Source organism: Somniosus microcephalus, chromosome 1 (genome assembly GCF_052327205.1).
Source record: "Somniosus microcephalus isolate GS21.2 chromosome 1, FLI_Smic_1.0, whole genome shotgun sequence".
Lineage (NCBI taxonomy): Eukaryota > Metazoa > Chordata > Chondrichthyes > Squaliformes > Somniosidae > Somniosus > Somniosus microcephalus.
The window spans coordinates 282,968,033-283,040,121 of record NC_140987.1 but is presented as its reverse complement, the minus strand read 5'-3'; positions in this window follow the sequence as shown (position 1 = coordinate 283,040,121).

Below are 72,089 nucleotides of genomic sequence, written 5' to 3'. Positions count from 1 at the left end.
AGGCACAGCCTTCCCCAAGAGGATGGCTCATCGGGGACAAAGGCTATCCTTTGTGCACCTGGCTCATGACCCCGCTCCGCGCGCCCAGGACCGCTGCTGAAGAGGCCTACAACGAGAGCCATCAAACCACCCGCAACATCATCGAGCTAACTATTGGGGTCCTCAAGCAGCGGTTCCGCTGCCTTGATCGCTCCGGAGGAGCTCTCCAGTATTCGCCGGACCGGGTCTCCCAATTTGTGGTGGTTTGCTGCATGCTACACAACCTGGCTATCCGCAGGACTCAGGCACTGCCACCTGATGTTGGACCAGCACCTCAGGAGGAGGAGCAGGAGGAGCATGAGGAGGAGGAGGAGGAGCAGGAGTACGTTCCCAGGAGGGAGCGACCAGGGCCAAGGGCCGCACGACGCCACCTTATTACACGGTACTTCTAAGCCCCCTGTCAGGGAATGGCCAGGGGCCATGAGGGAAGATGAATGCAGCCGCTCCGCAAGCCCTCAGCCGGCGAAGCCAACAAACACTAAGAAGAACAACCATGGAGACTGCATGAATAAATATAATTTTTTATTGCACAAAAATGAAAAGCCCTTCCCACATGAATCCCCAAAAACAATAAACGGGCCCCACAAAAAGCCCAACAAACGACTCACTCCCACAAACTGGGGAGGAGCCACTCCACCTTTATTCAAACCGGGCCTCAACGTCGGCCTAACGCAAAAAATAAGCCCTCCAAAAGCACAACCATGGGCAAAATAAAGATGGCCACCGCCATATTAAAGGAAAGCTGCCCACACCCTCTACTGAGTGGCCCGCGAGGGCGAGACCTTGGCCAGCATTTTGCCTCCCCTGCCCTGCCTGCTGCTCCTTCGCAAGCTCTGCCCAGTGGCTGCTGCGAGGCTGGGGGAAGGCGCCTGAGGCTCAGATGCCCTTCCGCCAGATGCCGCTGGGGGGCGGCCTACACGGCGTTTGGGCCTCGAGGGGCCGTCTGCTGAGTGGCGCACCTGAGCCTGGCCACCATCAGCTGCAGCCGCTTGCCGTTGACGCCCCAGAGGGGGAATGGCGGCGACGGATGGCGCAATGTGGGCCAGCTGGCGTCTGGGATGCGCTGGCTGGTGCTGTGGCGCGGTGGCACTCGGCCGGGCCCGCACTGCAGGATCCGCAGCAATCAGCCGACGGGCGGCTTGCTGGGATGGTCCAGCGCGGCGCCTGCCCTGGCGATGCCTGCCTGAGACAGCGCGTGTGGCAGCAGTGAGTGGCCCTGTGGTCCTGGTGTGCACGCGCATCACATCCGCCAGGGTCTTGACGGCATCAGTCAGCATGCGGCCACTCGCGGCAGTTGCTGCCCCGAACTCGCGCACACTGGTCGCCAGCGACTCGATGGCCTCAGGCATGCGCCCCACCACGCTCATGAGCTCCGTGTGGCACCGGTCCGAGTCGTCGGCCATCTTATCCAGCTTCCGCACCTCCTCCGAAGTGAAGGTGTCCGGACTGGAGTCGCGACTCTCCCGCTGGGGAGGAGGGGGCCGAACTAGGGGACCCTTGCCGCGTTGGTGACGGCGAGTGTGCCGAGCAGCAGCACTCCCCTCTGATCCTTCCCCCCTTTGGGGGAAAGGCCGCGGGCCACGCGCACGGCTCCTGGGTGGCTGGACGCCACTGGTCCCAGAAGCTGCATTGCCCTGCGACAGTTCCTCCAGGCACTCGTCCAGTGAGGAGGTGTCAAGCATTTCCTCCTCTCCTGCGGGACGTGACTGTTCCCCCGAAGGTCCGGCTTGCTCCTCCTCCTCCTCCTGGTCGGAGGTGCTGTCACTGGCAGCTTCAGGGTCCTGGTCGTCACCAGCTGAAAGCAGGAATGCACAAGAGTAGCTTCAGAGTGAGGAGACAGCGTCAGCGAGGGAGTTAGGACTGGTGGGATTCAGCGCATTGGTGGGACAGTGGCAAAGGAGGTAGCTCGGATGGGCCAGTGCGACGCGAGAGGGCCAAAAGGCGAGGTCCTTACCATTGCCGGGCAGTGGAGGGTCGGATACACCGCACGCTGTGGGGACAATCACACGGGCTCCCATGAGCACACACACGCGCTCCTCCAGCCGAGTGAGCTTCTGCAGCTTGGCGCGGCCACCCCTGGCACGGGCCTGGCGATTAAACGCTACTTTAGCCTGCAAGAGAAGGGACGGGCTGTAAGTGCGCAGTGAAGCCCTGATGTAGTGTGCACTGCCTCCCATGGTGGAATAGCTTGGACAGAGTGAAGCCCTGATGTAGTGTGCACTGCCTCCCATGGTGGAATAGCTTGGACAGAGTGAAGCCCTGATGTACTGTGCACTGCCTCCCATGCTGGAATAGCTTGGACAGAGTGAAGCCCTGATGTAGTGTGCACTGCCTCCCATGGTGGAATAGCTTGGACAGAGTGAAGCCCTGATGTACTGTGCACTGCCTCCCATGCTGGAATAGCTTGGCCAAAGTGTAGAGTGCCGAATGGCCATTTGATGCTCATGACTGTCCCAATGCTGCTGGCTGAGGGCTGGCCAATAGGACTTTCATGTCCCTTTGCCCATCATGTCAGGTGTACATGCAAGAATGAGGAGGAGACTGGAAAGGCTACTCACCTTCACAATCCTGGTCAGATCGTTGTATTTCTTACGGCATTGTTTGTGGGTCCTGGGGGCCTCGCCGGTGAACGTCACCCTCTGGGCGATCTGCTTCCAGGCTTTGGTGTAGTCGTGGTGGGTTGGATTCCTCCCACTCTCTGGAAACAAGATCTTGCGCCTCACCTCCAGAGCTGTGACCATTATGTCCAGATCACCCTCTGAGAAGCGCAGGGCACGCTGACGGGCCTTCTCTGGCGTTGCCATGACTCCCTGGGGCTGAGCAGCAGTGTTGAGGCCTCTTTGCAAGGCTGCAGTGTGCAGGGCGTGGCAGCAGACCAATTCGTCCCTTCCCCCTTTAAGAGCTGGTCGGCACCACGGGGTCTGCTGTCAGTGCAAAAATGACCGCACCCGTGCTGCGCCCCGCCTGGGCGCTATCCCTCTGGACCGCCGGCTTAGCGCCTAAAGGTAGGAGTGGAACGCCTCTTTTAGCGCTCCACCACTCTCTTAGGGCGAAGCCACTGAATTTCCGGCAACGGGGCGCTACTTTGGGGCGGGCGCTAACTTCGGGCGGGCGCTAAGGTTAGCGCCCCAAAACTGTCTATACTGAAAATCTAGCCCACAATGCCTAATGATGAAGCAGAGATACCCATAGTATCTACCTCCGATCCGATGATACTGGGACCAGATGAACCCGACACTGGCACTCAAGCCGAATCGACCTTGCCAAAAGAACCTACTACACCACCGAAAACTACTACACCACCGAGGCATTATCCGGACCGAGTCAGGAAGCCTCCAGAGAGACTGACTTATAATTGATTAACTGCAGCAAATGTGTAGATTATTGTTCTTATAAACATGTTAATTAATGATTACTTAAAATGTTATGTACTAATTATCTAAAAGGGGAGGAATTGTAGTGCATGTACCTTTAAGTGCCCCTGTGTACTGTAATATCGGTAGTGACCACTCAGGTATATAAGCCTGTATCGTGTCTTGTATCTCTTAGTTCACCTCCAGACTTTGTTCAGTAAACACCTGTTAAACCAACTCCTGCATTCCGTGTCTCCATTAACACACGGATACAACACTACTCATTGGAGTTCAGAAGAATGAGCGGCGATCTTATTGAAACATATAAGATTATGAAGGGGTTGGATCGGGTGGATGCGGGGAAGATGTTCCCGATGATGGGTGAAACTAGAACTAGGGGGCATAGTCTTAGAATAAGGGGCTGCTCTTTCAAAACTGAGATGAGGAGGAACTACTTCACTCATGGGTGGTAGGTCCATGGAATATGCTGCCCCAAAAAGCTGTAGAAGCTACATCATTACATAAATTTAAAACAGAAATAGACAGTTTCCTAGAAGTAACGGGAATTAAGGGTTACGGGGAGCGGGCAGGAATTTGGACATGAGTCTAGGTTCGGATCGGACATGGCCCTGTGGGTAGCGGAGCGGGCCCAGGGGCCATGTAGCCTGATCCTGCTCCTATTTTGTGTGTCTAATTCTGTTAGATTCAGGAGATGGTTCTGTGATAGTGGATTGGCGGTTAGGATCAGATCAGCCATGATCTTATTGAATGGCGGAGCAGGCTCGAGGGGCCGATTGGCCTACTCCTGCTCCTATTTCATATGTTCTTATGTTCTTATGAGGCCTGGTTTCCTGTTACCTGACAATTGGAAGTACAAAGTCGAGGGCCTGAAACGTGTGAAAGTGTTAGTGAGGCATGTGCAATAGACACTTTCCACTTGTGATGCAAAGTATGATGAACATTTTACCATGCCTTATGAATGATGTATTGGTAAACAATAGCGATCCATGGAATAATCTGAAGGAGGTGATCTACTCAAAGCTCAAATGATGGACATACACTGGACAGGCTTTACTCTTGTGATTTATAGCTTCATCTGAACCCTTTAATTAGGTTATAGCCTTGCAATCACTCTGATGTGCCTGTTGTCTCCACGTGATTATTTGCATAACTCTATAAACATTTAAAAAAACAAATTGGACTATTCAGTGAATGAGCTCTGCCTTACGGTCAATTGTATTGATTTGAATTAGAATGAGTTTGTGAAACCATTGAGCGCTTGATGAATGAAAAGATGGGAATATGTTTTGCTTAACATCTCAAAACCATTTAAAATGCATGATTGTTCCTCTATCAACTTCACAAGTCCTGCAATTAAAGCACTAAGATGCGTGCTGAACATCCATTTTCTAATTACTGCAATTTATCCATAGCTGTTTGGAAGTTTGTTGTAAATAGCTAAAGAACAAAACATACAGCACTTTACATCGATTATACAAAGAACAGAGATTTATGCCCTTGGTGAACTGATGTGATGAGTTCATGAGAATTTTTTGAGATTGTTAGGATTTTAGTTAAGCAAGATATGTAGGCTGCTATTTTAATCTGTAATTTTGAAAGCACAAATGCTGGTAATAAGTCAAGCAGATCCTTTAGAACCTGTAACCATGACTGTTCATTTTGGAAGGATCATCAATGCACCTTATTGCTTCCAACTTTAACATAATTAACTTAATATTGTTTCCAACTTTAACATAATTAACTTAAAGCAGATTTCAATATTATACGTGAATCATTTATTTTACCGTACTGTTTTGAGGTCTAAGGAGGTGCCTCAGGCTGATTTCCCCATTGCATTGTCAGGCTGTTTACAAGTACCTGCAATTTTGTAGACGTTAATGCCTTTAGGTAGTGATGACATTATCAGTATTCGGGCTCCCTCGTGATCAGAGACAGCAGTGGAATATCCTGAGGATTTCTGCAGGCTCCAGTGTTTATGGCACAATAGGATACCATCATTTGTATGGAGTACAAACTATCGGCTGAAAATTCAGTAGCCTTAGCGCCTCATTTGAGGCGCTAGAGGGCCTTGCGCCGGAGTTATGGCCAGTAGTGAAATTCCCTGGGGCCCTAAATCGGCGTTGCTCCGGTAGCGCTGCGCCGGCACCGATGACGTCATCGGTGTGCGCAGCGTCCCGGTTGCCGTGGTAACCCGCCCGAACTCCGAAATTGAGTTGCGGCCGCCTCGCCCGTGGCAGCCGCAACCAGCGTTTTGTCAGAGGTGCCTTACTGCAGTTAGCGCCGGCGCATTAAAGGCCCCGCGGCGGCCGGCCACTTTCCCGCCAGCCGCCTGCCCGCAGCTCCCTCCCCGGACTTCTCTCCCCCCCCCCCCGGAACAGATGCAAGCCCGGCACTTGTCCGAGGTGCCGGGCTAATTTTTAAGCAGATTTGCGCGGGCCGCGGCCGGGTGCAGGCAGCTCCTCCTTAATGGAAGGAGGAGGCCTGCACTTCCCCAGCCTGCCGCACCGCATCGGGTGCCGCAGCGCCGGAATTGCGGCGCGAAACGGCAGTTAGCGCCCTTTTCCAGGCGCTAAGACCCTTCAGTAGCGCCGGCAGCCGTTTGGGCGCGGCGCCACTGAATTTTTGGCGCGCGCAGGGGACTTAGCGCCGGCACTAATTTCCGGCGCTAAAGCCCTGGCTAAGCCAAAACCCAATTTCTAGGCCTATAGCTGTTACCTTATAACTATGAACTGTGTAAATATTTACGATACTCTGGCCTAGAAATTGGGTTTTGGCTTAGCCAGGGCTTTAGCGCCGGAAATTAGTGCCGGCGCTAAGTCCCCTGCGCGCGCCAAAAATTCAGTGGCGCCGCGCCCAAACGGCTGCCGGCGCTACTGAAGGGTCTTAGCGCCTGGAAAAGGGCGCTAACTGCCGTTTCGCGCCGCAATTCCGGTGCTGCGGCACCCGATGCGGTGCGGCAGGCTGGGGAAGTGCAGGCCTCCTCCTTCCGTTAAGGAGGAGCTGCCTGCACCCGGCCGCGGCCCGCGCAAATCTGCTTAAAAATGAGCCCGGCACCTCGGACAAGTGCCGGGCTTGCATCTGTTCCGGGGGGGGGCGCGGGAGAGAAGTCCGGGGAGGGAGCTGCGGGCAGGCAGCCGGCGGGAAAGCGGCCGGCCGCCGTGGGGCCTTTAATGCGCCGGCGCTAACTGCAGTAAGGCACCTCTGACAAAACGCTGGTTGCGGCTGCCACGGGCGAGGCGGCCGCAACTCAATTTCGGAGTTCGGGCGGGTTACCACGGCAACCGGGACGCTGCGCACACCGATGACGTCATCGGTGCCGGCGCAGCGCTACCGGAGCAACGCCGATTTAGGGCCCCAGGGAATTTCACTACTGGCCATAACTCCGGCGCAAGGCCCTCTAGCGCCTCAAATGAGGCGCTAAGGCTACTGAATTTTCAGCCGTCTGTGCTTAAGAATGCTGCGCTCCTTTGAGTGCTCTTCTAATAAATGTGAACATTGCAAATGCTATTAAATGGGCTGGGTTCGTTCCTGGAAATTCACTCAACATAAGCCTCACCCATAACACCAAAACCACAACTAAGAATGTCCATTATTTTGGCATAAAGTAGGTGTCCATTATTTTGGCATAAAGTAGGTGTTTCCAATCAGAAAATTGGATGAAGATCCAGAAGGCTGGATCTCCACTGGTTTCCCCCTCTCTGATTATGTTTTCCAGTAGTGCAGGAAGTACCTTGCAGTTTGTGCACTGATATATGTAAATTATTGCATAATAATATATGGGATTATACGTCTGACTTTTCTTCATTCCCACCCCATTTAACAATGCTTGCTTTACCTGCCTATAAATACTGGATATTCAGGATTGCCAGGTGCTGTGCTCCATATTGAAATCAGTTTAAAGGGATTAGAGGTATTACAATAACAAACCTCTATTCATCTGGCAAAACTTCAATATGAAAGGTTATTTAAAAGATTGTGGTCAGAGTCTCTGCTATTTCGTCTCTGACTTCTCTCAGCATTCTAGGTCGCGTGGCATCAGAATTCAGTGCAATTTCCTCTTTGTGTTTCAGTAATACTTCCTTGTCCATAGTTATCCTATCCAATCAAATTGTTCCATCTCCTTCTCTGTAGCGTAGCACTTCCACCATGTGTGGACATCATGGGCTTTTGTGATTTCTGGCATCTGTGCAGGCATTGGCTGGGGCTGGTGGAAGGCTCTCGATGTATTTCTATCCTGAGAAACAGCAACATTATCTATCCCTATTGCCGCCATGCCACTGCTACTGGGCATCACCTCACCCTGACCACTGGCCAGGGTGGCAGCAGTGAGATTAGTGAAGCCCTACTTCAAGTTCCCTCTATCCAATTCCCAGCCTGTTCAATTCTAGCATCCTGGGCCCCTATGGCAACAGTCTGTGCCTCTGTGGTGAAAGCTCTGACTGCCCTCAGGACCTCTGGCATAGCTGGGGGTGGGGGTGTAGTGGTGAAGGCAGCACTGCACTGGAGTGTTTACTGACTTACTCCAATGTTGATTGTTATGATTCTTCTCTCGGGGGTTTCCAGCCTAGCTAAGTGTGCCACATTCACTGCAGACATCAATGCTTTTTGGACTGATGGTTTCCTTCTAATTTCCCATTGGCATTTCTCCTTGGCAGACCCATTGATGCTGTTAAGGTATTTTCTGCACACATCCCCATCCTGTTTTACTTGGGAGACTATATCAATAGTTTTGTAACTCCTATCATTTGTTTTGCCCTGCTCAAATGATGTCCCTTGAAATGATCATCAGTTGAAATAACAGCATCGTTTGATTAATGCCATGCTCCCCCAACCCCATGGACATGTGATTGTAAGGTGCTGTAATATGATTTATTACCCATTTAGAAACTGATGATTTAGGCAAGCAGTGATGCATATTGCAAATGTGATTATACTCGTGTGCCATACAAAGTCATTTTTAATGATGGAATGTGGAATGAGATGCTTGGAGGACTTTACAGATGACTTAGAAACACTTTTTAATGACATTTGAAATAAAAATCCTGGAATGTTCCTTCAAAGTTGTAAACCATTAACAGTTATTAATGCAGACAGCAGGAATACAATAAAGAAAATATTCATTACATGAGCAAAACAAGTGATTGGTTCCTGATTAATATCTTGTAAGTTATGCATTACATATTGTCTGTAATTAAAATCTAAAATAGCTACATCTCTCTCTTTACCCCCCATAGGTGTTAATCCTTCAGTATGGATGTGAGCATGTACAAGAACATAAGAACATAAGAAATAGGAGCAGGAGTAGGCCATTTGGCCATTCAAGCCTGCTCTGCCATTCAATAAGATCATGGCTGATCGTCTACCTTAACTCCACTTTCCCGCCCAATCCCCATATCCCTTGATTCCCTTAATATTCAAAAATCTATCGACCCCTGTCTTGAATATGCTCAATGGCTGAGCCTCCACAGCCCTCTGGGGTAGAGAATTCCAAAGATTCACTACCCTCTGAGTGAAGAAGTTTCTCCTCATCTCAATCCTAAATGGCCGACCCCTTATTCTGAGACTGTGACCCCTGGTTCTAGACTCCCCAGCCAGGGGAAACATACTCCCAACATCTACCATATCAAGCCCTGTAAGAATTTTGTATGTTTCAATGAGATCACCTCCATTCTTCTAAACTCTAGAAAATATAGGCCTAGTCTACTCAATCAATCATACAGAGTAGATCATTAATCCTTGGTGACTGTCACATCTCAGGACTTTTAAGTATTTATTTTGGGAGAACTTACAATAACTTATAGTAAGATATTGCAATTAAGCAAAATTCCGCTCTACAGAGGATTAAATCCATTACATACTAATTGTAAGGGACGCAGGATCTGCTTACAGGGAAGACTGGTAAAAATGTATCTTTTGTGAAAGACACTGCTATCGAAAATAAAATCAAAATTGAAGTAAACCTACAAATGAAAAAGCAGCCAATAAGTGTGAAAACTACCAATTAGGAATCAGCGTTCAGCAGCAGCTACCAATAAATAACTGGCAAAAAGGAAACTGGAGCCCTTCAAAATACTTTTTGTAAATGTTTGTGGCCACCACCTTGTTGTAAAGTACTAAAATAAGGTTTGTAGCATAACAAACATAGACAAACTTTAATAATTTGCAAAAGAAAATTGTACATGTCTTGGAAATCCATCCAAGAAGTGCTGTCCTGAGGAACCCATCCTCTCTCAGGTGCTGAAGGCTTGAGTTTTGTTTCTTTGGTGAAGTTTGCCGTCTTTAGCGTGGCATTCTCTCCCAGTTTCTTTCATGCCTTTAGCCATGTGTGACAACTTAAATGTTGCCATTGTTTAATGTTTATGTATTTTGTAATGTATTAAAAATGATTAGAGCATTTACATTTCTTTTACACTTGTCTATCTGAAAGAGAATTCCAAAACAACCAATATATTAAAGATTAATACAACAGTGGGAAATTCTGGAAGGAATGTAGAATTATTCTAAATAAAAGCCCTGCATTTTAAATATGCAAATTTAATCAGAAGTTTTTCGTTCCACGTAGTGCTTTTATCGAAATATTCATGAACTGAAAGAGAAAAATGTCTATTTTCAGAACGTGACAGTTGGTTCATGTAGTATTCCAGTTGGGCAGTGTTGTCTTGGCTTTGATGGATCCAGCAGTGTGGCAAATGTACGTGGTTTTTGATCCTAGCCCAATTGATGGTTTGAATCACCCCCCTGCCTTACAAATGTTCTATACCCGGGAATTATTATTCAGAGTGTAAATGAAATAAGTCACGGACAGGAATACTTCGGTGAAAAATCAAACTTATATTATTTTGGTCTAACATACACTGGCTAAAACATGCACTACTAAACGAAATCACTGTCTCTGTGGAGAATAAAATCCAGGTTACAAACAACATACATGCAGTACAAAACTGGGGACTATAACAAGCAGTAATTCCCTTGTTGCTATGGTGGACTCTAATTCCACCCCTACCAACGAATTACCCAGTCGCATAAGCCCCTTCACCTGGCTGAACCAAACGAAGCTTCCACTCCGGAATAGCCCAAAAACTTCACTTCTGAGAGCACTTACAGCTCACCCAGCTCGCCTGGGATATCGGGTTACCGCCTTGGGATACTCGAGACTATGCTTACCCCCACACGCGGTCGGTTTTGATCGCTCTGCTCGGCGGCTTCTCTGGTACTTCTTGTTACGTCGATCTTGTTGGAGCGGGAGCGACAGAGAGAGAGAATGGTGGGAAAGGATGTATCTTTATTGGAGTCTGGTTACCCCTATCTTTCCCGCCAATCTTTAAAATCCTTTTGTTTCTAAGCACTCTGGTGCTTAATCAGTGATGAGTCATCATCGGACCCATGAGTATTCTGTGATTGGATTAGTGGCCCTTAGTCTGGGACATATCTTTGGTCTTTGTGTTGGGAAAAACTGGCTCCTCTTCAGCTGGCTGAGGCTAGTGGGTTAATTGTTCTGCTTCTCTTCTGAGATGGAGGTGAGAAGTTCTTTTGCATATTAGAGTGGCTTTCTAATAAATTCAAGTTCAATGGCCCCCTTCCTTTTTCCAGGACTGTTGGGCAAACCCATACATTCTGGATGACTGACAGTTCTTTTGTCACAGCCAACTGCCATGCGTTCTCTGGAGTTTTAACAAACCAGTCCCCCACGCATCTGCACAGGGCGAACTCACCACAGGGAAAACACCCTCAGCCCATAAAGTCCACAAAAATATTCTCGACTGAGTCCATTCTTCAAACAGAGACTTTGCGATCTCTTCACAGAATAAATCAACTGTTGTAGCCACACCCAACTAACTACTGTACATGATTAGAGAGAGAGAGATGTGCTTGTGTGCTTAAGAATTATACACAAACTGTTGTACAAAAATGAGAGTCGCTTCGAGAAATACACAACATTTTAGGCTTCTGTGCAGGTGGACCCTGATTGCTCAGTACAGCGTCAGCCCTACAGCTTGCTGTTCAAGCTTATCTTATTAAAAATATTGTTTACTTCCTGGAGCCCCACCTTGAGTCCTCCAGCTCCATCGCTAGTTGTAAACCATGAAGAGTACCACAGAAGCTCTCCAAGTCACAGACAAAATAATGTAAAATAACGTAAAATATCCCAGAAGGGATTTCAAGATTTGAATTATGACTCTGGAGTTCAGACGCTGATTAAGAACTGCTTGATCAGATCAAACATAGAAATAGAAACATAGAAAAATAGGAGCAGGAGTAGGCCATTCAGACCTTCAAGTCTGCTCCGCCATTCAATATGATCATGGCTGATCCTCTATCTCAATACCATATTCCCGCTCCCCATACCCCTTGATGCCTTTTGTGTCTAGAAATCTACCTATCTCCTTCTTAATTATATTCAGTGACTTGGCCTCCACAGCCTTCTGTGGTAGAGAATTCCACAGGTTCACCACCCTCTGAGTGAAGAAATTTCTCTTCATCTCGGTCCTAAATGCCCTACCCCATATCCTGAGACTGTGACCCCTCATTCTAGACTCCCCAGCCAAGGAAAACATCATCCCTGCATCCAGTCTGTCTAGCTCTGTCAGAATTTTATATGTTTCAATGAGATCCCCTCTCATTCTTCTAAACTAGTGAATACAGGCCAAGTTGACCCAATCTCTCCTCATACGACAGTCCTGCCATCCCAGGAATCTGGTGAACCTTTGCTGCACTTCCTCTATGACAAGTATATCCTTTCTCAGGTAAGGAGACCAAAACTGCACACAGTACTCCAGGTGTGATCTCACCAAGGCCCTGTACAACTGTAATAAGACATCCATGCTCCTGTACTCAAATCTTCTTGCAATGAAGGCCAACATACCATTTGCTTTCCTAACTGCTTGCTTCATCTGCATGTTTGCTTTCAGTGACTGGTGTACAAGGGCACCCAGGTCCCTTTGTACAACAGCATTTCCCAATCTATCACCATTTAAATAATACTCTACCTTTCTGTTTTTCCTACCGAAGTGGATAACTTCACATTTATCCATGTTATACGGCATCTGCCATGTATTTGCCCACTCACTCAACTTGTCTAAATCGCCTTGAAGCCTCTTTGCATCCTCCTCAAAACTCACAATCTCACCTAGTTTCGTGTCATCAGCAAACTTGGAAATATTACATTTGGTTCCCTCATCCAAATCATTGATATATATTGTGAATAGCTGGGGCCCAAGCACTGATCCCTGCGGTACTCCACTAGTCATCGCCTGCCACCCCGAAAAAGGCCCATTTATTCCTACTCTCTGTTTCCTGTCTGTTAACCAATTTTCAATCCATGCCAGTATATTACCCCCAATCCCATGTGCTTTAATTTTGCACACTAACCTCTTATGGGACTTTATCAAAGGTCTTCTGAAAATCCAAATACACCACATCCACTGGTTCTCCCTTATCTATTCTACCAGTTACATCCTCAAAAAACTCCAGTAGGTTTGTCAAACATGATTTCCCTTTCATAAATCCATGTTGACTTTGTCTAATCCCATTGATATTTTCCAAGTGTCCTGTTATCATATCCTTTATAATAGACTCTAGCATTTTCCCTACTACTGATGTTAGGCTAACTGGTCTGTAGTTCCCTGTTTTCTCTCTATCTCCTTTTTTAAATAGTGGGGTTACATTTGCCACCCTCCAAACTGCAGGAACTGTTCCATAATCTGTAGAATTTTGGAAGATGGCAACCAATGCATCCACTATTTCCATGGCTACCTCTTTTAGTACTCTGGGATGCAGATTATCAGGCCCTGGGGATTTATCAGCTTTCAGTCCCATTAATTTCGCTAGTACTTTTTTTTACTAATACTAATTTCCTTTAATTCCTCCTTCTCATTAGACCCTTGGTTCCCTAGCATTTCTGGGAAGTTATTTGTGTCCTCTAATGTGAGGACAGAATCAAAGTATTTGTTTAATTGCTCTGCCATTTCCTTGTTCCCCATTATAAATTCTCCCGTTTCTGACTGTAAGGGACCTACATTTGTCATCACTAATCTTTTTCTTTTTACATACTTGTAGAAGCTTTTACAATCCGCTTTTATGTTCCTTGCAAGTTTACTCTCATACTCTACAGTCCTGCCACATCCAATCATGAATGGTGGTGGACTATTAAACAACTAACGGGAGGAGGAGGCGCCATGAATATCCCCATCCTCAATGATGGTGGAGCCTAGCAAGTGAGTGCAAAAGACAAGGCTGAAGCATTTGCAACTATCTTCAGTCAGAAGTGCCGAGTGAATATCAGCCTACTCCTGAGATCCCCACCATCACAGAAGCCAGTCTTCAGCCAATTCGATTCACTCCACACGATATCAAGAAACGGCTGAGCTCACTAGATACAGCAAAGGCTATGGGCCCTGACAACATTCCGGCTATCGTGCTGAACTCAGTTTGGGTTCCGCCAAGACCACTCATTAGAGCCTTGGTCCAAACATGGACAAAGGAGCTGAATTCCAGAGGTGAGGTGAGAGTGACTGCCCTTGACATCAAGGCAGCATATGACCGAGTCTGGCATCAAGGCGCCCTAGTAAAACTGAAGTATACACTGAAGAATACACTACCTGTATTCTAATTACCTTCAAATATGTAAAAACTCATTTGGCACTCTGAGCATGGCTGCTTAGCATACCACCTAGTGGATTAACTGGTACTGCAGCATTTCCAGTGGACTGAAGTCATCACAGGAGGTAGACAATTGAATGAGATTGTCACCGCAGGGCACAATGTTAATCAATCTGCTCAAACTCACAGGAGTAACAATGATGTAGGAAAGGTGTGGTAAACCACTGTTTGTATTCCACTGTGTACACGCCTGGACATGCCTCGGCTGACTCCTCCCACAAGTCCTAGTATAAAGGTGACTGCTCCCCAGCCCTTTGTATTTCTGGACCGGTCGACCACTCGAGGCAGACCTTCATTCTTTTGTTAATAAAAGCCTTTAGTTACTCTCTTAACTCTCAGTCTTTTATGAGTAATTGATAGCGCATCAATTTTATTAACAAAATTTTTATAATGGAGAAGATCCTCACACCAGCATGCCTGCACTTAGATCATCGGGAGGCGGACTCATCCACCAAGTTTACTCACTGGCTTAAGTGTTTCGAAAAATTCCTGACCGCCTCCGCAGCAATCAAATCGGACGAGGACAAACTGGATGTCCTGACCTCCAAAGTGAACCACCGAGTGTACTCGATCATCCAAGACGCGACCTCGTACGCGGACGCTATCAAGCTCCTCAAGGACCAGTACACGCGCCCAGTGAATGAAGTGTACGCCAGGCACCTTCTGGGGAGTCGTAAACAACAACCTGGGGAATCGACCGTGGAATACCTTCAGGCACTGTCTGTGCTTGGCCGGGCCTGTGGTTGTAAGGGTGTAAAGGCCGCCGTGTACACAGAGGAACTTATCCGGGACGCTTTTGTAGCGGGCCACAGATCCAATTACACCCGACAGCGACTGTTGGAGCAGAGTGACCTCGACCTCAACAAGGCCTCTGAACTCACACTATCATTAGATGCAGCCTACCGGGGCATGGATGCCTACTCCTCTGCACCGTGGACGCCGCGGGGAATGACAGCCTGGGACACGGTAGGACCGCCTCATAGCGCCGTGCCACCCCAGCCACACCCCAGCAGCGGCCCAACTACCGCAGCAGTGTCCCAAGGCCAGACAGCAGTGCCCCAAGGCCAGAAATGCTACTTCTGTGGCCAGGCAAAACACCCCAGAGCGCGCTGCCCGGCGAAAAACGTGATCTGCTCGGGCTGCGGGAAGAAGGGACACTACGCTAACGTCTGCAGGGCCAAAGCCACCCCGAACCCCAGCAGCGCCGCGTGTGGGCCATGCGGGCCACCATCTTGGGCCTCCCCGGCCATGTGTGAACCACCGGTACAGCAGCCATTTTGGACGCCTCCAGCCACATGGGGATCATGGACGCCGCCATCTTGGATGACAGCCGGAACGCAGCAGGCCCCCAACACCGCCTCATCTGATACCCGCAGCGACACACCGACCCCTACGCTGGCATCCGTTGCACTGGACCAAGCGAGACCGCACCAGCTGGCCAGTTCCACAATGGACATTAAGGTAAATGGCCACGATACAATCTGCCTTTTTGACTCTGGGAGCACGGAGAGCTTCATCCGCCCCGACACGGTGCGGCGTTGCTCTCTCCCAGTCCTGCCTGCGCACCAGCGGATTTCTATGGCCTCCGAGTCCCAGTTGGCGGACATCGGCGGCTACTGCGTAGTGACACTCGTAGTAGACGGGACCGTGTACGATCATTTTAAACTTCTGGTCCTGCCCGACCTCTGCGCTGCCGTCCTGCTGGGGCTAGATTTTCAGTGCCACCTTAAAAGTGTTACGATGGCGTACGGTGGACCCCTACCCCCACTCACAGTCCGCAGCCACCAGCTCCCAAATTGCCCGCCGCGCACCAGGTGCAACCTCTCCACACTCAGAGTCACCCCCCCCCCACTGTTTGCTAACCTCACCCCCGACTGTAAGCCCATCGCCACAAAGAGCAGGCGATACAGTGCCGGGGACAGGGTTTTCATTAAAACCGAAGTGGAGCGGCTCCTGAAGGAAGGGATTATTGAGGGCAGCACCAGCCCCTGGCGAGCCCAGGTTGTGGTCGTTAAGACCGGCGAGAAGCAGCGCCTGGTCATCGACTACAGCCAGACAATAAATCGCTACACCCTGCTGGACGCCTACCCACTCCCCCGCATAGCTGATATGGTCAACCAGATTGCGCAGTACCGCGTCTTCTCGACCATTGACCTGAAATCAGCATACCACCAGCTCCCTATCCGCCCTGAGGACCGCCAGTATACTGCCTTTGAGGCAAACGGCCGCCTCTACCACTTCCTTAGGGTTCCCTTTGGCGTCACCAACGGGGTCTCCATCTTCCAAAGGGAGATGGACCGGATGGTAGATCAAAATGCGTTGCAGGCCACTTTCCCATATCTGGACAATGTGACCATCTGCGGCCGTGACTTGCAGGACCATGACGCAAACCTCGAAAAATTCCTCCGCACCGCCCAACTCCTGAACCTGACATATAACAAGGAGAAGTGCATATTCCGCACAAACCGCCTCGCCATCCTTGGCTGTGTTGTGGAACACGGAGTCATCGGCCCCGACCCCGACCGGATGCGTCCCCTTATGGAACTCCCACTGCCCCACTGCCTCAAGGCCCTGAAGAGGTGCCTAGGGTTTTTCTCCTATTATGCCCAGTGGGTCCCCTACTATGCGGACAAGGCCCATCCGCTGATCAAGTCCACCTCTTTTCCCTTGACGGCAGAGGCCCGCTTAGCCTTCCACCGTATCAAGGAAGACATTGCTAAAGCCACCATGCACGCAGTGGACGAATCCATCCCCTTCCAGGTGGAAAGCGACGCGTCCGACTTTGCCCTGGCCGCTACCCTCAATCAGGCGGGGAGACCCGTGGCCTTCTTTTCACGAACCCTCCAAGGCCCGGAGACCAGACACTCCGCTGTTGAGAAGGAGGCCCAGGCGATTGTGGAGGCTGTGCGTCATTGGAGGCACTACCTGGCCGGAAAACGATTTACCATGCTCACTGACCAACGTTCAGTTGCTTTCATGTTTAACAACAAGCAGAGGGGCAAAATCAAAAATGACAAGATCTTGAGGTGGAGAATCAAACTTTCCACCTACAATTACGAGATCTTGTACCGGCCCGGGAAGCTCAATGAACCCCCGGATGCGCTATCACGTGGCACCTGCGCCAGCGCGCAGATCGATAGACTGCGGGCCCTCCACAATGACCTCTGCCACCTGGGGGTCACCAGGTTCTTCCACTTCATCAAGGCCCGCAACCTGCCTTACTCTATTGAGGAGGTCAGGACCATGACCAGGAACTGCCAAGTCTGCGCTGAGTGCAAACCGCACTTTTATAGACCAGACAGGGCCCACCTGATAAAAGCCACTCGCCCCTTCGAGCGCCTGAGCGTTGATTTTAAAGGGCCTCTCCCCTCCTCCGACCGCAATGTGTACTTCCTCAATATTATTGATGAGTACTCCCGTTTCCCGTTCGCCATCCCCTGCCCGGACATGACCAGTGCCACGGTCATTAAATGTCTGAACGACCTCTTCACCCTGGTCGGTTTCCCCAGCTATATCCATAGCGACTGGGGCTCATCGTTTATGAGCGACGAACTCCGTCAGTACCTGCTAACTAGGGGTATTGCCACAAGCAGGACCACCAGTTACAACCCCCGGGGGAACGGACAGGTGGAAAGAGAAAATGCGACAGTTTGGAAGGCCGCCCTGCTAGCCTTAAAGTCTAGGGGCCTTCCAACCTCCCGCTGGCAGGATGTGCTCCCCGATGCGCTTCACTCTATTCGGTCACTGCTCTGCACTGCCACTAACGCCACCCCTCATGAGAAAATGTTTGTCTTCCCAAGGAAGTCCACATCGGGGACATCGCTACCGCCATGGCTGACGTCCCCAGGGCCGGTCCTACTGAGAAGGCACGTGAGGACCCATAAAATGGACCCCCTGGTCGAGAGGGTCGACCTCCTCCACGCCAACCCCCAGTATGCTTACATTGCATACCCGGACGGGCGGGAGGACACAGTCTCCATAAGAGACCTTGCACCCTCGGGGGCCGCAGTAACCCACTACTCACTACCACCCCCCCCCACGATCCGATATCCAGCCCCAGCAGACGGCAGGCCTGGGCCCCGCGACCCGCTCGACACCTACGAAGACGACACGCCTGTGCCACAGCCCACGCAGGACTCGACGCCGGAAGCTCCACTACCCCTGCCGTCGCCACGCCGATCACAGCGGCAGACAAGACCTCCGGAGAGACTCCAATACACTAACTTTTAATACACTTCATCCCGCCGGACTCAATTTTAAACAAGGGGTGAATGTGGTAAACCACTGTTTGTATTCCACTGTGTACATGCCTGGACATGCCTCGGCTGACTCCTCCCACAAGTCCTAGTATAAAGGTGACTGCTCCCCAGCCCTTTGTATTTCTGGACCGGTCGACCACTCGAGGCAGACCTTCATTCTTTTGTTAATAAAAGCCTTTAGTTACTCTCTTAACTCTCAGTCTTTTATGAGTAATTGATAGCGCATCAAAAGGTAACTGGGAATCTCCATGTTTAATTTGGAAATGGATTGCAGAATGAGTAGAATGAGCCTATACTATTTGGAGTTTAGAAGAATGAGAGGTGATTTCATTGAAACATAAAAGATTCTGAGGGGAATTGACAGGGTAGACGCTGAGAGGTTGTTTCCCCTGGCTGGAGTATCTAGAACTAGGGGGCATAGTCTCAGGATAAGGGGTTGAAATGAGGAGGAATTTTTTCACTCAGAAGGTTGTGGATCTTTGGAATTCTCTACCCTAGAGGGCTATGGATACAGAGTCTTTGAGTATATTCAAGGCTGAGATAGATAGATTTTTGGACTCTAGGGAAATCAAGGGATATGGGGAACGGGAGGGAAAGTGGAGTTGAGGTCGAAGATCAGCCATGATCTTATTGAATGGCGGAGCAGGCTCGAGAGGCCACATGGCCTACTGCTGCTCTTATTTCTCACGTTCTTATTTAATGTCTTTCAAAAATGTTATGTTTTACAACTCATTGAGCTGCTTTTCTTCATAACAAGTCGAGGTGCATACATTAAACAGAATACTTAACAGTCTTTATTATGCAAACAGCAAGGTTATTTAAAAAAAATATTGTTTCATGGTACACTGTCTTGTAAGCCTGAAGACTGTGGGAGGAAGCAACAACTTGGGTAGATAAGGGGTTCCATAATTTTGATGTCCTAGGAAATAATAATTGCAGGACAAGGTTCTCTCTGCTCTGTTCCAATAATGTGCCTCAGCACCAAAATCAGAATTGCATCCCTATGCACCAGTTCTCATAACAGCCAAACTGTGCCCACTATAGGTGAGATTGTCAATTTAGTGCCAATTAATTTTAATTTAGGAGCAACTTTGTGCCCAGTAGTTTATTGTGCTAAGGTTGTCCAAACACATTTTACCAACATACAGAGGACATTTTATGGTATCTGTCTGGGCTATAGATGACATGGGGCCAATGATGCAGTCCTGCTACAGTGGTGATAAGGGCCATTGGTTGTGGGCAGTGTGGGTACTGGCAGTGAAGTGAGCTGAACTCATGTGCTAAATGCAAGGTCAGCTCATTAACCTTTTAGGACCATGCTCCTGACATGTAGTGCATGATGTTTTCTGGAGTGCAGAGGGGCAAAGAGTGGGATTTAAGCAGCAGGAGCTCTTTAAGGTCTGGTGCTCTCTCTTAAAGTGCTCCTGCAAATGAACAGTGGGAGAAATGGCAGCAACGACCTCTATATAATGTGAAGCACTGGGGGAACACAATTCTGAACATACCTACACCACACATAGTTAGGGTCATAAAATGTAGGATCTCTGATACTGTACTATGCATTGACACGTTTAAGCTATCAGGCATAGTTGGTGAGAAATGTAACTGTATTTAGAGGTCCTGATAGAAGTCTGAGCTCAACGGGAAATGAGGCTTTATTTGGCTAGGGCATTGGGCACAAGCAGAAATGACTGCTATGCTTTGTCATGTAGGTAACTGAAAATAGCTTCGATTAGAGACAGCCTTATCACTTTGGCTGTTTGGTCAGTTGTTTGAAGAGATGTGTTATCTGGTTCTTTCTGATTTCTGAGCATGTGGCTGGCCCTCCAGACACATGCTCAGAGGCAGTGGGAAGAGACAACAGCAGAGGTCAATGCCAGGAGTATAGCCACAAGGACCTGGATGCAGGAAGAAGTTTAATGATCTGACATGAGTTGTCAAGGTGAATGAGTTTGTCTTCAAATTGCATATCCTACCAACTGCACCATGAGCCTCATCCACTGCTCAATTCACCACACCTCCATCACTCACCTACCAACAATCTCTATCAATCAGGGCTCAAACCGAACATTCATAGCTTCACCTCACCCTTACACACTTAGCACTGTTGCAAGCCTCACACCCACATCTCACAGCTTGCACACACTACCAGCTAATCCACCATGATAGTCACATCACCGAAACATATTGCAGGACACTCACTGACACACTCCCCTCTTTCTTGCAGGAGAAGATGGCGCACAACAGGAGGCAACAAGAATTAATGGGAGGGAGAGACAGTGGGGGAAAAATTCGGATGCTTTGCGCTTCCCGTTAGCACCCTAAGAGGGCGCTAATGGGGTGCAAAGCAACTAGCGTCCGGACATGGCAATGTTTGCGCCGCTCGCGAAATTGACCAGACATTTTGCGGCGCCGCTAAACACTACTGCCATGATCTCCTGCACCCGCAGATCGTGACGTCAGTCGAGCGTGCAATGCCCCGGTAACGCCCCGGACCGGATATTGAGTGGTGCCCCCTGCCTTACCGCCTGCCGCGAGCAACGACAGGTTGAGGGGAGTGTTTTGCAGTCGGGAAGGGACTGGGGGAGTGCTATTTAAAGGTGACCACTTCCTGCCTTTTTTTGTCGGCGACATTTTTGCACCACGCATTCGGAGAGAGAGAGAGAGACTTCTGGAGAGATTCAATGCTGTGTGAAGGAGTTTTGGGTAGTGAGCAGCACTTTGCAGATTCATTTTGATTTGACCTTCCTTGCATCAATTTAGAAGAGACTATGGGGGCTGCACTCTGAGCTCTTTCCTTGGGCCCTCTCCATTGTACTTTCCAGCAGATTTGATGTACAGATCTCTCTAGGCCAAGGTTCAAGGCTACAATGAGCATGGTGTGGATGGAGAGCAAGATCAACCCTCCCCTTTAAGAACTGACCAGTGTGTCTGTGTTCCATAGCTGACTGACATCACATGAGCTTCGCCAGCGCTCTGAGGTAACGCCTCACTGCTCGGCATTAGCGCCTTAAGAAAGGTGTGTAGCACCTGATTTAGCGCTCCAATCACCTCCAGGGGCGATAGAAGCCAAGTTTGCAGTCGGAGGTGATAATTAATGCCAGGCGCTAAACTTTGCGCCCGGCCAATAATTGCGCCCCAAACAGGGCGATACCGAATTTCTCCCCCAGTATGTTTTAATCCCCATGGAGGAGACAGCATTGTCCATCATGGGAAGGGGCTTTGCTGAGGCCGTGGCCAGCGGCGGGGCTGAAGCGATTGAAGATGTTGTTATCCGCATATCTAATCTTCCTTCTCTCTTCCCATTCCTCCCACATCTCTCAATCTTTTCTGACTTACAAGCTGCAGATGGTGTATGCATGCATTTCTTACTTTCTCCTCTCCCTCACCAAAACCCAACCCTTGTCCCTTTTTCATCTCAGATACTCAAGAACTGGAAACTGCCCAGGCAGTGGAGAAAGAACAAGAAAACAGTGATGAAGAAGTCAAACGATCACTCGATCTCACAGTCACAGCTACCAGCTCAGATACTGACACTCTACATAACTTAGAGGCTAAGATAGAGGCAGGATCTGCACATGGTGAGAAAGCGGGCACTAGTGCGCTGGAGCCAGGGCTGGGGCAAAGGATAGCGCAGGTGCCAGCTCGCTGGAGTGTGAGGTCACACACTAGTTCTACTGCAGAGGGCTCAGATGAGGACTTCGATGGGCCAGGCTACAGAAGAGCGCTGATGGATGTACACACCCAAATCCTTGGTGCACTTGCCTGCCAGAAAGCCTGCGTGCAATGTCAAGGAGGATGGAGGAGTCCAACACCAACTTGGCACATGGCTTTGTGCAGAGCTTGGAGCCCATCCTTTCCAACATGGAACGGGTGGCCACCTCCATCAGCACACCTGTGGAGCCAAACATGATGCAGTGTCTGATGGCCGATGTCACAGCATCCATTGCAGCACAAGCAGCATCCACCCAACGTCTGAGTGCTGCAGTGGAAGTTCAGATTGCTGCCATCATGGCTCTGGATACCAGTGTGCAAAGCGGCTTCCAGGGCATCACAGCACTCCTGCAATCTGTTCTCCAACAGAGTACTAGGATTGCTGAAGCGCCGCCCCGAGAGAGTGGCAGTGGCTCCATGGATTATGAACCTGCCATCCTCTCTCAGGACAACAGCATTTGTCCTTCCACCCCTGTCACTCCACCACGCCCTTGCTGTTGCCTGTCAGCCAGCCAGCGCAGACTGTTGTTGTCCATGCTGAGATGGTGCAGCCTGCAACCAAGCCTTCTAGGCCCAGAGCAGCTCGACGTCACCCTCCCAGGCCATCTGCAGTCTCCTCCAATGAAAGTCAGCAGCCTTCCACCAGCCCTGCTGTAGTCACTGGGGAAGCACTTCGTAGGAGCACTAGGACAGGCAAAGGCACATGGAAAAGGCACAAAGGGAATGCACAAGGGTGATTCATTTATTTTTGCATGTATTATGGCATGATTTAATTTATAAATTTGGATTGTAATGTATATTTTGTGTTGGCTTTTATTTTTGCATTGTGGAAAAGAGGACGATGTGATGGTCAGTGACAAAGGTAAAGAGTGTGGGACTGTTGGTGAATGGGAAATTGAGGTTCAGGTTACTGATATCGCTCATGAATTATTTATTAACATAGAGCCCAAGCAGAAAGGGGTTGTCTAGTTGAAGCCTCCCCTCCTCTTCCTCCTCTTCTGCCTCCTCTTCCTCCTCCTCCTCTTCCTCCTCATGCACTTGCTCCTCATATTCTCATCTTTTAGGTGGTGGCAAGGGCTGTTCCCCTATGATGGCAAGGTTGTGCAAGTTTGTGCTCCTCCAGAACGGTCAAGGCAGTGGAAGCATTGCTTCAGGATGCCAATGGTCTGCTGTATAAAATTCCTTGTGACAGCATGGCTTTCGTAGTAGGCCTGCTGTGAACGTTGTGGGTGGGCTCTGGACCAGAGTTATGAGCCATGTCATTAGTGGATAACCCTTGTCGCACAGTAGCCACCCTTTGATTTGCTGTGGTGCGTCAACTACAGCTGGCACAGAGGTCTGCCACAGAATGAATGAATTGTGACTGCTGCCAGGATAACAGGCATTCACCACCATGATACTCTGCCTGTGGTCACACACCAGCTGCACATTGAGGGAGTGGAATCCCTTTTGGATCATCAAAATGGCCGAGTTCACAAGAGGCACACGCAAGGCAATGTGCGTGCAGTCAATGCCATCCTGCTCCATGGGGAAGCCTGCAATCCTTGCAAATCCTTGTGTTTTTACTACGCCTGCTTGCCTCTAACAAGAGGGAATGCGATGAAGTTGTCTCCCTTTGTGTAGAGAGCCTCAGTGATCTCTCTTATGCAGCAGTGCATTGCAAACTGCGAGATGTTGTGAATATCTCCAGCAGCAGCCTGGAAGAAGCCAGATGCATAAAGGTTCAGAGCCACAGTCACCTTGACAGCCACTGGCATTGCAGCCCTTGCCCTGCTCTGAGGTTGAAGTTGTGGCTGCAGCAGTTGGCAAATTTCAGTCACAACCTCTTTAGCGAAGCACAGCCGTCTCAAGCATTGGTTATTGTTGAAGTTCAGGTAAGAGAATTGCTCCCGAAACAGCCTCTGCAGATATGGCCTACTGCTGAGAGCTCTTGTCACCCTCCTCATCCTTCCTCTTCTAGCAACTTGTCCTGCTCTGCGTGGCCTCTGCTCATTCTCCCAGTCATGCTCAATTCCAAGAGGAATGCCTACTAGGCCACCCATGTCTAGAAGCAACTGATTTGCGCAGAAGCCTTAATAGTCACCAAAAAAGTACTTCAGCACCAGCCAGACCACTCCCTGTAGACTATTGAAAATTTATACAAATTATGAAAAAGCACCCAAAACGCATAGAAGTGCAGCAACCACCAGTAGGCTGGAGCATGGAGCTCCAAAATGGCAGCGTTGGCGTCAAATCAGCATTGCACGCTGGTTGACATCATGATCTGCTTGCTCTGCGTGCTGCCGGCGGTCGTTAGGTGTTCACGCGCAAACAACTTTATGAAGATGATGTCTGGCGCCCTTCCCATTGGTATTGTGCATGTGCATCATGGACAGCATTTTTGCGGTTAAAGAAGCCTTGTAGCACCCAAAAAACTGGTGCTACTGAGCCCAATTTCATCCCCGCAGTGTACAACTGGTCACAGATATTAGTTGGGTATTTACAACAAGTAAGCAACTTTCATGGTAATCTTTTCTGGTGCCAGCCCATAAATTATGAGATGTATTAAATCCAATTGTCCCAATTTGTCAGGGTGGGATTTGATCCTTCAATGCTCTTGGGATGTTGTCCTGTGCCGTAACCATTCTACTAACAAACCCGAATTAATAAAGACCCAATTTGTCAGAGGTGAAGGAATAAACCATATAACCTATTCAGGAAAAGACACCATTCTAGGAAAGAATTCTGGCCTTATTAAAACATGACAAACTGGGTCTGGAAATCTAGAAACCTAACGGTGGAAAAGCTGTGAAAGCATTCTGGCTATAGAGATAAGATAGTTGTTGACACTGAATCAATAACCTTATTGAAACAGAAGGTTAAAGGCTCCAGCAGGCTGAACCTTTCAGAATGAAACAATGGTTCACCCTGGACAAGATGTTCTAATTTACACTTCGTAAAGAAGCACATAAAAGTAAGAAACATCTGCCTTCGTAAAAATGACATCAAGTAAAAAACACACCTGCCGTAACACCGTTTTTTCTGGTAAACTTAGAACACCTAGAGAAGAGACATAATTCTGTAATGCTACCAGCTGAGGTGACTGTAGGAATTGCAGGGGTCAGCAGAAAAATGACTAGAGATAATTAGCTTACATCAGCAGAAAACCTTAAAGGAAATACCACTGGAAAAGGGTATAAATATTGAACTCTCAAATAGGATAGTAGACTCACTTTAAAGGGGCAAAGCGATTCTCGGCTTCAAAGGTGGCTCTGTAAGTCTCCAACTCTTTGTACCTCGGGGATCAAAGGTATTTGATTTTGGTGGATATCCTGAATAGAACTTTAAGAACTGTAAAACTGTAGCGAAGTTAAGATTTGAGAGTAAGGTTCTCTGATAATAGGATTGTAAACTTTCTCTTTTTGGAACTGTTAATGTTGCGATTGACTCACCAACTGTAAATTACATGTCGGTTCTTTAATAAATCTATATATTTTTAGAATTGTCTCACATAAGACTTCTGTATCAAACTGGCGAACTCAATTTCTGTACACTCCTTGGTGAGGAGTTGCAGAATTCTGGGGGAGTTTCCAGACCCTCATAATATCCGGAATGTTACAGTTTAGCTAAACTTATTAAAAGTGTCCACAGTTCCATTTCATCCTTCGACTCATCCGATGCTTCAACAAAAAACTTTCTTTCTTCCTTTCTGATGTCAAGGATCGCAAGCTTCATCAACTCTTGAACACCAACGCCCCTCTGGAACCTTCTTCCGCTTCACTTTCCTCTGACCACCCTTCTCCTCATCTTACCCCCTGCCGCATTTTCACTATCCCTTCTGACCTTCCCCTCTCTGACCCCAAATGATCAGTCCTCAGCAAAGGCCTGAGCTTCATCCTCTTACACCCCCACCTCAATGAATTTTGAGCTTGGCACGATGCTGAGCTCTTTTTCTGCTGCATTCGCCTCCATGTCCACTTCTTTGGCCAGGAGTCTTCCCCCCGCACGGCTGACCCTTTCTCCCAATTTCTGAATTCCCGTTCTACCTGGACCCCTCCCTCTGGCCTCTTACCCTCTCTAGGTCTTTTCATTGCAAGCTGCCGCCGTGACATCGGCCGTCTCCATTTCTCTGCTCCTCTCACTCACTCCAACCTACCTCTCTCTGAACTTCCAAAATTCGATAGATTCTGGAACAGTTCCCATGGATTGGAGGGTAGCTAATGTTACCCCACTATTCAAAAAAGGTGGTAGAGAGAAAACAGGGAATTATAGACCGGTAAGCCTCACATCAGTAGTGGGGAAAATGCTAGAGTCCATTATAAAAGATGTAATAGCAGAGCACTTGGAAAACAGTGACAGGATCGGACAAAGTCAACATGGATTTACAAAAGGTAAATCGTGCTTGAGTAATCTACTGGAATTTTTTGAGGATGTAACTGGTAGAATAGATAAGGGAGAACCAGTGGATGTGGTGTATTTGGACTTTCAGAAGGCTTTCGATAAGGTTCCGCATAAGAGATTAGCATGTAAAGTTAAGGCACATGGGATTGGGGGCAAGGTACTGACTTGGATAGAGAACTGGTTGGCAGACAGGAAGCAAAGAGTTGGAATAAACAGGTCTTTTTCCGAGTGACAGGCAGTGACTAGTGGGGTACCGCAGGGATCGGTCCTAGGACACCAGCTATTCACAATATATATAAATGATCTAGACAAGAAAACTAGATGTAATATTTCCAAGTTTGCAGATGACACAAAGCTGGGTGGGAGTGTGTGCTGTGAGGATGATGCTGAGAAACTCCAGTATGATTTGGAAAGGTTGGGTGATTGGGCAGAAGCATGGCAGATGCAGTATAATGTGGATAAATGCGAGGTTATCCACTTTGGTGGCAAAAACAGGAAGGTAGATTATTATCTGAACAGCAATAGATTGGGAGAAGGGGAAGTGCAACGAGACCTGGGTGTCCTTGTGCACCAGTCGCTGAAGGTAAGCATGCAGGTGCAGCAGGCGGTTGATGCGCTATCAATTACTCATAAACGACGGAGAGTTAGGAGAGTAACTAAAAGGCTTTTATTAACAAAGAACAGAGCATGCCTCTTGTGGTTGACTGGTTTCCAAGAAGGCAGGGAGCTGCAGAGCAGTCACCTTTATACCTGGGCCTGTGGGTGGAGCCAGGGGCGGAGCCAGCAGAGGCATGCTGAGGCATGCCTAGATACAACAGTGTGCAACAACAACAACAACGGTGAACAACAATAACAGTGGTTTACCACATTCACCCCTTGTTTAAAATTGAGTCCGGCGGGGTGAAGTGTACTAAAGGTTCGTGTAAGTAAGTCTATCAGGTGGCCTTGTATGTCGTCCTGATCGTCGTGGTGGCGGCGGTGATGGTGCAGCATCCAACGTTGAATCTGGCGTCTCATTGAGTGGTTGGGTGGTCAATGACGGGTCCTGGGGCTGCGGCATGCCGTTTACCGGGGTTGGGTTGTGGGTAGTGGTGGATGGCAATGGTAGTGTTTCAGGGGCACCCGAAGGTGCGAGGTCTCGTATGGAGACTGTGTCCTCCCGCAATGGTAGCGTTTCAGGGGCACCCGAAGGTGCGAGGTCTCGTATGGAGACTGTGTCCTCCCGCCCATCCGGGTACGCCACGTAAGCATACTGGGGGTTGGCGTGGAGGAGGCTCACCCTCTCGACCAGGGGGTCCATTTTATGGGACCTCACGTGCTTCCGCAGTAGGACGGGTCCTGGAGACGTCAGCCATGTCGGTAGCGAGGTCCCCGATGTGGACTTCCTGGGGAAAGTGAACATTTTTTCATGGGGGGTGGCATTGGTGGCCGTACAAAGCAGTGACCGAATGGAGTGGAGTGCCGCAGGGAGGACCTCCTGCCAGCGAGAGGTCGGAAGGCCCTTCGATTTTAAGTTTAAGAGGACGGCCTTCCAAACCGTCGCGTTCTCTCTTTCCACCTGGCCGTTTCCCCGGGGGTTGTAGCTGGTGGTTCTGCTTGTAGCACTACCTCTCGTGAGCAGGTACTGACGGAGTTCGTCGCTCATAAAGGATGAGCCCCGGTCGCTATGGATATAGCTAGGGAAGCCGAACAAGGCAAAAAGGTCATTCAGACATTTAATGACCGTGGTACTGGTCATGTCTGGGCACGGGATGGCAAACGGGAAACGGGAGTACTCATCAATTATGTTGAGGAAGTACACGTTGCGGTCAGAGGAGGGGCGGGGCCCTTTAAAATCGACGCTCAGGCGCTCGAAGGGGCGAGTGGCCTTGATCAGGCTTGCTCTGTCTGGCCTATAAAAATGCGGTTTGCACTCAGCACAGATTTGGCAGTTCCTGGTCATGGTCCTGACCTCCTCGATGGAGTAGGGCAGGTTACGGGATTTGATGAAGTGGAAGAACCTGGTGACCCCTGGGTGGCAGAGGTCATTGTGGAGGGTCTGCAGTCTATCAACCTGCATGTTGGCGCATGTACCACGTGATAGGGCATCTGGGGGCTCATTGAGTTTCCCGGGCCGGTACAAGATATCGTAATTGTAGGTGGAGAGTTCAATTCTCCACCTCAAGATCTTGTCGTTCTTGATTTTGCCCCTCTGATTATTATTAAACATAAAAGCTATTGAACGCTGGTCAGTGAGCAGGGTAAATCGTTTTCCGGCCAGGTAATGCCTCCAATGTCGCACCGCTTCCACAATGGCCTGGGCCTCCTTTTCGACAGAGGAGTGTCGAATCTCGGGGCCCTGGAGGGTCCTTGAGAAAAAGGCTATGGGTCTCCCCGCCTGGTTAAGGGTTGCAGCTAGGGCGAAGTCGGATGCGTCGCTCTCCACTTGGAAAGGGATAGACTCATCCACTGCGTGCATTGTGGCCTTCGCAATATCTTTTTTTATGAGAGTGAAGGCTGCACATGCCTCTGCTGTCAGGGGGAAGGAGGTGGACTTGATGAGGGGTCTGGCTTTGTCCGCATAGTTGGGCACCCACTGAGCATAGTAAGAGAAAAACCCTAGGCATCTCTTCAGTGCTTTTTGGCAGTGGGGGAGGGGGAGCTCCATAAGGGGGTGCATTCTGTCGGGGCCGATGACTCCGTTCTCCACTACGCAGCCAAGAATGGCGAGGCGCGTGGTGCGAAACATACATTTGTCCTTGTTGTATGTTAGATTCAGCCGCTGGGCCGTACGGAGGAATTTCTCTAGGTTAACGTCATGGTCCTGCTGGTCGTGGCCGCAGATGGTGACGTTGTCTAGATAGGGGAAGGTGGCCTGCAGCGCGTTCTGGTCAACCATTCGGTCCATCTCCCTTTGGAAGACCGAAACCCCGTTGGTGACGCCGAAGGGGACTCGGAGGAAGTGGTAGAGACAACCGTCAGCTTCAAAAGCTGTGTACTGGCGGTCCTCAGCCCTGATGGGGAGCTGGTGGTATGCCGACTTCAGATCAATCGTCGAGAACACCCGGTATTGTGCTATCTGATTGACCATGTCAGATATGCGGGGGAGTGGGTATGCATCTAACTGGGTGTAGCGATTGATCGTCTGGCTGTAGTCAATAACTAGGCGCTGTTTTTCGCCAGTCTTCACTACCACCACTTGTGCTCGCCATGGGCTAGTGCTACCCTCAATAATCCCTTCCTTCAGGAGTCTTGCTACTTCGGATTTAATGAAGCTCCTATCCCCGGCACTGTGCCGCCTGCTTTTGGTAGCGATGGGCTTACAGTCACGGGTGAGGTTAGCGAACAAGGGGGGCGGGGGAGACTTTAAGCGTGGAGAAGCTGCAAATGGTGCGCAGCGGGCGATTTAAAAGCTGCTGGCTGCAGACTGTGAGTGGGGGGAGGGGTCCGCCGTACGCTAATGTGACACTTTTAAGGTGGCACTGAAAATCCAACCCCAGTAGAATGGCAGCGCAGAGATGGGGCAGGACCTGGGGCTAGATTTTCAGTTTAGGCAGTTTTGGGGCGCTAGCTTTAGCGCCCGCCCGAAGTTAGCGCCCGCCCCAAAGTAGCGCCCCGTTGCCGGGAATTCAGTGGCTTCGCCCTAAGAGGTTGGTGGAGCGCTAAAAGAGGCGTTCCACTACTCTCTTTAGGCGCTAAGCCGGCGGTCCAGAGGGATAGCGCCCAGGCGGGGCGCAGCACGGGTGCGGTCATTTTTGCACTGACAGCAGACCCCGTGGTGCCGACCAGCTCTTAAAGGGGGAAGGGACGAATTAGTCTGCTGCCACGCCCTGCACACTGCAGCCTTGCAAAGAGGCCTCAACACTACTGCTCAGCCCCAGGGAGTCATGGCAACGCCAGAGAAGGCCCGTCAGCGTGCCCTGCGCTTCTCAGAGGGTGATCTGGACATCATGCTCACAGCTCTGGAGGTGAGGCGCAAGATCTTGTTTCCAGACAGTGGGAGGAATCCAACCCACCACGACTACACCAAAGCCTGGAAGCAGATCGCCCAGAGGGTGACATTCACCGGCGAGGCCCCCAGGACCCACACACAATGCCGTAAGAAGTACAACGATCTGACCAGGATTGTGAGGGTGAGTAGCCTTTCCAGTCTCCTCCTCATTCTTGCATGTACACCTGACATGATGGGCAAAGGGACCTGAAAGTCCTTTTGGCCAGCCCTCAGCCAGCAGCATTGGGACAGTCATGAGCATCAAATGGCCATTCGGCACTCTACACTTTGGCCAAGCTATTCCACCATGGGAGGCAGTGCACACTACATCAGGGCTTCACTCTGTCCAAGCTATTCCACCATGGGAGGCAGTGCACACTACATCAGGGCTTCACTCTGTCCAAGCTATTCCACCATGGGAGGCAGTGCACACCACATCAGGGCTTCACTCTGTCCAAGCTATTCCACCATGGGAGGCAGTGCACACTACATCAGGGCTTCACTCTGGCCAAGCTATTCCACCATGGGAGGCAGTGCACACTACATCAGGGCTTCACTCTGTCCAAGCTATTCCACCATGGGAGGCAGTGCACACTACATCAGGGCTTCACTCTGGCCAAGCTATTCCACCATGGGAGGCAGTGCACACTACATCAGGGCTTCACTGCGCCCTTACAGCCCGTCCTTTCTCTTGCAGGCTAAAGTAGCGTTTAATCGCCAGGCCCGTGCCAGGGGTGGCCGCGCCAAGCTGCAGAAGCTCACTCGGCTGGAGGAGCGCGTGTGTGTGCTCATGGGAGCCCGTGTGATTGTCCCCACAGCGTGCGGTGTATCCGACCCTCCACTGCCCGGCAATGGTAAGGACCTCGCCTTTTGGCCCTCTCGCGTCGCACTGGCCCATCCGAGCTACCTCCTTTGCCACTGTCCCACCAATGCGCTGAATCCCACCAGTCCTAACTCCCTCGCTGACGCCGTCTCCTCACTCTGAAGCTACTCTTGTGCATTCCTGCTTTCAGCTGGTGACGACCAGGACCCTGAGGCTGCCAGTGACAGCACCTCCAACCAGGAGGAGGAGGAGGAGCAAGCCGGACCTTCGGGGGAACAGTCACGTCCCGCAGGAGAGGAGGAAATGCTCGACACCTCCTCACTGGACGAGTGCCTGGAGGAACTGTCGCAGGGCAATGCAGCTTCTGGGACCAGTGGCGTCCAGCCACCCAGCAGCCGTGCGCGTGGCCCGCGGCCTTCCCCCCAAAGGGGGAAAGGATCAGAGGGGAGTGCTGCTGCTCGGCAAACTCGCCGTCACCAACGCGGCAAGGGTCCCCTAGTTCGGCCCCCTCCTCCCCAGCGGGAGAGTCGCGACTCCAGTCCGGACACCTTCACTTCGGAGGAGGTGCGGTAGCTCGATCAGATGGCCGACGACTCGGACCGGCGCCACACGGAGCTCATGAGCGTGGTGGGGCGCATGCCTGAGGCCATCGAGTCGCTGGCGACCAGTGTGCGCGAGTTCGGGGCAGCAACTGCCGCGACTGGCCGCATGCTAACTGATGCCGTCAAGACCCTGGCGGATGTGATGCGCGCGCACACCAGGACCAGAGGGCCACTCACTGCTGCCACACGCGCTGTCTCAGGCAGGCATCGCCAGGGCAGGCGCCGCGCTGGACCATCCCAGCAAGCCGGCCGTCGGCTGATTGCTGCGGATCCTGCAGTGCGGGCCCGGCCGAGTGCCACCGCGCCACAGCACCAGCCAGCGCATCCCAGACGCCAGCTGGCCCACATTGCACCATCCGTCGCCGCCATTCCCCCTCTGGGGCGTCAAGGGCAAGCGGCTGCAGCTGATGGTGGCCAGGCTCAGGCGCGCCACTCAGGAGACGGCCCCTCGAGGCCCAAACGCCGTGTAGGCCGCCCCCCAGTGGCATCTGGCGGAAGGGCATCTGAGCCTCAGGCGCCTTCCCCCAGCCTCGCAGCAGCCACTGGGCAGAGCTTGCGAAGGAGCAGCAGGCAGGGCAGGGGAGGCAAAATGCTGGCCAAGGTCTCGCCCTCGCGGGCCACTCAGTAGAGGGTGTGGCCAGCTTTCCTTTAATATGGCGGTGGCCATCTTTATTTTGCCCATGGTTGTGCTTTTGGAGGGCTTTTTTTTTGCGTTAGGCCGACGTTGAGGCCCGGTTTCAATAAAGGTGGAGTGGCTCCTCCCCAGTTTGTGGGAGTGAGTCGTTTGTTGGGCTTTTTGTGGGGCCCGTTTATTGTTTTTGGGGATTCATGTGGGAAGGGCTTTTCATTTTTGTGTAATAAAAAATTATCTTTATTCATGCAGTCTCCATGGTTGTTCTTCTTAGTGTTTGTTGGCTTCGCCGGCTGAGGGCTTGCGGAGCGGCTGCATTCATCTTCCCTCATGGCCCCTGGCCATTCCCTGACAGGGGGCTTAGAAGTACCGTGTAATAAGGTGGCGTCGTGCGGCCCTTGGCCCTGGTCGCTCCCTCCTGGGAACGTACTCCTGCTCCTCCTCCTCCTCCTCCTCCTCCTCCTCATGCTCCTCCTGCTCCTCCTCCTGAGGTGCTGGTCCAACGTCAGGTGGCAGTGCCTGAGTCCTGCGGATAGCCAGGTTGTGTAGCATGCAGCAAACCACCACAAATTGGGAGACCCGGTCCGGCGAATACTGGAGAGCTCCTCCGGAGCGATCAAGGCAGCGGAACCGCTGCTTGAGGACCCCAATAGTTAGCTCGATGATGTTGCGGGTGGTTTGATGGCTCTCGTTGTAGGCCTCTTCAGCAGCGGTCCTGGGCGCGCGGAGCGGGGTCATGAGCCAGGTGCACAAAGGATAGCCTTTGTCCCCGAGTAGCCATCCTCTTGGGGGAGGCTGTGCCTGGAACATGTCATGCACAGTACTCTGCCGCAGGATAAAGGCATCGTGGCTGCTGCCTGGGAAGCTGGCATTGACTGCCATGATGCGCTGCTTGTGGTCACAGACCAGCTGCACATTCAGAGAATGGTAGCCCTTCCTGTTGCGATACTGCTCGCCATGCTCCAGAGGGGCCCGCAAAGCCACATGCGTACAGTCAATGGCGCCCTGCACCAAGGGGAATTCCCCGAGTCTGGAAAATCCCAATGCGCGCTGATGCTGGCTCTCCAGGGCCATGGGGAAGGAGATGAATTGGCTTCTCCTTCTGAACAGTGCTTCGGTCACCTGGCGGATGCAGCGATGCGCGCCGTACTGGGAGATGTTTGCTATGTCCCCAGCAGCGTATTGGAAGGAGCCGGTGGCATAGAAGTTCAATGCCACCGTCACCTTCACTTCCACCGACAGAGACGTCCTGCACCTGAGCTTTGGCCGCAGATCTCGGCGAAGCAGGTGGCAGATCTCTGCAATCACCCCCTTCCGGAATCGGAGCCTTTTAACACATCGCGCGGCACTCATGTTTAGGTAGGAGCGCTGCTGGCGGTATAGCCTGACTGGGTAAGGCCTACGTGGCCGACGCCTGTAGCCCCCTCTGCCTCTAGCCAGGGCTGCCCCTCTCACAATACGTCTGCGAGCCCTACGGACATGGAGCTGCAGCTCCGCGTTGGCACCCCATGCAACCCCCATCAAATCCTGGCAAACACTCTAATTTCCAAATGGCCACTTGCAGCGCTGTTGCCTGAGTCCAAAAATACCTGGCTCTTGCTGCTTGAAACCAGTTAGCTATCCTCCTTGTTGTGTCTCCAGAAATGCGTTGCACAAGACTGTTTTCTGAAATAATGGATGGCCTTTATACTGGAGAGGACGTTCCCTTTAATTAGCGCCCCCCGGGGCCCGCGCTGGTTGTGTTGCGTTCCTTTTTCCAAACGCTCCGGCCGCCCGCCGCACAATGGGGCGGTCCGACTGAAGTTTGCAATCGGGGCGGCCAAAGGGCGTTGCACGAGGATGTGACGTCATTTTCTGCGCGCGCATCCGGGCGGGCGCTAAACTTTGCGCCGGCGCTAACGGGCAACTTAATTTGGGGCGGGGCGCAAACTGCGCTGCGCCCGGGCGCTACACGCATAGCGCCCGGAAATCACTTCTCTTAAGGCGCTAACTGCTGGCGCTATCAACTGAAAATCTAGCCCAAGAAGTTTAAAATTTTTGTATTCTGTGCCCCTTACTGAAAGGGTCACTACACAGTAGCCACCGACGTCTGCTGAATGGGATTTGGAAGCCATAGAGATCCGATGGCGCGTTGGCAGGACCGGGAGAGAGTAACCGCGCACCGTGTCGGGGTGGATAAAGCTCTCCGTGCTCCCGCTGTCGAAAAGGCAGGTAGTGGCGCGGCCGTTTAGCGTAATGTCCATCATGGACCGGGACAGTTGGTGAGGGAGAGATTGGTCCAGCGTCACGGAGGCCAGCGTATGGTCGAGCGAGTCGCTGTGGTCGTCAGACGAGGCGGTGGTTGAGTCCGGGTCACCCGCGATTGGAGTTGGAGGCATCCAAGATGGCGGACAAAATGGCTGCGCCCATGATCCCGATCCCCACGCAGCTGGAGGTGTCCAAGATGGCAGACAAGATGGCTGCCCCCACGGTTCACACGCGGCGCTGCTGGCGTTAGCGGTTTTACCTTTGCAGGCGCTGACGTAGTGTCCTTTCTTCCCGCAGCCAGAGCAGGTAGCGTTTTTCGCCGGGCAGCGTGCTCTGGGGTGTTTTGCCTGGCCACAAAAGTAACATTTCGGGCCCTTGGACATCGCTGCAGCAGTTGGTGCCGGGGGTCCCATGACCCAAGGTTGCGGCGTCCACGGTGCGGAGCGGTTAGGGGAGAATGCGTCCATATTCCGGTGGGCCATGTCTAGTGAGAGCGCGAGGGACACTGCCTTCTTCAGGTCGATTTCGCCCTTCTCCAGCCATCTCTGCCGGGAGTAGTCGGATTTGAGGCCCGCAACGAAAGCGTCTCGGATAAGTCCCTCCGCGTGTGTCGCGGCCGATACCTCTTTACAATCGCAGGCTCGGCCGAGTATCTGTAGTGCCCGTAGGAATGCCTCCAACGATTCCCCGGACTGCTGTTTGCGGGATCTCAGGAGGTGTCTGGCATAAACCGTATTTACCGGGCGTGTGTATTGTCCTTTTAGCAGATCGATAGCCGCCGTGTAGGTAGTCGCGTCCTGGATGAGCGTGTAGACTTGGTGGCCCACCTTGGAGGCCAGGATTTTTAGTTTGTTTCCATATAGTGTCACGGCTGAGGCTTCCAGGTAAGCTTCGAAGCAACGCAGCCATTGTGCGAACTTGGTAGACGAACCCGCCTCTTGAGGGTCTAGGTCCAGGCATGTTGGTCTGAGGGCGTGCAGCAGCGCCTGCTGCTCAGCGTTTGGTGCCGTCGTTTGCTGCAGCGCCTGCTGCTCAACGTTTGGTGCCATCGTTTCCTGCTGCTCAGCGTTTGGTGCCGACATTTTGTTTTTGTTAATAAAATTGATGCGCTATCAATTACTCATAAAAGACGGAGAGTTAGGAGAGTAACTAAAAGGCTTTTATTAACAAAGAACAGAGCATGCCTCTTGTGGTTGACTGGTTTCCAAGAAGGCGGGGGGCTGCAGAGCAGTCACCTTTATACCTGGGCCTGTGGGTGGAGCCAGGGGCGGAGCCAGCAGAGGCATGCTGAGGCATGCCTAGATACAACAGTGTGCAACAACAACAACAACGGTGAACAACAATAACAGTGGTTTACCACAGCGGTTAAGAAGGGAAATTGTATGGTGGCCACCTGAGGAAGGATGTTCTTGCCATGGAGGGAGTGCAGCGAAGATTCACCAGACTGATACCTGGGATGGCAGGAATGACGTACGAGGAGAGGTTGGGTCGATTGGGCTTATACTCGCTGGAGTTTAGAAGAATGAGAGGGGATCTCATTGAAACTTATAAAATTCTAACAGGACTGGGCAGACTGGATGCAGGAAGGATGTTCCCGATGGCCGGGGAGTCCAGAACCAGGGGTCACAGTCTAAGGATAAGGGGTAAGCCATTTAGGACAGAGATGAGGAGGAATTTTTTCACCCAGAGAGTGGTGAACCTGTGGAATTCTCTACCACAGAAGGCAGTGGAGGCCAATTCATTAAATATATTGAAGAAGGAGTTGGATATATTTTTTAAGGCTAAAGGGATCAAGGGATATGGGGAGAAGGCAGGGACAGAGTACTGAACTTGGATGATCAGCCATGATCTCATTGAATGGCGGAGCAGTCTCGAGGGCCGAATGGCCTACTCCTGCTCCTAGCTTGTATGTTTCTATGTTTCTATGAACTTGCAGCACTCCATTCTCTCAGATCCAACCCTGACATTGATATTAAACCTGCGGACAAGGGTGGTGCTGTTGTTGTTTGGCGAACCGACCTCTACCTAACGGAAGCTGCACATCAACTCTCCGACACCTTCTCCTACCTCCACCTGGACTATGACCCCACTACCGAACATCAAGCCACCATTTCCAACACTGTCACTGACCTCATCTCCTCTGGAGATCTTCCCCCCACGGCCGCCAACCTCATAGTTCCCCAACCCCGCACAGGCCGCTTCTACCTCCTTCCAAAGATCCACAAACGGGACTGCCCTGGTAGACCCATCATTTCAGCCTGTTCTTGCCCCACGGAACTTATCTCTTCCTATCTCAACTCTATTTTTTCTCCCCTTGTCCAGTCTCTTCCCACCTACATCCGCGACTCTTCTGACGCCCTCCGCCACTTTAACAGTTTCCAGTTTCCCGGCCTCAACCACCTCCTTTTCACTGTGCACATACAATCCCTCTACACCTCCATCCCCCACCAGGATGGCCTGAGGGCGCTCCGCTTCATCCTTGAACAGAGGCCCAACCAGTCCGCATCCACCACCACCCGCCTCCGCCTGGCTGAACTTGTTCTCACATTGAACAACTTCTCCTTTGACTCCACTCATTTCCTCCAATTCAAAGGTGTTGCTATGGGTACCTGCATGGGCCCTAGCTATGCCTGCCTTTTCGTGGGATTTGTGGAACACTCTTTGTTCCAGTCCTATTCGGGTCCCCTCCTTCACCTCTTTTTCCTGTACAGTGATGACTATCGGTGCCGTCTCCTGCTCTCGCCCTGAGCTAGAAAATTTCATTCACTTTGCTTCCAATTTCCACCCTTCCCTCACCTTCACATGGTCCACCTCTGACTCTTCCCTTCCCTTCCTCAACTTCTCCGTCTCCATCTCTGGGGATAGGATATTGACAAATATTCACTACAAGCCCACTGACTCCCACAGCTACCTGGACTACACTTCCTCCCACCCCACCTCCTGTAAGGACTCTATTCCATTCTCCCAGTTTCTCCATCTCCGCCGCATCTGCTCTGATGATGCCACCTTCCATACCAGTGCTTCCGACATGTCTTCCTTTTTCCTTAACCGAGGATTCCCCTCTACTGTGGTTGAGACGGCCCTCGACCGTGTCCACTCTATCTCCCGCACTTCTGCCCTCACCTCTGCCCCTCCCTCCCGGAACCACAATAGAGTTCCCCTTGTCCTCACCTTTCACCCCACCAGCCTCCACATTCAATGGATCATCCTCCACCATTTCCGCCACCTCCAGCGTGATCCCACCACCAAACACATCTTCCCCTCACCTCCGCTTTCAGCATTCCGTAGGGACCGCTCCATCTGAGACACCCTGGTCCACTCCTCTACCACCCCCAGCACCCCTTCCCCTTCGCCCGGCACCTTCCCGTGCAAGCGCAGGAGATGCAAAACATGCCCTTATACCTCCCCCCTTACCACTGTCCAGGGCCCCAAAAACCCCTTCCAGGTGAAACAGCGATTTACTTGTACTTCCTGCAATTTAGTATACTGTATTCGCTGCTCACGATGTGGTCTCCTCTACATTGGGGAGACCAAACGCAGATTGGGTGACCGCTTTGCGGTACACCTCTGTTCAGTCCGTAAGGGGGACCCTGAGCTCTCGGTGGCCTGTCACTTTAATTCACCGCCCCATTCCCACTCAGACCTCACCGTCCTCGGCCTCTTGCATTGTTCCACGGAAGCTCAGTGAAAACTCGAGGAACAGCACCTCATCTTTCGATTAGGCACTCTACAGCCCTCTGGACTCAACATAGTGTTCAACAATTTCAGATCAGGCCCCTATCATATAAGTGTATATATATATATATATATATTTTCCCTTTTTTTTAATCCACACTTTTGTCTGGGCTTTTTTCTTCCCTGCCACATGGCAGCTGTCCTTCATTCTGCCAGGGCCATTCACACTTCATCCAGAGCCATCCGTTGTTCCATGAATATCTCTTAATGTCTCTCAATGTCTCTTAATCTCTCCTGCTTTCTATCCTATCTCTGACCTTCCCTTTTGTTCTTTCATCCTGTAAGATTTGCAAAATTTCTACATTTCCCCGAAGGTTATTATTAATAAAAAGGGACCCTGCGTGGACATTTTAAATCAAAAGGGTACGCAAGATGGCGTCCGTGCCTCGTGGCAGAAAGCCTGTGAGATTTTAAAACTTGGGCTCTGCGACGCAGGCAGCTTGTGGAGAAATCGAATCCAAAGCTGCAGTTTCTGTGAAGAGAGACTTTGCATTTTGAAAACCAGGCAGGACTTTGAATTATGTATTAGATCAAATTGGAGACAAATCTAAACCCAGTTAGGCCTATAGTTAAGGCCATCAAGCAGTTTGCATAAATAATCGGCAACCGATTAAGGAAGCCATCGAGGCTGGACAGGCCCATCAAGCTGCATTCATAATAAAACAAGTTAATTATCGGGCCGATAGATGTGATTACCGGCCATCTAAAAGCAGTTAGTATAGATTGCTATCATTAATTAAAATAGCCCGCGAAGATTAAGACAAAGAACTAACCTGATTTGGCGCACAGATAAGGGTTTTTGAAAGGAGTATAATTGAAGGCCTCGGGTAGCAATCGCTCTCTGCTCTGCTCTTCTCTTCTCTCTGGCCTCTCCCTGCTCCTCGTCCTCATGGCTGTCTCTCTTTCCCCGTCCCGCGCATACCCCCTGGCCTTTGCCCGTGCCTTTCCCCACTCCATCTGGAATTGCCCAGGCACTGCATCGGGCGGACACGGACAATTCAGGCCAGGCGAGGCGGGACGGGATGAGGCGAGGAAGGAAGATGAACTGAGGAAGACAACTGAGGAAGACAAACTGAGGAAGACGACTGAAGACACGCTTCGAATCATCGGGCCTTCAGTCTCAGCTGACCTGCGACTATCTTTATGCAAACTCAAACTGTTGGCCGAGGAAGAGGAACCATCATCCCTGCAAGGTAAAGCACCCAAGCAGAGACTTTAACTTTGGGGTACTCAAACCTGGACAACGCCCTTGCAGCACCCGGAGACCACGTGATGACGGCAGGCTCCAGAGAGCATGAAGAGTGAACCCCCGAACCCCACCGCTGTTTTGAGTCCAGCAGACCCTTTTGATTGATGAGCATAAATTCTGGCCCCTCATAGCTTAATCTAGTTAAGTATAGGGGGTGGGATAAGGATAAGGGGATTGTTAAGATAGTTGTTTTCCCTCGATGTGCCGTGTGTTCCCCATTCCCTGTATAAATATAGTTATTTGTACTTGCCTGTATTTTATACACTGGTAACTTCTCATAAGACTGTGTTATTTTTCTGTTTAATAAGATCTTGAGCTTTGCTTACATCCAAACCACCTGTCTACTCGAGTCTTTTCTGTATCGCCACCTGTACCTAAGTCCGGTGTCTAGAACCCAAGGGTGAGGGAGCGATTCGAACCGCTCATAAACAGTCAGCGGCGTAACTGACTTGGCGTACACGCCAAACAACCACCACACACCACCCCCTACAGAAATGGCGACCACGGCAGGACACCGGCAACAGGGTTGCGATTCAGTAGACAATCGTTCAGATGAGCAAACCATGATGGAGAAAAGGATTTCTGATTATGTGTTTAGCAAGGTGAATATCACAAAGAAGTGGATCACCACTCTGTTAAAGGCTGGGCGTCCGGTAGATGCAGCAGCTAAGTGGACAGAGGGAAAGGAACACAAGAAGTCCTTAGAGAAGGCAGTTTGGCTGATGTGCTTTAAAAAGCAGGTCCAGCTTTTGGACAGGCTCGTTGCAGCACAGGCAGTCGAGTTAAGGGAGTCAGCCCTGGAGATCCAGGATAAGGCTCTAGCAGGGGAAAAGTTATTAGTAGCTTTGCAGTCTTTGAATCAGGAGAGATTGCATTTAGTAGGAGAACACAAGGCCCAGTTGGAACACCTACGGTGCCAAGTCACCGAGGCCAAGGGAAATGAGTTAAGGTTGCGGGAGAAAAACGCCCGCTTGGCAAGGCAGATAGGGAACAGGAAGAGAAAGTGCAGGAGGTAAAAGCCGCTTACAAGCTAGCGAGTGAGCAGGGGTTTGAGGGGGCAAACCACGGCCCCTGTAGAGAGAGGATAGAGAATCTGAACCGGGCCCTCCGGAAGGCAAAAGGCATGGTATGCCTCATAAGCCCAAAGGCATGCCAGGCAGATTTTCTGGGGAGCGAGGGAAGGATAGTTCCAACGTCACCGGTAGTGCCTAGGGACGACCCGGTTGAGAGAGAAGAGACCTCACGACCACCACCCGTAGCACCAAGTTTCAGCGAGGTTTGGCAGCAAGGGGGGATGGAACCAGGGGTGGAACCTGGAGTGGAGCCAGAGGTGGAGGCGGAGGTAGAGCAAACCCCGTCCGAGAGTTCGGAGCTGGGACCGATGTGTCCAGCACGGCATCGGAGGTTCGGCCCACCCGCCAATGGCGACAATGAGGGACCCCTCCAAAACTAGTTCGTATTGCCCTTTAACACCTAGCAGCTTAGGGTTATGGTCAACCATATCCCGAGGCTCTCCGAAAAGGGAGACCCCTCGATCCACTTCAGGGAAGTAGAGCAGGCAGCCAGCGTCAACGAATGCGATGACGCTGAGAAGGCCAAGATGCTGCTATTCTCCCTGGAGAGTAGTCTCCTCCAATCCCTCTCTGACGAGTGTAAAAGGGGGCAGAGCGGGTACGCGGAGCTTAGAGATGCGGTTCCGGAGGCCATGGGGATGAATGAGGGAAGTCCTTTCTCCCGCGTGGAGAAGACGATCCAGCTCCCAGGGGAAACCCCGCAGGCTTCTGTGAACCGGCTGTGGCCGGTGTACCAGAGGGCCTGTACGGGGACGCCGGACCGAGCATTCCTGAACAGGGATTCCCTGGCCCATTGGCTCCGTTGCCTGGTGGCGAACAGCTTGCCACAGGTCCGGGCCAAGGCAGAAGCCTGGTTTGACCCCAAAGATCCCCAGACCACAGAACTCACGGTAATTAGGCAGCTCACTCTGGCCTACAAAAACGGTAGGGGAACCGAAGCACACCCACTCAAGGGTAAGGTGCATGAGGTAAAACCCGGACCGGGTAGGAAAGAGTGGCACCAAGAAGGGAGTAACCCCCCCAACACAAAGGCAAATTGTTACGGGTGTGGGAAGGATGGTCACTGGCGGAAGGAGTGCAAGAACCCTTGGAAAGATAACAAGGGAAAGAGTTCCACAGCCCCAGCCCAAAAGGCAGAGGCAGGAATCACTCCCGCAGCGGTCGAGTCATTTTTGGACGCAATGAGGTCCATCTTGACTGGCCAAGGGAGGGTAGCAGCCGCTACCGGTGCTCTGACCCCATCTGCCCCATCCAACCCACAGCCCTGACTAGAATCAGCGCAGCCGGTCGACCTGTGTCCCTTTGAAAATGACGAGGGGAGCAGGCCCTGTGTTAAGATGCGGGTGGAGACGGTGCAGGGAGATATTCGGTGGACACTGGAGCTTCCAGCATGGTGGTCCATTCAGAAGACCCGGCCAATCCACCCAGGTCTAACCAGGTCCCATTTAGCTTAATGGGATCTACAGGGAACGAGCAGGCTGGTGAAATGGCCAAACCTTTGGCCATAGATTTGGGATCCCTCCCTACCATGTGGGAGGGTAACCAAAGGACCAACGAGGTGGCCAAGCAGGGGGCCAGGGAAGGAGAGTTCTGGGATCCCTGTAGATCAGGCCCGGTAGCCGCAATCCGGGACAAGGGAGGCACACAGTGGGTAGCTTTGGCCCCGGACCGAAAGCAGGTCCAAGCCCAAGATCCCGTCTGTAGGGCCGTCCAGGTAAGGGAAGAGAAAGGGGAGTCCCTAGAAGGTCCATTCGGGGCAGCGGACAAACCTTTAGGACAGGTTTTAAAACAGGCTGCTGGTTATATTAACCAGTGTAAGCTGTTTACATCTGAAAGGTGAAAGCAGCCAGTTGGGGAAAGGTCTGAGGATAAAGATTCTCAGCCTGCAGCAGGAGCGAGTCCACAGACTGCACAGGCAGGCGCTGTGGCTTGCTTGAAGGGAGGGACCATCCCGCCCATCAATTGGGACACTCCCCCACTCTTCTGGGATCCAGACGAGGGGGAGGGACCTGAGGGCGAAAACCCCGCCCCTTACCCAGGTGTAGGGAGGGAGGGATCTGAGGTCGAAAATCCCGCCCCGGACCCAGCCATGGGACCTGGGGGCGGAGACTGTCAGCTCACAGCAGCAGGCTGTGAAGAGTTACCTGCCCCTAACTCGGGTTCGGGAGAGGTCAAGCCTGGGGGAGCAGCGGTTCGGGTAAAAGGCCCATCGGCCAGGAAAGCCCCACCTGTCAAAGCCCCTAGAAGGTCCCCACGGATGCCCCAGCCAAGATAGCCATGGTCACCAGCCCTCCAGTTACCAAGGGCCACCCCTCGAGTCAGGGGGAGGTCCAAGGACACAGGTCCTCAACCAGTAGCCACGGGCTGCGATGGACCAACAGTGAAGGATGGTGCGGTCATGCCAGGAGTAGCGGCGAGCCACAGTCCGACCAGGGATTAGCCTGGCCGCCCGGAGACGGGCGGCAGATGTATATAGTTTTAGTTTAAATTTTAGTTTAAGTAAAGTGTAATTAGTTAGCTTAAGTTAAATAAGGTGATGGGTAGTTTTAAGTAAGTAGTCTGTTAAGAGTGTATATTTGGGTCAAGGTCGCGGGACCCGACCATGCTTCATCAAGCCAGAGAATCTCTTGGGGACCTGGCTGCATGTTTTTACATCTTTTTGCAGAAAGACTTTCGGGATGGAATGGATCGTGATCCTATTCGCCCTGATTGGGATGAGCATAGGGGGATGGGGCGACGTCCAAGACTGCCACATCTACGGGTGTTCAGGAGACAGAGCGCCCCTAGCGAACGATGGGAGCGATGAACGGGATGCGGAGGAGACCGCCGTCTACTTCCACGAGGGAAGGTGGCCAAGATGGCTGGGGTCCAATTCGTCTCAGTACTCCAGCCAAACCAGATTCACGTACGGGGAGGCCTCCCTCCTGTGCCCCAGGGTACGAGTCGTTACCACGAGGGTCAGCGTCACCGTTGGAAAGCGAATATGTTTGACGTGTAAAGGACACATTCCTCTGGATAGGTGGTGGTGGCTCAGAAAGTTGAGCAAGGAAATGAGGAACGCCGAAGTCGAGTGGGAACGGTTGGGGAACAACACCCATCGGACGATTGCAGGGACTCATGGAGGATTAAGCGTGTGTTGGGACAAGTGGTGGGAACCGGATCAAGGGATTTATATCTGTATGTGGGGGTCAGAGAAGGTCTGCCCCACAGGCATATCCATTATTTTCCACCGGTAGTGGCAAGACGCTGGGGAGGGGATAAGGTGGGATACCAGCCTGAAGGCGTGCGCAGTCCCATTCTCCCCGATCCCAGTCAATGCCACTGAGCTGGTAAACCGCCCCCGTAAGCCCCTGCCCACGGCGCAGATGGCGAGGTTATCCAGGGAAGGTTGCCCCACCACCACCAAGGGACCAGGGAATGGGTTGGTGCTAGTCCCCACCGATCAGATGCTGTACCAGGGGTACACTACGCGGTAGCCTCCATGATTTTAAATCTCACCGAGATACATTTACCAGAGTGGTGCCCCGAAGAAACAGAGCAGCTATACCAGGCCCTATTAAAGGACATGTTCAGGAAGTTTTACGAGTTCAATTTTGCCCATGTGGACAAAACCAAACTGTACACCACACACCGAGAGTTTTTGGGTAATGCAGGGAGACAAAGAAGGGGAGTATGGAATGATGTTTTTACTGCGTTTAATACAGGGTCCTCTGTCATCAACAGTTTGGATGACATAGAGCTGCAGACCCAGATAAATGGCTTAAAAACACAGTTAAAGAAAATTTTGCTGGATGAGAACAAGGTAGTGGGCTCGGAGTTGCATGAGGACCAGGCCATGACGGTCCATTTAAAGGAGATCATAGCCGAGTCGGAAAAGCACGCAAAGACAGTAAATACTTTCATAAGGGAGGACAGAAATGCTTCTGACCAGGCTGCGCAGAATGAGGTGTGCGTGTTATACGGGGCGTGGTTACTGAGCGAGGGCTACAGTAATCTGGCAGATTTAAAACAGGGTTTGGTCCCCTCCTGGATTAGCAACAAGCACCTCGCAGCCCTCCTCCCTTTTGAGAATGCATTGAGCCCGTGCCAACTCCGGCTAGCCTCCGAAGCCTATCCAGTTCCCATGGATTGTGGGCGGTCCAACCGCACAATCATGGGAGTAGTAGTTAGGATGCCGGTCATGGGTAGGACAGCACAACCCACGCTGGTATACAGGGTTGAGAACTTTGGAGTCATTCAAGGGGCTGCACACATTCGTTTCACAGCGGTCCCACCTTACGTCATTAAGTGGGAGCACGCTATGACAGGTACTGACCTCTCAGGGTGCCGGAGCCGGGGAGCACACATAATCATGTGTCCCCAGCACTTGAATGCCTATTCAAAACCGCAGTGTGGGTTCAGAGCTGTTGGCACGAAACCTATAATTTGTACCATGGAGGCAATGGCACAAGGCCATGTTCCCCCGCAGGTAGCATATATAGGAGGTGGGACATATTGTGTCACCACCGGCGCGTCCCACTACCAGCATGGACAGCATAGCTGGTGTCCGGTTAGTGACAGCAGTTTCTGTTCTAAACCCGAGGCAGAAGTTCAAGTGGCCCAGGAGCGAATTGTCCCCATCCCTGAACCTTCCACTGTTCACCTCACTGTGAAGGAGAATTTTACGAATTTGCAAAAGTACGTAGCGCACTTTGGATATGAAATTCCCCCTCTCCCTGAACACCTTACCAAAATACTCAAAGCCATTATAGTTTCACAGAAACATTTTTACACTCTAGAGCAGAAAACAGTAGCGATAGGGACTAAGATATTGGATATTGTGATTCCACCCTGGTGGGATATTTTCAATAATATAGAGGTCCCTTCTTGGATCAGACTGGCTTCCCACATTCTCGTGGTTTGTCAGTTAGGGATAGTGTTGTATCTAGTTTGCATTCAGTGTAAGGGAAAAGGTCAGTGGTCAGAATTCCGAAACCAGAGGATCTGGAAGCAACATTATGTAAAGGTGGAGGGAGATACGCCGGTTTAAGTCTTTTTCCCGGTATTTTTGATTAAAGATTGTTGTCTTTTTGTGTTTATTATTTTTAATAAAGGTTTTTCTTTTGTTTCTTTTTATGACCCGGTTTAATAAAGATATGTGTATCAAGTGGTGCAGGGGTGTTGGACCCCTCCACGCTTGGATGTGTGTAAAAGTCTGTAATTTTACTCTCTGTATGCTGATGTACACTTCATTTTCGCGGAATGGGAAGTGCATGTGTCGTGGGTATATTAGATAGGTAATTACAGGGGAAAGTTGACTATGGAGGTTCAGAAAAATTTTGCTCACTTTAAAAGTATGATACTTCAAGCAAGTTTTAGTATCACAGGGGGGAGTGTAAGATTTGCAAAATTTCTACATTTCCCCGAAGGTTATTATTAATAAAAAGGGACCCTGCATGGACATTTTAAATTAGAAAGGGTACTGAAGATGGCGTCCATGCCTCGTGGCAGAAAGCCTGTGAGATTTTAAAACTTGGACTCTGCGACGCAGGCAGCTTGTGGAGAAATCGAAACCAAAGCTGCAGTTTCTGTGAAGAGAGACTTTGCATTTTGAAAACCAGGCAAGACTTTGAATTATGTATTAGATCAAATTGGAGACAAATCTAAACCCAGTTAGGCCTATAGTTAAGGCCATCAAGCAGTTTGCATAAATAACCGGCAACAGGTTAAGGAAGCCATCGAGGCTGGACAGGCCCATCAAGGTGCATTCATAACAAAACAAGTTAATTGTCAGGCCGGTAGATATGATTACCAGCCATCTAAAAACAGTTAGTATAGATTGCTTCCATTATTTAAAATAGCCCGCGAAGATTAAGACAAAGAACTAACCTGATTTGGCGTGCAGATAAGGGTTTTCAAAAGGAGTATAATTGAAGGCCTCGGGTAGCAATCGCTCTCTGCTCTGCTCTTCTCTTCTCTCTGGCCTCTCCCTGCTCCTCGCCCTCGTGGCTGTTGCTCTTTCCCCGTCCAACGCTTACCCCCTGGCCTTTGCCCGTGCCTTTCCCCACTCCATCTGGAATCGCCCAGGCACTGCATCGGGCGGACACGGACAATTCAGGCCAGGCGAGGCGGGACGGGACGAGGTGAGGAAGGAAGACGAACTGAGGAAGACAACTGAGGAAGACAAACTGAGGAAGGCGACTGAAGACAGGCTTCGAATCATCGGGCCTTCAGTCTCAGCTGACCTGCGACTATCTTTATGCAAACGGCCGAGGAAGAGGAACCATCATCCCTGCAAGGTAAAGCACCCAAGCAGAGACTTTAACTTTGGGGTACTCAAACCTGGACAATGCCCTTGCAGCACCCAGAGGCCACGTGATGATGGCAGGCTCCAGAGAGCACCAAGAGCGAACCCCAAACCCCACCGCTGTTTTGAGTGCAGCAGACCCTTTTGATTGGTGAGCATAAATTCTGGCCCCTCATAGCTTAATCTAGTTAGGTATAGGGGGTGGGATAAGGATAAGGGGATTGTTAAGATAGTTGTTTTCCCTCATTGTGCCGTGTGTTCCCCATTCCCTGTATAAATATAGTTATTTGTATTTGCCTGTCATTTTATACACTGGTAACTTCTCATAAGACTGTGTTATTTTTCTGTTTAATAAAATCTTGAGTTTTGCTTACATCCAAACCACCTGTCTACTCGAGTCTTTTCTGTATCGCCGCCTGTACCTAAGCCTATACCCCGGTGTCTAGAACCCAGGGGTGAGGGAGCGATTCGAACTGCTCATAAACAGTTAGAGGCATAACTGACTGGGCGCACGCGCTAAACAACCACCACACGCCACCCCCTACAATCCCCTCCCCCTTTTCCCAGCCCCCACTTGCTTTAAAATCTATTCCTTTTCCTGCTTTTTTTACAGTTCTGACGAGGGTCTTCGACCTGAAACGTTAACTCCGTTTCTCTCTCCACGGTTGCTGCCATGGCCTGCTGAGTTTATCCAGCATTTTCTGTTGTTATTAAAAGTGCTATCTAGGGGACGGTAACATTTTCAGGTTGTTCCTTTCCTTTAGGGAGAGATAGTCTGGACCTTTAGACCCAATAAAGCGTCTTTAGGATTCGGCTACATGAAACTTTGGTTGAAAGTGAATCTCTGAGGAATACGCCTGATCCGGGGTAGCCCTAAAGGGGCTAAGACTAGTAATTATCTCTTCACCCATAAATTGCTGACTTAATATCGGTGCTTCGCTCTAAGAACCACAGGTGCTTGCTGGGCAGGGAATCATACACCTTGTGTGTGAGCTCAGAGCTTTCATAGGGAAGATTTTATGGGAAATAGAAAAAATAGGGAATCTTATTCTGAAGCTAGGTTCAAGTCAAGCTGGGGTAGTGTAAAGGAAACTGAGCCCTGTATCTGTAACTGATTTTGATATCCTAAAATTCCTCATTAATGAATGTATCTTTCCTCCCCATGAATAAAAATTACTTTTGATGGAAATGATAAGCTTTTGCTCTTATTCATTGGCAGCAGAGAATTTTGAAGCCATCTGTTACCTTCTTCATCTGAGTGTGCGAAAGAGATGTATCTTTTCGAGTGCATCCTGGATTCAGACTTTTGTGTTGTACATTATCATTCCCAGAGAGTGTGGCCTAGGATATTGACTACACTGTCAATATAGCTTGGGCAGTGTTGGTAACACCCCAGTGTAATAATACAAAAGTGATGTAATACAGCCTAGAATTATGACTTGTGACATTGTCATTCAAACACTTAACACATTTGCATCACATCCTTTGGCTCTTTCAACAGAGGTATTAACCCATTTATTATAAATTTGAAATGGGTTAAATCCCTTGTTAAAATAGCGAACGGAGGAGTGTGATATGAAGAGGTTGAGCGTCTGTACTCTGATAGTGACAGTAATTTCTCAGCTCATTTCAAGAGCATGGTTTATGTAACAGGGAGATGCATGTTTGAAACTGTAGAAACTGGGCTAAAAGATCTATGTTAAAAAGTCATTGGTGGAGGATTCAATGGCCTAGCCAGTGCAACTGTCTGGAACATTTTTATAAGAGGTAATAAATTCTTCTTTATAACATAGCCGTTAGGTAGTCTGGAGAGTTTCAACAGCGTCATAGGCCTAGAAATTCAGTATAGCCACTTTTGGGACGGTAAAGTCGGGCGGGCGCTAAAGTTTGCGCCTGGCGCAAAGTCGATGGCACTTCGCCGATATTCAGTAGCTTCGCCCTAAGAGGTTGCTTGAGCGCTAAAACTGGCGATGCACGCCTATCTTTAGGCGCTAAGCCGGCAGTGCTGAGGGATAGCGCCGAGGCCGGGCGCAGCGCAGGTGCGGTCATTTCTTGATTGACAGCAGACACCGTGGCGCCGGCCAGCTCTTAAAGGGGGAAGGGTCGACTTGCCCTGCTGCAACGGCCTGCACACTGCAGCCTTCCAGCTAGGCCTGAACACTGCTGGTGATCAGAAGGAGCCATGGCAACGGTACAGAAGGCCCGTGAGCGTGCCCTGCGCTTCTCAGCCCATGACTTGAAGGTGATGGTGAGGGCCTTGGAGAAGAGACAGCACATCTTGTTCCCGGGCACTGGCAGGAAGCCTCCCACCAGCGTCTATAGGAAAGCCTGGAGGGAGGTCGCCCGCTGGGTGTCGGCCACCGGCGATGCCCCCAGGGACAATGTCCAATGCCGGAAGAAGTTTAATGACCTGACCAGGATTGTCAGGGTGAGTACCCTTTCCAGTCTCCTCCTCATCCTTGCATGTACACCTGACATGATGGGCAAAGGGACCTGAAAGCCCTAATGGCCAGCCCTCAGCCAGCAGCTATGGGACAGTCATGAACATCAATTGCACATTCTGCACTTTACACCATGGGAGGCAGTGCACACCACATCAGGGCTACACACTGGCCAAGCTATTCCACCATGGGAGGCAGCGCACACCACATCAGGGCTACACACTGGCCAAGCTATTCCACCATGGGAGGCAGCGCACACCACATCAGGGCTACACACTAGCCAAGCTATTCCACCATGGGAGGCAGCGCACACGACATCAGGGCTACACACCGTACTTACAGGCCGTCCTTTCGCTTGCAGGCAAAACTTGCCAACAACTGAAGGCACCAGGAGCAGACCGGGGGAGGCCGCCCCAAGATCCAGGAGCTCACTCCCCTGGAGGAGCGCGTGAGTCGCCTCATGGGACCCCGGGTGATTGGGCCCGTCGCCTGTGGAGATGCCGACCCTCTTCTGGGCCACAATGGTATGGACATCACCTTTTGGACCTCTCTCGTCGCACTTGCGCATCCGATCTACCTCCTTTGCCATTGTCCGACCAATGCGCTGAATGCCACCAGTCATGCCTCCCTCGCTGACGCCCTCTCCTCACTCTAAAGCTACTCTTGTGCCTTCCTGCTTTCAACTGGTGACGAGGAGCTCCCTGAAGCTGCCAGTGACAGCCCCTCCGAGGAGGAGGAGGAGGAGGAACAGGAAGGTGGACCATCAGGGCAGCAGTCAGGTGTGGCTGCAGATGTCGAAGTAGTGGACACGTCTTCCCTGGAGGAGAGCCTGGAGGACGTGTCGGAGGGGAGTGGAGCTGCTGGAACCAGTGGCGTCCAGCAACCCGGGAGGGCTGCGGTTGGTCCGCGGCCTCCCTCCAGAGGGGGGAAGGATCGGAGGGGAGTGCAGTTGCTGGGCCCAGTCGCCGCCGGCAATGTGGCAAGGGTCGGCCAGCTCTGCCCCCTGCTCCCCAGCGGGAGAGTCCGGACTCCAGTCCGGCCACGTTCAACTCAGAGGAGGCGCGCCACCTCGATCAAATGGCCCAGGATTCGGATCGCCGGCACACCGAGCTGATGGGGGTAGTGGCACGGATGCCTGAGGCCATCGAGTCCCTGGCTAGTAGTGTGCGTGAGTTCGGGGCCTCACATGCCGTGAGTGGCCGGCTGATCAGTGATGCCGTCCATACAGTGGCTGCTCTGTTGCGGTCGCAGACCAGGGCAACAGGGGCACTGACTGCTGCCACATGCGCTGCGTCAGCCAGGCATCGCCTGGACAACCGCCGCGCTGCAGCAGCACAGCGGGCTGCCCTTCGGCAGATTGGTGCGCATGCTGCAGTGCGGGCCCGGGCGAGTGCCAGAGTGCCACATCACCAGCCAGGGCCGACCATCCGCCAGATTGCACACATTCCTCCAGCTGTCACTGCCACTCCCCCAGTGGCGCCTCAACGGCAAGCAGCTGCGAATGATGTTGGCCAGGCACAGCTGCGCCAATCACCAGCCGGCCCCTCGAGGGGCAAACCCCGTCTAGGCCGCCCCCCAAGGGCATCTGCCGGAAGGACATCTGACCCTCAGGAGCCTTTCCCCAGCCTCGCAGCAGCCACTGGGCAGAGCTTGCGGAGGAGCAGCAGGCCGGGCAGGGTCCCCAAAAGGCTCGACAAGGTCTTGCCCTCGCGGCCCAATAAGTAGACGGTGTGGCCAAGTGTTATTTTATATGGCGATGCCTATGTTTCTTTTGGGGATGGTTGTTTTGTTTCTGGGGATGTTTTTTGGGTTAAGGCCGAGGATGAAGGCCATTTTTGAGCAAATGTTCAGTTATTCCTCCCCAGGTTGTGGGAGTGAGTCATTTGATGTACTGTTTTTTGGGGCCGTTGAATGTTTCTGGGTTTCATGTGGGAAGGGGTTTCATTGGTCTAAAATAAAGATTTCTCTTTATCCAGAGAGTGTCCATGTTTGTTGCTGTAAGTGTTTGTTGCCTTCGCCGGCTGAGGGCTTGCGGAGCGGCTGCGTTCATGTTCCTTCATGGCCACAAGGCATTCCCTGACAGGGGGCTTAGAAGTGACGTTCAATAAGCCGCCGACGGACGGCCCTTGGACCTTCTCGCTCCCTCCTGGGATGGTACTCCTCCTCCTCCTGCTCCTCCTCCTCATGCTCCTCCTGCTCCTCCTCCTGAGGTGGTGGTCCAACGTGAGGTGGCAGTGCCTGAGTCCTGCGGAGAGCCAGGTTGTGCAGCATGCAGCAAACAATGACGAATTGGGACACTCGGTCCGGGGAATACTGCAGAGATCTGCCGGAACGATCCAGGCAGCGGAACCGCTGCTTGAGGACGCCAATTGTTTGCTCGATTATGTTCCTGCTCGCTTGATGACTCTCGTTGTATGCCTCTTCAGCAGGGGTCCTGGGCGCGCGGAGCGGGGTCATGAGCCAGGTACACAAAGGATAGCCTTTGTCCCCGAGAAGCCATCCTCTTGGGGGAGGCTGTGCCTCGAACATGTCACGCACAGTTGTCTGCCGCAGGATAAAGGCATCGTGGCTGCTGCCTGGAAAGCGGGCATTGAGAGCTAGGATGCGCTGCTTGTGGTCACACACCAGCTGCACATTGAGGGAATGGTAGCCCTTCCGGTTGCGGTAATCCTCGGCATGCTCCACAGGTGCCCGCAAAGCCACATGCGTGCAGTCAATGGCGCCCTGCACCAAGGGGAAGGCCGCGAATCTTGCAAATCCCAGTGCACGCTGAAGATGCCTCTCCAGGGCCATGGGGAAGGAGATGAATTGGCATCTCCTTCTGAAAAGGGCATCGGTCACCTGGCGGATGCAGCAATGCACGGCGAACTGGGATATGTTAGCAATGTCCCCAGCAGCGGATTGGAAGGAGCCGGTGGCATAGAAGTTCAAGGCCACCGTCACCTTCGCCTCCACCGACAGAGACGTCCTGCTCCTGAGCTTTGGACGCAGATCTCTGCGAAGCAGATGGCAGATCTCTGCAACCACCTCCTTTCGGAATCTCAGCCTTTTTACACATCGCGCGCCACTCATGTTGAGGTAGGTGCGCTGCTGGCGGTATGCCCTGACTGGGTAAGGCCTATGTTGCCGACGCCTGTTGCCCCCTCTGCGTCTAGCCAGGGCTGCCCCTCTCACACCGCGTCTGCGAGCCCTACGGACATGACGCTGAAACTCAGCGTTGGCACCCCATGCAGCCCCCATAATATGCTGCCAAACAGTCAAATATCCAAGAGGCCACTTGCAACGCTCTGGCCTGAAGCCAAAAATACCTGAGCTAGTGTTGGCCCAAACCAGAAAGCTGTCTTCCTTGGTCTCTCTCCAGAAATCCGTTGCACAAGAGTGTTTGCTGCAAAATGCCTGCCCTTTATAGTGCAGGGTAAGTGCCCTTTAATTTACGCTCCCCGGGGCCCGCGTCGGCTCTGTTGCGTTCCACTAAACAAGCGTGCAGGCCGCCGGCCGCACAATGGGGCGGTCCCACTGAAGTTCTGGATCGGGGCGCGCAAAGGGCGTTGCACGAGGATATGACGTCATTTTCTGCGTGCGCAGGTGAGCACGCGCTAAACTTTGCGCCGGCGCTAAATGTCTACTTAATTTGGGGCGAGGCGCAGATCGCGCTGCGCCCGGACGCTACACGCATAGCGCCCGAAATTCACTTCTCTTAAGGCGCTAACGGCTGGCGCAAGCAACTGAATTTCTAGGCCAAAGTGTTGCTGGGAATGAAATCAATGTCTGTTGCTGATATTTACAGCACAGAGCAACTGCTTGAAGTTTATATCTCTCTAGATTTATAACCTCAATTGTAATCATTCATATTCATACGCCTCAGATATGTAACTCATATTTATAATATTCTGTCCGTCCAAGATTTAAGAGTTATTTGGTTGGGATTGTCATTTATTGCCCTCAAGACCTTATATAATTAATTCATTAAACTGCATACTACAAGGTAGCAGGGCAAATTGGTTGAAATAGTTGTGTTTTATCCAAATGCCTTTGTGTCTTAAGTCTATTTAACTATATACAGAAAGTGTTATCTTATGAATGAGTTAAGCAATTCAGATTATGCAAAAATCATGAACATTATGAAATACAGCATCAAAGGAGCCACATAAACTATCCTGTTGCTATGATACTGTGGCAGAGCCACCAAGGGACTCTTATATCGATGAACATAATTATCTGTAACAGAATGAATCTGTACCTGTATTTGTTTTATTGCATGTAAATAGCGCGGTCTCTGTAGGATTAAGACCAAACGCGATGACGTCACCATGTGGGTCACGTGACATTCCCAATGGCGGGAAACGTGCTGACGTCATGACATCAGACTGAGGAGCCTTCTCTCTCAGTCCTCGTGGAGCCAGCATTGAGCATAGACCTGTTAGTTAGTTCTCCTGTGTTTTGATTGTTCTGCAATACAGTATTAAACTTCGTTTGGTTGACAGACTGACTCGATCTCAGTCCTTTGGTTAGGAATCTAGCAATTCCTACAGTGGTGACCCCGAACTTTCGTGAACGATCTTCGCGGAGGAAGCGAAACGCAACAAAACGATGGAAGCGAACGCGGTGGCTTTTGAAGCTCCCTCAGTTTTGGGAACAACAGGCGGCCTCCTGGTTCGTGCAAGCGGAAGTTCAGTTTGAACTTCGAAACATCGTGGCGGATCAGACCCGTTACCTTTACGTGGTCTCCGCACTCAATGGCTCCACGGCTTCAAGGATCATCAACCTGCTTGAAAACCCCCCGGTCGATGGCAAGTACAACACGCTAAAAGCACGGTTAATTCAGGTTTTCAGCCTCACGAAGGCGGAACGCGCACGCCGCTTACTTACGCTGCCCGGGTTAGGCGACTCCAAGCCATCGGAGTTAATGTGCCAGATGCTCACACTCCTTGGCTCCGACCCGCAATGCTTCCTCTTTCGAGAGTTGTTCTTGAGTCAATTGCCCGAGCAGGTACAGGCAGCCCTCGCAAGATCGGATGCTATGGGTTGCGTCGCGCTTGCCGCCGAAGCAGACACTATTTATGTGGTCACGCAGCAGCACTGCGCCGCCACAAGGCGCCCCTCCCTCGCGGACTCCGCCCCGACGCCTCCATCACCCGGCTTGTGTTTTTACCACGCCCGTTTCGGCGTGAGAGTCAGATGCTGCCAGCCTCCCTGCAGTTTCACGCCTTAAACGAAGAAAAAACACCAGCACCAAATACAGGAAAGGAAGACCGAGCCTGAGGGATGTCCCACGGCCGCGATGGCGATTGGCGATTCCGGGAAGCTCCTTTACATTACCGATTCCATCTCGGGCCGACAGTTTATATGCGACACAGGGGCGCAGTGTAGCATCCTTCCCGCCTCCGTCCTCGACATCCGGACTGGGAGGCATGGTTTTCCCCTCCAGGCCGCCAACGGCGGTGCCATCCATACCTTTGGTAAACGGCGGGCCCAGGTGTGTTTCGGCGGCAGCATTTTCAATGGGACTTTATTACTGCCAAAATCTCACAAGCCATCCTCAGCGCAGATTTTTTATGCGCCAACAGCCTTTTGGTGGATGTGAGAAATCGTCGACTGATTAACGCGACCACTTTCAACTCCATCCCTTGCTTCCGCAGTGCAGTTGTGTCACACATGGTCTCCTGCACTTTGCCTGCACCTAATGAATTCACTCGCCTGCTCGGGGAATTCCCGGAACTACCCAAGCCCACTTTCCCCTCATCGACCGCCAAACACGGCGTGGAGCATCACATTGCAACGACCGGCTCTCCAGTCTACACACAGGCTCGGCGCCTAGAACCCAGCAAACTCACGGCCGCAAAGGCAGAGTTCACCGCAATGGAGCGGCTAGGGGTTATTCGCCGGTCGAATAGTCCCTGGTCCTTGCCTCTCCATATCGTCCCGCAACCCGGTGGCGGATGGCGGCCATGCAGTGACTACCGATGCCTTAATGACGTCACAACTCCCGATCGGTACCCAATACCGCACATCCAGGATTTCTCTGCGCATTTGGCGGGAAAGTCAATATTCTCCAAGATCGACCTCGTACGTGGATACCATCAAGTGCCTGTACACCCCCAAGACATCCAAAAGACGGCGGTCATTACTCCCTTTGGCCTTTTCGAGTTCCTCCGGATGCTATTTGGGCTCAAGAATGCGGCGCAGGCGTTTCAGCGCCTGATGGATTCGATGCTGCGGGACCTTACCTTCTTATTTGTCTACCTTGACGATATCCTGATCGCCAGCTCTACCAAAGAGGAACACATCTGCCAGTTGTGCACCCTCTTTCGCCGCCTCTATCAACATGGCTTGATAATCAACCCGGCCAAATGTCAGTTTGGCATACCACATATCGACTTCTTGGGCCACCACATCACTTCGGAGGGCGCAATGCCGCTTCAGTTGAAAGTAGAGGCGATTACAGCTTTCCCACGGCCGCAGTCCATCAAGGCCCTCCAGGAGTTCCTGGTTATGGTAAATTTTTCCCACCGTTTCGTACCTAGGGCTGCTCAACTTATGCAACCACTCTACGAGGCTCTCAGAGGAAAGCCGGGTAAAGGGTCCGTAGTTTGGATGCCCGAGATGGACTGCACCTTCAGCGACACAAAGACCGCTCTAGCAAATGCAACTATGTTGGCACACCCACTGCCTGGTGCCACCATCGCTCTTACGACCGATGCTTCTGACTACGCCATAGGCGCCGTGCAAGAACAGTGGGTCAGCGGCACGTGCCAGCCACTGGCGTTTTTTAGTCACCAACTACGACGTAATGAGTGCAAATACAGCACGTTCGACAGGGAGTTGTTGGCGCTGTTTCTGACTATCCGCCATTTTCGATTTTTATTAGAAGGACATCACTTCACCGCGTTCGTGGATCGCAAACCACTGACATTTGCTATGGCCAAGACCGCTGAACCGTGGTCAGCTCAACAGCAGTGACAACTTACCTTTATTTCGGAGTTTACGACCGACATTCAGCACGTGGCCGGCAAGGACAACGTGGTGGCTGATTGTCTTTCGCGTGTGACCGTGCAAGCCGTTCAGCTGGGAATAGACTATTCCCACATGGCTGCTGACCAAGCAACCGATCCGGAAACACAGGCGTTCCGCTCCGACTCCTCCTGCCTCCAACCAGCAGATGTGCAATTCCACTCAGCAGGCACCTCCATGCTCTGCGACGTCTCCTTTGGAGATCCCCGCCTGATCGTTCCGACTTCCTGGCATTGCAAAGTCTTTGATGCCATACACAGACTTTTGCATCCTGGCGTGAAGGCGCCTCAAAGATTACTGGCATCTAAATTCGTCTGGAGAGGGATGCACAAAGATGTCCGCGACTGGGTTAACACCTGCATCGTTTGTCAAAAATCTAAAGTACAACAGCATGTAAAAGCCCCCTTGGCCACTTTCGAAGTGCCAGAACGCCGTTTCGACCATGTCCACGTAGACCTCGTTGGGCCGCTTCTGCCGTCACAAGGTTTCACACACCTCCTGACCATGGTCGACTGCACTACAAGATGGCCAGAGGCAGTTCCTTTGGCATCTACTACCTCCGCTGATGTTGCCAGGGCTTTTATCTCCTCGTGGGTCGCACGTTTCGGTGTCCCGGCAGATGTTTCATCCGACCGCGGTCCACAGTTTTCGTCCAAACTTTGGAACGCTGTAGCCTTATGCTTGGGCACCAAGCTTCATCGTACCACGGCCTACCACCCGCAGACAAACGGGTTGTGTGAACGTTTCCATTGGTCGTTAAAGGCATCGCTAAGGGCCACCCTTCAGAGCACCGCATGGGTGGATCGGCTCCTGTGGGTTATGCTTGGTTTGCGCACGGCGCCTAAAGAAAACCTACAGTCATCTTCTGCGGAACTGGTGTACGGCCAGCCACTCCGGGTGCCCGGCAATTTCCTGCCATCGCCGACTCAGCCGTGGTCCGCAGCCGACCAACTCAGCACCCACCGGGAAACAGCCGACTCCTTTAAGCCAATTCCAACGTCGCACCATGGCCTTCCTTCCTCTCACATACCAACAGAGTTAATGCAGGCCGAGTTTGTCTTCGTTCGCCATGATGCCCATCGCGGTCCACTCAAGCCTCCTTATACGGGCCCCTTCTGAGTACGGGAGGCAGGCGACAAGAGTTTTTTGGTTGACATCAGTGGCAAACGCGACTACATTTCAATTGACCGCCTCAAGCCCGCGCACCTGGACCTCGACCGGCCGGTCGAAACTGCAAAGCTACCATGTCATGGTCGACCGCCCGCTGCTATTACGTCCGACCGGATCGTTCCACCTGTCAGCCCATCTACTGCTCAGCAAATTCCTCTCCGGGGATATAGGAGTCGTTCGAACAGGCTTGTCCGACCTCCTCTTTGATTGACTTTCACTGTTAAAGACAATTCTTGGGGGGCGCATGTGGCAGAGCCACCAAGGGACTCTTATATCGATGTACATAATTATCTGTAACAGAATTAATCTGTACCTGTATTTGTTTTACTGCATGTAAATGGCGCGGTCTCTGTAGGATTAAGACCAAACGCGATGACGCCACCATGTGGGTCACGTGACGTTCCCAACGGCGGGAAATGTGCTGACGTCATGATGTCAGACTGAGGAGCCTTCTCTCTCAGTCCTCGTGGAGCCAGCATTGAGCATAGACCTGTTAGTTAGTTCTCCTGCGTTTTGATTGTTACTTCTGCAAAACAGTATTAAACTTCGTTTGGTTGACAGACTGACTCGATCTCAGTCCTTTGGTTAGGAATCTAGCAATTCCTACAATACAATCAATTTAATTAAACTGCCATCAAAAGTGTATAACATTATTATTAATAATCATTTCTGATGACTGTGTACTCGCCAAAACAAGTTACGTGAGCTGAATGGTTGCAATTAATGTGTGTTTTTATTTTTTATTTTATTATAAAAAACTGAAGTACGGCAAGGGCACATGAACATTCTTTAACGTATTGCATAAATTTTAAATGCATCACATGAAAGTTCCGAGATGCCAGTGGTCAGTTACAGCACCTATACATTTCAAAGTCTCTTCCTTCCTGTTTCAGGAACTAAGCTTCAGTGCTCCCTCCTCATAGAGGAGGATGAGCAAGTGTGGGTTGGGAGGTCCACCACCTCAGTCCAAGCTCCCTCTGCTCTTTTGGGGCTGTCTTCTCCTTTAAAGATAGTGCAAAAAGTGGGAATGACCTCCAGTTGCCATCAGATGCCACCAAACCCAGGTGTCAGCATGCAGAATAATGGGAATAATGTTGGGTGCATGAACCAAGCAATTACGTACCATGTAAGGCCTTCAGTGAGAGGAATGCATATCAAGATGTGAGCGAAGGACAATGCTAGGCTACCTCCTGGCCACTAATTGTGACATTTAACAGTGAGGGAGAGACAATTGTAAGTTGCAGATATGCTTCATTCAGTACACTGTTTTATGGTCTGGTTGGCTCTCCTTATATTACCAGAGTTGTGAAGGATTATGGAATTTTAATACCAGTTTTAAGGAAACTAAAAAGAAACCTTGGATTGCCAAAAAAGCCGAATTTGGTTAAAAGTATTAACAACGAAGGATAGAACAAAGAATTGTTAACCAAACTGCTTAGAAAGCTGAATGAGACGGTGTACTTTCACGGGGATAAGGGATAAGGTTAAAGAAGACAACTGCCCAGATAGACATTGAGAGACTGAGAAACTCAAACATTAGAAAACTGTTTTTGCATCAGAAAGAGAGGGAGGATGGAAAGTTACTGAGATGTTTGGTTTGCCAGCAGCCAGGGTATAAAGGAGGACAGTTTAACCCTCTAAAAGAAGAGAAAAGGCTGCAGTCGGCGGGGAAGGTGTCCACCGTCCCGGAAGAAAGAAGATGCCAAAAGCGTACCCTCAGACAAGGGAGTGATCAAGCCTTCGTTTTGGGTGTTCTACAGATTCTCCCTTTAAGGTTGTGTTATTTGAAAAATTGCGAGAAGTAATAAAGCATTGTTGAGTTTACCAATGTGTTGCCTTATGTCTGTGAATGATCGTCCCTCTGGGCCTGAACCTAATTTCTACAGACATTAGACAAAGTGGGCAAAATCCTACAGCTGGTGGGGTGAGCTGCCATATCTTGGATCACTGAGTTGGCACTGACTGTCCTCACCAGCTCCTGCCACTGCTGCAGTGCTGCGTTCCTTGTGGGGCAATACCCTGGGCTTCTATCTAATGCCTCGCTGCATGACTAACTACATTTCTAAAACCTCATCATTGACTGTGGGATTGTTAAGTCCTGCAGGCCAAACAGACATCACGGCACCGATATTGACAGGGGTGGGTATTCTGAGCGGAGGGGTTGAAGTGGGGGGGTGGGGGGTCGGGGGGCGGCAGCGTTTCAGATGGGGAGTCCCCACCTGCTGCGGAGTTTTAACTTCACAGCATGTGTAATTTTTTTTGGACAGAATCCCCGTCCAGAAGTCCGCCTGATTGACAGGCTCGGCTTCCAGTTGGATGAGGAACACTCTGGGGCAGCCCACTGCCGCAGCTATGGAGTCTGCAGCTGCTAGTGGGAGTGCGGGGGTGACCAATCCCTGACCACGGGGGGGGGGCAGCGATCGTGGTGGGGGGGGGAGTGGGGGTCAATCCCTGATCGGGGTGGGGGGGGGGTCTTCGGATGGGGGGATCTGATCGGGGGGGAGGGGACCAATCCCAGGGAAGCAGGTAAGCCTGGACGACCAGGAGGAAGGACTCCTGGCCCACAAGCAGTGCTGTAAGAGCACTGACCATCTCCCTGAAGCTGTCCTCACCTCCCTTGAGCTGTCAGGTTTCTCGAGGCCTGGGAGTCCTGGCCGGCCAGGGTTAAACCTGTAAGGGAAGTTAAATGTGAGGCTGCCAGCTTCATTATTACATTTAAATGCCACGGATGGAGTTAGCTGCCTGCCTACCATCCCGTCTCCGTTAAGTCTAGAAGTGGGAGTGTTGGAGGTGGGTTGGGGTCGGGTTTGAGATTCTTAAAATTTTAACATCTGACCCGACCCCCCAACCCACCTGTTTTTGAGGAGTAAAATTCACCCCCACATCGTTCTGCAATTTAAGCCAATTTGCAGTACACAGACTGGTCAAACAGTCACTGGTGAATTGTCCAGAAGTGCCAACTCAGCCACACATTTCTCACTGAATCGGAAAAGCAGCCTGATTCATTGCACTACTGGATTGCCCTGTGTAGCCACATGGTGCCCTCATTTGCATGCTGATGAAGGAACTTTGATGGGGTCAGCAGCTGAGGTCTGGGTGGGTGCACCACAGCCTAGAAACATAGAAACATAGAAAATAGGAGCAGGAGTAGGCAATTGGGCCCTCGAGCCTGTTCCGCCATTCAATGTGATCATGGCTGATCATCCAAATTCAGTACCTTGTGACGTAAGAAAACTACTAGGCACTTGTTCAGAGTATTAAACAAGGCTTTAATCAACTGTTTCACAACATGGAAGTCTAGTAATCCTTCACTAGTTCCTGTTTACAAAATGTCCCTGAGCAAGCTGGGCCCGTGCCCAAGTATTTATACTCTCCCTGGACAGCGTCACCAGCAGGCCACCCAGTATATTTCATAACTCCTCTCTACATGAATGGCACGATTTATGTCACCCTGTCCCTGCTTTCTCCCCAAATCCCTTGATCCCTTTAGCCTTAAGAAATATATCTAACTCCTTCTTGAGTATATTTAATGAATTGTCCTCAACTGTCTTCTGTGGTAGAGAATTCCACAGGTTCACCACTCTCTGGGTGAAGAAATTCCACCTCATCTCAGTCCTAAATGGCTTACCCCTTATCTTTAGACTGTGACCTCTGGTTCTGGACTCCCCTGTCATCGGGAACATCCTTCCTGCATCTAGTCTGTCTAGTCCTGTTAGAACTTTATAAGTTTCAATGAGATCCCCTCTCATTCTTCTAAACTCTAGCGAATATAAGCCTAATCGACCCAATCTCTCCTCATACGTCATTCCTGCCATCCCAGGTATCAGTTTGGTGAATCTTCGCTGCACTCCCTGCATGGCAAGAACATCCTTCCTCAGATAAGGCGACCAAAACTGCACACAATACTCAAGGTGTGGTCTCACCAAGGCCCTGTACAACTGCAGCAAGACATCATTGCTCCTGTACTCGAAACCTCTCGCTATGAAGGCCAGCATACCATTTGCCTTCTTAACCGCCTGCTGCACCTGCATGCTTACCTTCAGCGACTGGTGCACAAGGACACCCAGGTCTCGTTGCACTTCCCCTTTTCCCAATCTATTGCCGTTCAGATAATCTGCCTTCCTATTTTTGCCACCAAAGTGGATAACCTTGCATTTATCCACATTATACTGCATCTGCCATGCATCTGCCCAATCGCCCAACCTGTTCAAATCGTACTGGAGTTTCTCTGCATCCTCCTCACAGCACACATGCCCACCCAGCTTTGTGTTGTCTGCAAACTTGGAGATAGTACATCTAGTTCCCTTGTCTAGATCATTAATATATATTGTGAATAGCTGGGGTTCTAGGACCGATCCCTGCAGTACCCCACTATTCACTGCCTTCCACTCGGAAAAAGACCCGTTTATTGCAACGCTTTGCTTCCTGTCTGCCAACCAGTTTTCTATCCAAGTCAGTACCTTACCCCCAATCCCATGTGCTTTAACTTTGCACGCTAGCCTCTTATACGGGACCTTATCGAAAGCCTTCTGAAAATCCGAATACACCACATCCACTGGTTCTCCCTTATCTATTCTACCACTTATATCCTCAAAAAATTCCAGTAGATTAGTCAAGCATGATTTACCCTTTGTAAATCCATGTTGACTTTGTCCGATCCTGTCACTGTTTTCCAAGTTCTCTGCTATTACATCTTTTATAATGGACTCTAGCATTTTCCCCACTACCGATGTTAGGCTTACCGGTCTATAATTACCCGTTTTTTCTGTACCACCTTTTTTAAATAGTGGGGTTACATCAGCTACCCTCCAATCCATGGGAACTGTTCCAGAGTCTATAGAATTTTGGAAGATGACCAGCAATGCATCTACTATTTCTAGGGCCACTTCCTTAAGTAGCCTAGGATGTAGATTATCAGGCCCTGGAGATTTATCGGCCTTCAATCCCATCAATTTCCCTAACACTATTTGGCTACAAATACTGATTTCATTCAGTTCCTCCCTCTCTTTAGACCCTATATTCCCCGACATCTCTGGGAGTTTATTTGTGTCCTCCTATGTGAAGACAGAACCAAAGTATGTATTTAATTGGTCAACCATGTCTTTGTTCCCCATTATAAATTCCCCTGATTCTGACTGCAAGGGACCTACGCTTGACTTTACCAATCTTTTTCTCTTCACATATCTATAGAAGCTTTTACAGTCAGTTTTTATGTTCCCTGCGAGCTTACTCTCATACTCTATTTTCCCCCTCTTAATTAATCCCTTTGTCCTCCTTCGCTGAACCCTAAACTGCTCCCAATCCTCAGGTTTGCTGCTTTTTCTGGCCAATTTATATGTCCTCTTCTTGGATCTTATGCTATCCCTAATTTCCCTTGTTAGCCAATGTTGAGTCACCTTTTTTGTTTTATTTTTATGCCAAACAGGGATGAACAAATTCTGTAGTTCATCCATGCGATCTTTAAATATTTGCCATTGCCTATTCACCGTCAACGCTTTAAGTAACATTCCCCAATCCATCCTGGCCAACTTGCGCCTCATACCATCATAGTTTCCTTTATTTAAATTCAGTACCCAAGTCTCTGAATCAACTTCTTCACTCTCCATCTTAACAAAGAATTCTATCATATTATGATCGCTCCTCCCCAAGGGGCCTCGCACAACAAGATTGCTAATTAATCCTTTCTCATTACATAATACCCAGTCTAAGATGGCCTGATCTCCAGTTGGTTCCTCGACACATTGGTCCAGGAATCCATCCCATATACACTCTAGGAATTCCTCCTCCACAGTATTGTTACTAATTTGTTTAGACCAATCTATATGTAGATTAAAGTCACCCATGATAATTGCGGTGCCCTTATTGCACGCATCTCTAATTTCCCATTTAATGCCATCCCCAACCTCAGCATTACTGTTTGGGGGTCTGTATACAACTCCCACTAAAGTTTTCTGCCCCTTGGTATTTCTCAGCTCCACCCATACAGATTCCACATCATCAGAGCTAATATCCTTTCTTACTATTGTGTTAATCTCCTCTTTAACCAGCAATGCTACCCCACCGCCTTTTCCTTTTTGCCTGACCTTCCTGAATATTGAATACCCCTGGATGTTGAATTCCCAGCCTTGGTCACCCTGGAGCCATGTCTCCATAATCCCAATTATATCATATCCGTTTATATCTATTTGCGCAGTTAATTCATCCACCATATTATGAATGCTTCTCGCATTAAGACACAAAGCCTTCAGGCTTGCTTTTTTAACACTCTTAAACCTTTTAGAATTATTGTTTACTGTGGCCATGTTTGATTTACACCCTTGATTTCACTGACTTCCACTTTTGCTTTTCTCCTTCCTGTCTTTTGCTTCTATCCTTGCTTCCCTTTCCTCTGTCTCCCTGCACAGGTTCTCAACCCCCTGCCATTTTAGTTTAAACCCTCCCCAACTGCAGTAGCAAACACTCCCCCTAGGACATCGGTCCTGGTCTTGCCCAGGTCCAAACCATCCAGTTTGTATTGGTCCCACCTCCCCCAGAACCGGTTCCAATGTCCCAGGAATTTGAATCCCTCCCCCTTGCACCATTCTTCTAGCCATGTATTCATCTGAAATATCCTTCTATTTCTACTCTGACTAGCATGTGGCACTGGTAGCAATCCTGAGATTACTACCTTTGAGGTCCTATTTTTTAATTTACCTCCTAACTCCCTATATACAGCTTTTAGGACCTCATCCCATTTTTTACCTATATCGTTGGTACCTATATGCACCATGACAACTGGCTCCAGAATGCCCTGCACTCATAGCCTAATGTGGCCCCCTCTCCCTTGGATTGCTGACTTCACTATCTGAATCCACTGAGCAGATATACCTGTGCTGGTCGTTGTGCCAGGTGCAATGCGTAATGTAGTCTCCTGTGAGGCGCTGGCTTTTGGCGGCCCTGGGAGCTTCGTCTACATCTGATGGCAGGTTTAGAGAAACAGAAATAAAGGGAATGTTAGAATGCTGCTTGCAAGACATTCCTTCAAATTGCACTTATATGCTCATGTCCTGTATGGCATATTGTTTTGCTTGACTACACGCCTATACAACAGTAAGTTCATGGGTGAGTGGGAGCAAAGAACATATCAAGAAAAGCATGGTCTTGGGGAGCCCTCTGGCTTCCTTTGCCCCACTTCATCTCTGAACAGTTTCTCTTCAAGGGAGGTCCTGTTGTGAACAAAGAAGCATGGAGTGTTGTCCTTTTAAGAGGTGAGTGTGACAACAGTGAGGATGGTAAGTTGCACTTTGAAGGAGTGTTCTGCTGTTGTATGGCCATGCATGGTAAACATTGAAAGAGATGTTAGGTTGTCTGAGTGATTTTCAGGGGGCAATGGTGCAGGTACAACAGGTTGGAAGGAATCAGTTAGTGGCCTGCAACCTTGTCTAGGGTACTTTTGGGTCACCTTACATTTGCAATTCTCTTCAAATCTGACACCTTCATCTAATTTCTATCTAGATTCTGTGAGTACTGGAACCTGCATTAATTCCTGTTGCAACCTCCTCTCAGACATTGCACACAGATGTCTGTAATGGTGCGTAGAACAAATGAAGGACAGAGACAGGATAAGTTGCTAGTCCAGGTGCTTGCTTTACTAGGCCAGAGCGAACTGAGCATGCTCCTACTAAACCATATGACAAACCATGTGATAATACATTACACTGCTTTCCCCTTTTAAAAAATGTTCATATTCCCCTCTCAAATATAACAACACTATGGCCCCGATTTTCCCCGAGCCGTTGGGTGGGGTTTCAGGCGTGTGGGGGGGGGAAATCCTGAATTTGGGGGTCCTGACACCATCCCACCCAAAACCCCGCCCCACGCAACTTTCAGGGGCGGCGGGTACCTGCCTCGCACTGGGACCCGCCGAAACCAGGCAGGAAGGGATTAGTGCCAATTAACTGCCTGTTAATAGGTAGTTAACAAGCAGTTTTTAGCCTAATCCCTATTTTGAGGGGTTTTGTGTGAGATTCACGACGGCTCCAAACCATGCCAGGTTGAGTAGACGGGCCGTCGGGTTGAAGGAGTTGGAAGGGTCGTGATGTCGGTGCTCAGGTGAGTGATGGGTGCATGAGTGCAAAGTTAAGTGTGTTTGGTGTGTCTAAAGTGAGTAAAGAACTTTTACTTACCTGTACTTACCTTCACAGCCTTTCTTCCTGTAGTCGTCGGGATCGCAGCACTCAGCCGGAACTTAAAGCTGAATGGCTGCGATCTGTGAAAAGTGACAGCCTGCAGCTTTGAGTGCTGCTGAGAGTTCTATCTGAGTCTGTGCAGAAGGACTCATGTTAGAACTCAGACTGTCAGTGTTTGACAGCTTCAAACAGCTGTGAAACACTGATATATCATCTGTCAAGAAATCTTGACAGATGAAATTGCAGTCTGTGACGTCACCTGTTGCCGGGTGGCCCTTAATTGGCCTGCTGAGCCCGCTGGGCGGGCTCAACAAGGTCAATCAAGGGAAAATTGCGCGGATTGGCCGGACGTCGATGTAGGCGGGTCAAAAACCCGAAAGTTGAAGTCCCGCCTTCTTCCCGACAGGTTCGGGAAAATCTACCCCTATGATCCCACCTTTTCCAGCATTACATGTACCACATAACAAAAACTCCTGGCTTCTTTTCTTTTAAATGAACTACAAATCCAGTTTAATAACAGGTTTGTGGAGCCTTTCTGATCTCCTTACAATTTTCGGGCTGGTTTGTTTTGGTTTCAAACTCAAAGATGATCCTGTTCCGATCTCAGACTTCGGTTACTGAAGTCTGAACTGAGTCAAACTCATGTACGTGTTCGTGACCAAGTGGTTCAAGATCACTGTCCAATCCAGACCAGTAAACAAAGCTTCTTGCAATTGATTTCATACTGACGATCCCTGGATGTTCAGTATGAAGTCCGACCAGAATTCTGTCTCTCAAAGAAGTAGGTACCACCACTCTGTTTCCCCACTTGATACAACCTTGCTCACAGGACAATTCAGTACAGCGGTTATTGAATGGTTTCAACTTTGTGTCCATACACTGATCAGTCCATCCATTCAAAGTGTTTTCATAGACTCTTTTCAGTATTGAGTCCATTTGAGTCTCATCTGCAATCTCAGTTGCATTCACGGGAAAGTCTTTGTCAACTTCACCTAGCGTGAAAATCTCACCTTCACTCCTAACGCATCAGTCTTCATGTGGCAACCTGGACAAGGCATCTGTGATTGCGTTTTGCTTTGAAGTGCGATATTCAATCCTGTAGTTATATTGTGACAACAACTCTGCCCAACGTTGCATTCTTGATGTGGCCATTGCAGGGATGGCAGATTTGGGCCCCAATATTGAGAGGAGCGGTTTGTGATCGGTTATCAGGGTAAACTTTCTGCCAATCAGGAACTGTTGGAATTTCTTGATTCCAAACACTATGGCGAGTGCTTCCTTTTCAATTTACCTGTAGCTTCTTTCGCTCTTTGTGAGGGTTCGCGATGTGAACGCGATTGGCTTCTCTTGGCAGTCATCCATTACGTGGCTTATAACAGCTCCCACACTGTAACTGGAAGCATCACACGCTAACTTAAGCTCAAGATCTGTGTCATAGTGCACAAGTAGAGCGTTGCTAGAAAGACTTCTCTTACAAGCGTCGTAAGCTTCCTGTTGCGCTTTCGTCCACTTTCACTGGACATCCTTCTTGAGGAGCTCATGCAATGGAGCTAACATGGCCACTAACTCAGGTAAGAAACGTGCGTAATACTGGACCACTCCAAGGAACGATCTTAGCTCAGACACATTCTGTGGCTTTGGAGCATTGATGACAGCATCAATCTTTTCCTTAACTGGTTGAAAGCCATTTGCATCAACTTTCAGACCAAGGCACACAACCTCGAGCTGCACAAAAGCACATTTGCTCCTTTTCAATTTGACATTGTGGGAATTCAACCTTTGAAGCACTAAATCTAACACTTCTAGATGTTCTTCCTCGCTGCTTGTTGCGATCAGTACATCGTCTTGATTGCATAAGCAATTTGGAACTCCTTGCAAAATCTTATCCATCGTAGCCTGGAAGATTTTGGGGGAGGTCTTTACACTATATGGCAGCTTGGTGCATGAGTACAGTCCCTTGTGTGTGTTGATGGTGAGATATTGTTGACTCTCTTTGTCAACATTCAGCTGAGCATAAGCGTGCGACAGGTCAAGCTTAGAGAAAACCTTTGACCCAGAGAGTGCTGCATACAAATCTTGTGATGTAGGTAACGGGTACTGCTCATCGTCAACTACTTGGTTGATAGTAACTTTGTAGTCACCGCATAAGCGTACAGTTTTGGGCACTACCACAATCGGGGTAGCCCATTCACTTTTGTCAGTTTTTACTAACACTCCATTCTCTCTGAGCTTCACTAGCTCTTCCTCCACCTGACCATTCAACACATAGGGGACTGGCCTTGCTTTACAATGGACAGGCTTCGCGTTGGACTTCTTTGAAGCATCTACACTGAAGATGTTTTTCCAGTCTAGTTTTAACTTTCTCAACCAGTCTTTGCCCATGAGGGTTGGCTTGTTGTTGTAGCTCGCTACAATAATAGGCAACTTTACTGACTGGCCATTGTGGCAAACTGTACATTCCATTTGTCCACATGTCTCTAAGATTTCTCTTGAGTAGATTTTTAACTCTACAGTACTCTTTGATTACACTTACTCTCATAGGTGTCCTTACTCATGATAGAGCAGTCCATCGCCGTGTCGATACACATATCAATATATTGCTCATTGATCAAAAGTTTTGTACGGAAGTCTTTCTCACGACTGCTAGTGTTGCCGCTCTTGGCATAGATACTGTAGATGCCTAGTCTTCAACGTCAGGTGTGTTCACTTCAATATTTTGAACTCCTCCCTTTTATTGTCGCTGCTTTGCATTGCCACTAGAATGGTTCTTACTTCTTGCTTTAGATCTAGCTCTGCAAGCTGGTGAAATATGGCCATATTTCTGGCAGTGAAAACACTTCACATTTCTTTATTGGCAGGACTGTGGTGAGTGATTTCCATTGCAGTGATAACAATTCACTGAACTGCTCTCACTGACATGCTTTTGACTCGGTCTCACAGCCTTATGTTTGGCGGTGGCTTTGTGACTGTAGACATCAGCTGCACTAGTCACTTGAGTTGGACGGTGCTTTCTAGCATTCTTGGACACCATCTCCATAGATAGGGCAATTTTGCATGCTATGTCAAACATTAGGTTCAGAGTGTTCAGTAACTTGGACTGTGTGCGCCCATCCACCAGTCCACACACAAAATTATCTCGTAACGTACGATCCAAAAATGTGCTGAAGTTACAATGCAAAGACAGGTTGTTAAGACCTACAATATACTCACTGAAGGTTTCACTTTGTTTTTGGTTTCTGGTACCAAACTTATAGCTCTCTGCTATTTGTAATGGCTTTGGGTCGAAATGGTCCTCGCGTTTCTCGACAATGTCTTCAAACGATGCATCGTTTGCTTTCCTGGCGCGAGTAAGTTTGTCAACGTTCTGTCGACATCTGGCCCGATCTCTGTTAGAAAAATTGCTTTCTTCCATTCACGAATTACTTTACTTTGAAATTGAACATTCTCATCTGCAACTTCGGTCTCAATAATGTTATTCGCCTTAAAAAACATCTCCATCCACTCAATGTAAGAACTGAATGGTTCGTGAGCTCAGCCATACATGCCAAGGCTTCTGATGAATCCTGTACACGCAGCCGTGATTGTCCCGATCCCGTTGAACAGTGACTCAACACACTAGCTGTGTACCTGTGAGAATCAATGCCGCTGTTGCTGTGTATACATAACACGCGATGGTGAAGCACAGACAATTCTACATACACATTAACAGTAAAACATCGCAATCATTCAGTTTAGGTCTCACAAATTCACCTTAAACGTGTCCACTCGAAGGTTGAACACCCTGTCCTTCCGTGATCCCTAAAAATCATTTTGTGATCCCATTCTCATCGCCAAAATGTAATATATGTAGGTAGAACAACTAAGCCATGTGTCAAACCATGTGATAATACATTACAATGTCCTCAGGGAGGGTGTCTTGGATTTCCAAATGGGGACAGCCCTCGTGACACATGCAACAGGACCTCTACTGCTCATCATAGAATCTGCATGTTCGACTGTGATGCTCCATTTCTTATGTGCTACACTGCCAAAGTGCTTAGTCACTTCACCTTACAAGGCAGCACGCCTCGCTCAGTTCCAATTTAGGAGGCTGCTGCAGCCCTTTAGATACTTACAACAGCGCTGTTATGTTCAGAGCACGTCAATGCAACCTCACAGGTCCCACCAACATTGTAGTTGGGAGCTGAATATTTAAAATGGAGCCAAACAAAAGTTCAGGCAGAAAAGGATATGCATTAATAGTCGGGCATAAGTACTCAACCTGCGACCTCTACCACTTAGAATGGCAAGGGCAGCAGGTGCATGGGAACACCACCAAGTTCCCCTGCAAGTTACACACCATCCTGACTTGGAAATATATCACCGATCCTTCATCGTCGCTGGATCAAAATCCTAGAAATCCTCACCTAACAGCACTGTGGGAGTACCTTCATCACGCAAACTGAAGCAGTTGAAGAAGGCGGCTCACCACCACCTTCTCAAGGGTATTTAGGGATGGGCATTAAATGCTGGCCTTGCCAGCAATACCCACAGTCTGTGAATGAATAAATAAATCAATGACGAAGGGTCATCGACCTTAAATGTTAACTCTGTTTCTCTCTCCTCGATGCTGCCTGACCTGCTGAGTATTTCCAGCATTTTCTGTTTTTATTTCAGATTTCCAGCATCTGCAATATTTTGCTTCTGTAATTAAAAAAAAGTCTTGCTATGCTCTGTATCTGCCTCACTGACAGCACCATTGATGTCTTTATCCTATAGGCGGCACCTAGATTGACCATAGCGTTCACCGCGGCATTGCTCATGTTTATGATGGATTCCTCCATTCTCTGCACACTCACAGTTACCATGGAAGTAAACCCACTCAGAGCCTCCTGCACTTGTTCCTGAAGCTCCAGCACCGTTCTCTTTCTGGATGGCCCCAGAGGCACTGCGTCCACATGCAGCTGAGCAGAGCTGGGAGAGCTCTGTGGCCTCCGATGAGAACGCTCCACTGCTGTACCTGTCTCCACCATCTGCTCCTGCTCACTTGTGAGTTGTGATACACCAGGTGCCAACACTACTCTATCTCACAAAAAGCCCACCGAGGTGTGCGTATCTGCGCAGGTGTGGGGTGCGCTGAATGTGCTGCTCCCTCAGGGACTGGTGGTTCCTCTGAGTAGTGCTCCTGTCTTCCTCCTGGACAGTGGGGAGTGGGGCTCTCGATGGTCCTGTGGGGGAGTAAAGGCATGAGTTAGACAAGTGAAATGTATGTTGCAGACACATCCCATTGTGCAGATGCTTAGCACTCAATCGCTAAGAATATCATCTCCCACATTAGGCACTCATGAATGCTAAATCAGAGGATTGGAAATCAATTCTGTCACCAGCTTACGCTTCTATGCCCATCTCTCTGTCCCCCACTTCCAGCTCCTCTGCACCTCCGACGATCTTCAGGGCTGCCTCCTCAGCGCTCGTTAGGTGTGCCAGGGATAGTGGGCCTCCTCCTGGCCTCCCCTTCTCTCTTTTATTGTGGGCTCTCTTCTCCTGCAATGAGGGACACAAGTGGAGTTTCAGCGAGATTGATGGAGTGAGTGTAAAGAATGGATGACATAGATGTTTAGAGGGAGAGTTTGATGGAAACATAGAAACATAGAAGATAGGAGCAGGAGTAGGCCATTTGGCCCCTCGAGCCTGTTCCGCCATTTAATGATATCATGGCTGATCATCCAAATTCAGTACCCTGTTCCTGCCTTCTCCCCATATCCCTTGATCCCTTTAGCCTTAAGAAACATATCTAACTCTTCCTTGAATATAATTAATAAATTGGCCTCAACTGCCTTCTGTGGTAGAGAATTCCACAGGTTCACCACTCTCTGGGTGAAGAAATTCCTCCTCATCTCAGTCCTAAATGGCTTACCCTGAAGGGATAATGGCCCAGAAATTCGTGTCAGGGGCTTCCCGCGGGTGCAAGCCCCCGACCTACACTTACCTAGCGCGCCGGCAGTTGAGGCCTGGGCCTGCGTGGATTTCCTCTCTGTGGCCCGGTCCAGCTCCCGGCGCGCTGTGCTTGCGTGATCCAGCGGCGTACTTAGTGCGATGCATTAGCTGGGATCACGTGAGCCATGGGCAACCAATCGGAGGAGGGAAAAGTCCATTCATAAGTTTGACAGAAAGAACTGTCAAACTCATGAAAACTCCGGGCGCCCAAAACAGTACTTAACCATAAAATAAATTTGAAAAAAAAATCACACTATTTAAATCAACTATAAATAACATTAA